The sequence below is a fragment of the Haemorhous mexicanus genome, chromosome Z, assembly GCF_027477595.1.
Source record: "Haemorhous mexicanus isolate bHaeMex1 chromosome Z, bHaeMex1.pri, whole genome shotgun sequence".
Taxonomy (NCBI): domain Eukaryota; kingdom Metazoa; phylum Chordata; class Aves; order Passeriformes; family Fringillidae; genus Haemorhous; species Haemorhous mexicanus.
The window spans coordinates 22252696-22324188 of record NC_082381.1 but is presented as its reverse complement, the minus strand read 5'-3'; the positions used below and the strand labels follow the sequence as shown (position 1 = coordinate 22324188).

General features: G+C 47.1%; 1 protein-coding gene, 1 long non-coding RNA gene and 1 pseudogene across 2 annotated transcripts; 2 read left to right on the top strand and 1 right to left on the bottom strand.

Annotated features, from left to right (window-relative positions):
• Nucleotides 1-26780: 26780 nt before the first annotated feature.
• LOC132322462 (heat shock factor protein 5-like) lies at nucleotides 26781-27498 on the top strand. Its single transcript, XM_059836949.1, has 2 exons — nucleotides 26781-27256; nucleotides 27456-27498. Exons 1-2 carry the CDS (start codon nucleotides 26781-26783, stop codon nucleotides 27496-27498), a joined length of 519 nt encoding a protein of 172 aa, XP_059692932.1.
• A 2313-nt stretch (nucleotides 27499-29811) lies between these two features.
• Nucleotides 29812-31793, top strand: LOC132322276 (uncharacterized). The gene is made up of 3 exons (XR_009485072.1): nucleotides 29812-30441; nucleotides 30909-31026; nucleotides 31404-31793. It is a non-coding gene; the product is annotated as an uncharacterized LOC132322276 (long non-coding RNA).
• Nucleotides 31794-41328: 9535 nt separating this feature from the next.
• Nucleotides 41329-52955, bottom strand: LOC132322461 (E3 ubiquitin-protein ligase BRE1A-like; annotated as a pseudogene).
• Between the last annotated feature and the right edge of the window lie 18538 nt (nucleotides 52956-71493).

Here is a 71493-nt window from a genome sequence, read left to right as displayed (position 1 = left end):
TAAGCCTTGTGTTTTACCTGCCTAAGTAGTAGTAATTAAAATAATTATTCTGTAATCATAAGAAGAACAAGGAGAAACTGTACCTTCCTAGTCTAAGGTGGCTATGCTTGGATGAAACCTATGTATACTATAGAACAATGTAAGTTTATTAATTAACATGAACGTTATATAAGGATAGAAAATAAAAGCATATCCATCCCGAACCTATGTTGGAGTCAGATTTGGGTCTTTACCCCTGACACCCAGAGCTCTTCAATAAAAGCACCAGCATATAATCATTTCTCGTGATTATGTGCTCCTGAACGCTAACAAGGCTGCAAAGGTCCCTGTCCTGCTGGTTCAGTTGCACAGCACCATGGAGTTGAAGGTCATGCTGAGCATGCTGAGGGGACAAGGACCCTGGGTTTCAGAACAGCCAGCTTGAGTATGCTCTGAAGCCAGCTGTGAGGGATTCCCTGGCAAGCATCTATGGAGGGCAGAGGAGCTGGCAATAATGGAAGTTTTTCCCAAAGAGCTTCCTGAAATCACAGCAATGCTCCATCCCTGCCCAGGGGCAGGAAGAGGGCAGAACCAGAGAGCATCGTGGCCTAAAAGTGAGCTTTGGCTTTGCCTAAAAGCAGCAGCAGCAGCAGCAGCAGCAGCAGAGCGGCTGAGACACAGAGGCGCTGAGTCCCAGTGGCCACCGCGCTGTCAGGCAGCGCCTGCAGGCTCGGTGCGCTTCTGGCAGCTCTGGTCTCCCCACAAGTGAGGAATCAAAGGCCCTGCCTCAGGCCCAGTCAGAAACCCAAGCAAGTGAGGGCAGAGGGAGGGGACCCCTCCAAATCTCTCCTGGGCATGGCTGCGAAGGAGCCGCTGCGTCTTCCTGCCCCTCTCTTTGGGATGTACTGGGCCCGGAGACGGCCAGCTTGTGCTCTGCTCTCCCAAGCGCCTTCTGGGCGGGCAGGAGAAGTGCTGCGTGCATGGCGGAGCATCCCGCAAGGGGCTCAAGAGAGCCTCCTGTGGGAACAGGGCTCTGCTCCCTGGCTGGCAACAGCCTGGCTTGGCTGCCCTGAGCGAGAGGCAGGAGCTCAGGAACGTGCAGAGGCAGCGGGCAGCTGGCGTTCAGAGGGGCCCGGGGCTGCGCGCCCCAAGCCACGCGTGGAAACAGACTGGGCGGAAGGAAGATGATCTCCAGCTGGAGAGCCTGTGCTGCAAGGAGCACAAGCAATTCAGCCTTGCCAGGGTTTCTTAAGGGTGTCTTGGTGTTCCCCAGGACATGTAGGCGTTTGGGGAAATGCCCTTGGAAGGGAAGGGCTTGATTCCCAAGGAAACTGCTTCCCTAGGAGCCCCCAGACAGGTAGGTGCAGCTGTCTCCCTTTGACTCCCTGTGTTTCCTTTTGTCCTTGAGGCCACTTGCCCTTGGCAGAGGGGCAGGGGAAGGATGGCAAGAGCAGCTTTGGCATCCGCCTGGGCCTGCAGAGACCAAAGCAAGCATCTGCAGCAGGGATTGTTCCCCACCTTTGAGCACAGGCCTGAGCCGGATCCTTTCTGTCCAGCCAAGAGCCCCAAAGCTCTCTTGGGGATCTGGGAATTCAGAGGCCTTTATGCACGCATGAATGCCGTCTCCCCTGTCTGCTGTGTTTTAACTCTTGGCAAGATGCGTTTGCCTCTTGCTTGCTGGATTGCTGCTGCCGCCACAACACAGAGGAGAAGAACGAGCATGGGAAGGGAACTGCCTGCTGGTGTCCCCACACTCCTTAGGCTCTGGTCCTGCACTCTTCCATGCTGTCTGTCCTGTGGCGCTGGTGCTCGCTCACTCGCTTGGTTTCACTTGTTTCCTCTGCACAGCTTGGCCTCGGAATGTTTGCTTGGAGCCTGTCTGTCCTACATTCCTATCCGCAGGAAGGCAGCAAGCCGGTGGCAAGGATTTAAGCTGGGCTGCAGCAGAACTGGACCCTGCAGGCGCTGAGAGCTCTCAGCCTGAGCAGGCCACCTGCAGGACCGAATGCTAAAGAGGCAGAAGTAGCCAGGGGATACTTTGTTTCAGCCGGAGTGACAATAAAACTCTCAAGATTGCCGAGTGTTTTAAGACTCCCTTCCTTGCCTTGCTCTAGCTAAGTGGCCAGGCCCCTTTCAGAAGCCCAAAGAACGTCCTGAGCCAAGCAGCTTTGCTTGCCTGAACTGGGGAAAGCAAGCGCAGGAAGAGCGGAGAGGAGATGCCTGCGCCTGAGGAGGCCCTTGTGCCCCGCCAGCTGAGAGGTGGTGTAGCCATGACATTTTCTGAAAAATCCCTTTGCCAGGATTTTTCTCCTGAGAGGCTGAGAGGTCTCAGGAAGAAAATGGAAGCAATAACGATCTGCTGCTGTGGAATGCAACAGGTGGCATCTTTGATTGGTCTCATGAGGTTGTTTCTAATTAATCACAGTCAATGGCAGTCCAGCTGTCTCAGGCTGTCTGCTCAGTCACAAAATTCTATTTTCATTCCATTCTTGCCCTTTCCTTGTGTAGTATATGATGTAGATAATTCATGCTTTGGAGATTGAATAAAAAGTATAAAGATCCAACCATGCATCTGACCCCCATGGCTAGAAGCAGGGCTTCTCATTTCCAAAAGGTTTCCAAGACTCAGCCAGATAAAATCATGACCATTAATGAGTGAGTCTTTCCTGGGTTATCAGCGACCATTTCCCGAGAACGTCAGAACATTCACCGAACAACACCTGGGAGAGATTACATCGAAAAACAGGCAACATCTTGGCTACAGCTGAAAGGAAGACCATTTCAAGGAGCCCAGACAGCCATCCAAGCCTATGGACTTTTGTACAGGACTGCATCTGTTTAGTTCCCATTACACATATGTAGGAACGTACAGAAATCTTAGGTCATTTCTGCTCCAGGTAGAATAAACTGTATATAAGCTGGCTACCTGGAGCAGTTGGTGTGACACTCTGGGGAGACGCTGACACTACCTTAGCTCGACCTAAGTTCACCCAGCATCAAAGTCCGGGGTTGAAACTGTCTTGGCTGTGGCGGTTTAATAATATTTTATTTTTTGGTTGTAGATCTAATAAAATTATAAAATACTTTATAAAAATTTGGCTGCAGACTTGATAATTTATAACAAATTGGTGACAGCCCGATGTGATCTGATATTGGGGTCCGGGAACCCCCTTTTTTCCCCGGGGGTCGCCCCGCTGGTTTTAGCGGCCTGGACGGGAATCGGATTTCGGAACCAATCAGATTCACAAAAAAACCACAGACCAGAACTGCAGATGATGATTGGAGTCGCGTGCTAACAGAGCCAGGGAAATAAGGGCCCATTCTCGACTCGGAAAGATCTAGAGAGATCTCTGAGATACGAGGTTTTTCTCATCTGTAAAAATCAACATGCACGAAGAATTCCACGCAGGAAAAGGACCTTAAGTATTGCATGGTTGGGTGGAGCGTGATCGGACACATGTGTGAGACGTGACATTGTCACGGAGCGAGTGCGTAGCCCGCGATTGTGGTTCCGCTATCCTGCGAGGGAAGCGGCCAGTCAAGGGGAAAGTGAAAGGTGCTCACTCTAAACACATGAGACCTGGGGCTCGGGAAGAGTCTAGGGGAAAAACCGGTCACGTTTGGGATTGGAAGAAGGGAAGCAAGCCTTGAAAGGTCCAGGAATTAGTACACCTTCTGAAACCAGAGGAAACAGGTAAGAAAGACTACCTACAAGTCGACAAGGCGGTCAACTGTCCAACTTGGTCAGGCTGGCGACTTTTCGCAAGCTGGAAAACCCAACGTTGGAGAAAGGATCGGGACTCGAGACGAAAGTCCCAGGAAAACAACAAAAGGTAAGGAAATTCTTAACCTTCTTTGAGAAAATGGGATTGGGAAAAAGCAACAGACAAAAGAAAACCCAGGAAAAAATCCCTCAGGTCCCCAGGAGAGTGTTATCAGAAATACCCTGAGACAGTCCTCTGGGGTGGATGCTGGAACACTGGGATGAGAATCCACGGAGGTGGGGGAAATCCAAAGAAACGATGATTCATTTTAGTATGGAGAAATGGGGGGGGGGGGGGGGGGGGGGAGGGAAATTGGACAGTACGTGGTTTGACCGATATTCGGCACGTTTGAAAGTTGGACCTGTGAGTCTTTGTTTGACCACGTGAACGGTCGCAGTCCGCGGACCCGGAGGAAATCGAGTATGCAGACATATGGAGGCATGCTCTCCCGAGTCTGCACCCAGAGAGAGCCTGCCTGTGTGCAGCAAAAGCAGGGAGGGAGTGGGAACCATTGGAAAATCTTCAACCACCTTACCTTGTGGCTCCAGAGAACCCAGGTCCCGCTCTGGCACAAGCGGTGCCAGGAATGCCTCTCGAAGTGGGGGTGCTGCAAGTTCAGGCGATTGCATCACCGCCGCCACCAGAACAAGCGGCGGCATCCGCTCCCCCACATGGCCACGCAACTGCAGAGCAGCCACAGCCACAAGTATCCCCGAAGGCCGAGGAGAAGGGGGCGGGTGTCCCCAGGCACGCTGAACTAGGAGGAGAACGAGGAGGTTGACCGTGAGACAAAGTGGAGATGAGGAGGAAAAACTTGGTATCTACCCCTTACGGGAGGTACCGACGGCCCCAGGGGTGATTGGATATGTCCACACCCCAATTGACACCAGTGATGTAAGAGCGTTCAAAAAAGAGATGGGAAAGCTGATGGATGACCTGCTCGGAGTAGCAGAGGGGTTGGATGAATTTTTGGGAACAAGTATTTACACTTACGAGGATCTCCAAGTGATCCTCAGATCGTTATTTAATAATAAGGAGTGAGACATGATCTGGTCAGCTGCGATCAGGGACTGGGAAAAGCGGAACCCGAATGGGGGGGTGCAGGGAGGAGCGGTGGCCAAACCAAAAGCTGTCTTGGGAAACCCAGATGGAAGAGGGGAGGCAGATGATGATAAATCTGTGAAATATGGTGATTCAAGGTATCAGGGAGGTGGTACCGAAGGGGCAGAACATGAGTAAAGTGCTCAGGGAATGCCAAGGGAAGGATGAAACACCTATGGAGTGGTTGGAGAGACTCCGGAAGGGTTTGATGTATTCAGGGACGGACCCTGATTTCCTGGTGGGGATGGTGCTGTTGAAAACTCAGTTTGTGGCGAAATCTTGGGAAGATATTCGGAAGAAGTTAGAGAAAACAGATGGTTGGCAGGAGCAGGGGTTGCAGGGGCTGTTGCGTGAAGCTCAGAAAGTTTACATGCGCCGAGATGAGGAAAGGCAGAAAATACAGGCTAAAGTCCTGGTGGCAGCGGTGAGAGAGGCTCAGAAACAGGAACGGGGAAAGGATGCTGTGAAAAAGGGGTCAGCAAAAAAAACTGGTCCGTCTCCGACTCTGGACAAAGGTTCAGGGGGGCAAAAGCGGGAGTTTGAATGTTATTACTGCAAACAAAAGGGACACATTAAAATCGCCCCAACAGAGCCAAGGATCAGGCCATGTTTCAGGAAGATTAGAGGTGTCAGGGGCTTTTCAGTTTGGGTCCCAGGACATCTAGGGAGCCCTTGATAAAATTAAAAGTGGGACCCTACAAAGAAGAATTACAATTTATGGTAGATTCAGGAGCAGAGCGGTCAATGGTGTTACAAATACCAAAGGGATGCTCTTTGAGCGATGATTCCATGGTGGTGACAGGAGCAAAAGGGGACCCTTTTGAGGTCCCCATCATAAAAAACATTGAAAGAAGCACAGGAAACAGAAAACACGTTGGTAACATTTTAGTAGCTAAAGGTGCAGACTTTAACTTGTTGGGGCAGGACGTGATGGTTGCTTTGGGGGTTGGGCTGGCGGTAGAAAAAGCACAGCTCAAAGTGAGACTTTACAGCCTCACTGCCCCTGATGAGGAGAAAATAGACCCGAAGGTGTGGTATGTCCTGGGAGAAGCTGGGAGGTTGGACATAGAACCGATTTGGATGGAAATTGAAAGGCCTGAAGACCCTATAAGGGTCAAACAATACTCCCTCTCCATGGAAGGGAAGAGGGGTTTGAAACCGGTGATTGACGAATTAGTAAAGAAAGGAACATTAGAACCTTGCATGTCATGACACAATACCCCGATTTCGGCAGTGAGAAAACCGGACGGCAGCTTTAGGCTGATTTATGGGCTGTGAATCAGAGAACTAAGACTCTGTTTCCCACTGTGTTGAATCCTTACACTTTGTTAAACAATCTCTCCCCGGAAGACACGTGGTACAGTGTAATTGATTTAAAGGATGCTTTCTGGACGTGTCCTCTGGATGAAGGCAGTGGCGATTATTTTGCATTTCAATGGCAAGATCCGGAGACGAATAGAAAGCAGCAGCTCAGGTGGACTTCGTTGCCTCAGGGCTTCGTGGATTCTCCAAATTTATTTGGGCAGGCACTTGAGCAGGTTTTGAGTGAGTTTGTACCCATGGAAGGAACAAAGCTTCTACAATATGTAGATGACTTGCTGATCACAGGGAAAGGGGAAGAGGAGGTAAGGACAAACACAATTGGGCTTTTGAATTTTTTGGGAGAAAACGGATTGAAGGTTTCAAAAACAAAACTGCAGTTCATGGAACCGGAGCTCAGATATCCGGGACATTGGCTAAGAGAGGGAAAAAAGAAATTGGATCCAGAAAGGGTGGCAGGGATTATTGCCTTACCACCCCCGCAGACCAAAAGGGAGGTCCAGCAGCTTTTGGGATTGTTGGGGTACTGTCGGCAGTGGATCGAAAGTTATAGTGACAAGGTGAAGTTTCTCTATGAGAAGCTCACCACAGACAGGATCAAATGGACACAAAAGGATGAAGAAGAATTTAAGGGGGTTAAGGAGGCGCTCATGGCAGCACCAGTGTTGAGCCTCCCTGATGTCAGGAAACCTTTTCAGTTGTTTGTGGACACTAGCAATCACACAGCACATGGGGTGCTGACGCAAGACTGGGCGGGGATCAGGAAGCCTGTAGGGTACTTTTCCTGGCTTTTGGACCCGGGCAGCAGAGGCTGGCCCACGTGTTTGCAGGCGATTGTAGCGGTGGCTTTGCTAGTGGAGGAAGCGAAAAAGGTGACTTTTTGGAGCACTTTTGGTAGTATTTGCTCCGCACAATGTGCGGGGCATACCACAACAGAAAGCAGACAAGTGGCTCATGGATGCAAGGTTGCTGAAGTATGAGGCCATTTTGATTCATTCACAGGATTTGGAATTGAGAACAACGACTGCACAGAACCCTGCACAGTTTCTGTTTGGGGAAGTGGCAGAGAAACTAGTTCATGATTGCGTGGAAACAGTCGAGCTGCAGACCAAGATCAGGGAGGATTTAGAAGAAGAAGAACTAGATGAAGGGGAAAAGTAGTTTGTGGATGGGTCAAGCAGAGTGGTTGAAGGGAAAAGAAAATCAGGATATGTGGTTGTGAACGGGTTGACAGGGAAAGTGATAGAGGCAGGTCCCCTGAATGCAAGCTGGTCTGCACAGGCATGCAAATTGTATGCAGTTCTGAGGGCATTGAAAAGACTGAAAGGGAGAAAGGGAACCATTTTCACCGATTCGAGGTATGCCTTTGGGGTGGTTCATACATTTGGAAAGATTTGGGAAGAGAGGGGGCTGATCAATACGAGGGGAAAAGAACTAATGTATGGGGAATTGGTTTGACAAATTCTGGAAGCACTGAGAGGGCCAGAAGGAATTGCGGTGGTCCATGTGAAAGGGCATCAGACAAGAATTCAGTTTCGAACCAGAGGGAACAATCTGGCGGATCAGGAAGCCAAAACTGTGGCACTTATGGTGGTAAGTACCCCAGAGCTTGAAAGAGAAGAAACCCCTGAGGATTCCACTCAGCCCTCCCCAAAGGAAATTAAATGCCATGAAAAGATTGGAGGCGAATTGAAAGAAGGTAAGTGGAGGTTACCTGATGGGAGGGAATTAGTTTCCAGAGGATTTGCTCGGAGGATTCTGTGAAGTTTGCACCAGAAAACACACTGAGGGGCACAGGCTCTGGCAGAGCAATTTCTAAAATTTTTTAGGTGCAAGAGAATTTATGAATTGGCGAGACAGGTGGTACAAGGGTGTTTGATTTGTCAAAAGATAAATCAAGAGCCAGGAAGGCTGCCCTGGGGATTCGCCCCATTGCATACTGGCCATTTGAAAGATTTCAAGTTGATTTTACTGAATTGCCAAAAGTGGGAAGGTTCAAATTTGTATTGGTGACTGTGGATAAATCGACTCATTGGACAGAAGCCTTTCCCAGCTCTTGAGCAACAGCCCAGACGGTGGCCAGAAAATTACTGGAGGAGATTGTACCCCAATATGGGGTAGTGAATTACATTGATTCGGATCAGGGAACACATTTTACATCAAAGGTTATTAAGCAAATGGCTGATGCTTTGGGCATTCGGTGGGAGTACCACACTCTGTGGCACCCCCAGAGTTCAGGACAAGTGGAAAGAATGAATCAAACTTTGAAGGCAAAGTTATCAAAATTGATTTTGGAAACAAAGATGTCCTGGTTGAAGTGTCTGCCCTTGGCTTTGCTTAATATCCAAACCATGCCTCATTCAGAGACAGGGCTCTCACCGTTCGAAATGCTGTATGGGATGCCATACAAGCATGGAATGCCGGTGGGACACCCCAGATTTGAGGATGGTCAGATCCAACCATACCCGGTTGCGATCAACAGAACCTTACAGGAACTTTGAAAACAGGGAATTGTGACACAGAGTGCTCCTCTGGGGTTCACTATTCACAAAATTCAGCCTGGGGACAAGGTGCTTGTGAAAGTGTGGAAAGAGGCATCGCTCTCTCCTCACTGGGAAGGTCCTTTTCTTGTGCTCCTGACAACAGACACGGCCATTCGGACAGCAGAGAAAGGGCTGGACACACGCGTCTAGGGTGAAGAAATCCAGGCAGCAGGAGGAAGCACCTGACTGGAGGGTCACTTCTTCCCACGGCGACTTGAAAATCTGGCTCCAACGTCCTCATAAATGACAAACAATGAGTGGATCAGTTGTATACTGTCAGATCATGTATGCTATCCATTCGTGCACTTTAAGTGGGAATATTGTCAAGGGGTTTTTGTGATCCATTGCAGAAGGGGGCAGAGGCCAAAAGGACTGTGCACTCAGTGTTTGGAGGAAGAACTCGAATTGACTGACCGTATCCTGACCTTAGCCACAGGTCTGCATATCATTGAATTCGATTCTCAGGAGTGGTTTCGTATTTTTCAAAACGGGGTGCGTGGGAAGCTTAGGTCCCAAGCAGAAATTCTAGATGTGGAGTGCCGGAAATCCATCAAAGTCCCTTGCAGTTCCGATGCAGTCAGGGTGTCTCGGTAGGGCGCCTTTAAGAGGCGGTATGCGGCTAGGTCCGAGGGCATCTTCCCTGAAGAGTACTCCTGCTGCCGCAAAGATGGTCTTCCTCGCCGCTGGTGGCACCCCAGGGGGCGGAGGCAAAGGCAGAGGAGTACGCCTAGTGGGAATCCTGATTGGCCTGAGCCTAGTCATGTGCGGGATGCAGAGACTGAGCACTGAGGTCCCCAGGAACAACGGAAGCTCCGTGGTCGAGTGTGGAAATTGCACTCCAGTGGTCCCAGTCGCTGGGGACGGGGGATCCTCAACATCCCAAGCCCCGGAGGAATGCCCGAACGGAACTAGCAGGTACTCTTGGAAAAATGGTACTCGGGTGAAATTGTGTGAATTGGAAAGCGGGACTTGGTGCATCAATCCCGAGGCAGGGTTAAGGAACGGGCAGTCAATCACGGGTTCCAGAGGAAAAAACGTGATGCAGAACAAATGTCAATCCCCATTTGTCACCAGTGTAACCAAACTATGTGGGTCGGGGGAAAGACAGAATCAATTTTTATTGCATATCACCAGGTGAACCCTTTGTGCTATGATAGCACAAGTTTGGGGGTATGCACGATGAATGGGAAAATGTATTGGGTAACAACGAAGACGAAATTTGATAACAAAGTTACCGGGAAAAAGAACCCACTCATATTGGATCTGGCACGAGCAAAGGATGATAGGGCGTGCCTGCAATATGATAGGGTGATTTGTTTTGCAAACAACAAAGATAATGAGGATCCTGGAGGGAAAATGAAAGAAATGATACAAGAAATAAGAAAAAGGGAGTCAGAACTGAGGAAGCAGAGGATTGAACAGGAAAGGTTGAAAACACTGAGTGAACTGTATGAGGCCTTGGAAAAACAATATTCTGATGGGGAATTACCTTCCCCGGACAAGAACTTATTCATTGATCTGATTCAAGAAATAGCAACAGAATTGGGTTTATCAAACTGCTGGATTTGTGGGGGGCTAAAATCTGCTGAGAAATGGTCATGGAAAGGGGAAGGTTTGACTCCTGAGCAACTTCTGAAATGGGATAGCCTGAGGGTCTCAAAATTGATACAGAGGCCTGAGGGGTGGGTTTTGGACCAAAGAGTGATTAGCTCAATTTGTGTCATCCGGGAAGGGAGAGAATACACTGAAATGGTAGGATACACTCCCTGTGTGTCTACTTTGGTGGTGAACTCTGATTCAAAAAGAAAGGTATGGCTCCCTGCCCCTCCCTTGGGGTATTGGAGTCTGAAAAATGATACAAATTGTGAGTGGGACAAGAGAACGGGATTATGCTGGGTCCAAAGTCTAGGAGCCAACCCTTTCCAATCCTTGGAAAGTGTAAGAGAATTCTGGGGAGACCCAGGGAAGATAGACATTAAATGGAAAGCACTGGATGGGATTTATTGGATCTGTGGAAAGAAGGGATACAGCGAATTACTCCCGAGGTGGAAAGGGTCTTGCACTCTGGGTATGATCAGGCCAGTTTTCTTCACTCTCCCGAGGACGAAAAGCAATCTGTTAGGGGCTCCGTTGTATGAGACCTTGAAAAGGGAGAGGAGGAGTCTGAAGAAGATGATACCAGTGATAAGTGGGGGGCAAGCCTGGGGGGAAGAGGAGTGGCCAGTGGCAAGAATAATCGATTATTATGGGCCGGCCATGCGGGCACAGGATGGAAGCTATGGATATAGGACCCCAATCTACCTACTGAACAGGCTGATCAGATTGCAAGCAGTTATGGAACTTGGATCGAATCACACCTCAGAAGCCCTGGACTTACTAAGTCGGCAGCACACTCAGGTGAGAGCCTTTGTGTACCAAAATCGAATAGCATTAGACTATTTGTTGGCCAAAGAGGGAGGGGTGTGTGGGAAATTTAATGAATTGGAATGATGCATTGAGATTGATGATTATGGGGAAACCATAAGAGGTTTGGCGACCAAAATTAAAAAGGTGGCCCATGTCCCTATCCAAAAATGGAATTCAATTTTGCAGTCCTCCTGGTGGGACAATTTATTTGATGGAGCATGGTGGAACAAAGTAATATCTCTTGTTCTCTGTTCAGTAGCCAGGATCATATTCCTACCTTGTCTGATTCCATGTTTTATCAGACTGATCTACTCAGTAGTCAGGGGAATGCAGATTGCAATAGTCCCCCATAGACTCGGAGGGAGCTTCCGGAGGTGATGCATCTAAGATTGTGAGGCTCGGGGAGAGGAGTTATGCCAGCGATGCTGCAGAAGCATTTGCAAGGTTTGAAAGACAATCCAAACAAGAAAGAAGTAGTATAGTATATCAGTCATCCCACAAGATGAATACCGAATAGTGTAAGGGGTACTCCACTTGTGAGGAACCCTCAATGGTGATGGGTAAAAATAAAAAATAAATAATGTACAAGCATGAATGAAATGGGTAAAATAAATGGGGAGGGATTGTAGTATATGTTGTAGATAATACATGCTTTGGAGATTGTATAAAAATTATAAAGATCCAACCATGCATCTGACCCCCATGGCCAGAAGCAGGGCTTTTCATTTCCAAAAGATTTCCTGGACTCAGCCAGATAAAATCATGACCATTAATGAGTGAATGGGTCTTTCCTAGGTTATCAGCGACCATTTCCAAACAATGTACAGAACATTCACCGAACAACACCTGGGAGAGATTACATCGAAAAACAGGCAACATCTTGGCTACAGCTGAAAGGAAGACCATTTCAAGGAGCCCAGACAGCCATCCAAGCCTATGGACTGACTTTTGTACAGGACTGCATCTGTTTAGTTCCCATTATACATATGTAGGAACGTACAGAAATCTTAGGTCATTTCTGCTCCAGGTAGAATAAACTGTATATAAGCTGGCTACCTGGAGCAGTAGGTGTGACAATCTGGGGAGACGCTGACACTACATCAGCTCGACCTAAGCTCACCCAGCATCAAAGTCTGGAGTTGAAACTGTCTTGGCTGTGGCGGTTTAATAATATTTTATTTTTTGGTTGTAGATGTAATAAATTTTAAAAATATTTTTAAAATTTGGCTGCAGACTTGATGATTTATAACACTTGCAAGGCTTCTGATGAAATCCTTGCTTCTATTCCCTTAGTATACTTTTACTATATATTTTTTATAGAAGATGTATCATAAAAGAATAAATCAGCATTCTGAAACATGGAGTCAAGGTTCTCTCTCTTCCATCATCCTGGGAGCCTGCTGAACACCAGCACAAGGACAGAAAAAGGGGATGGATCATCCCCTTTAGGGAGAGCTTCAGCCATGCCCTGAGTTTTAAGAGGAGCTGTGCCATAGATAGGAAATGTAATGTTTTGAGGTTTTCTTGGCAAGGCTTTATTTAGTTAGGACTATGAAGCATAGAAAGCTTCCTTCATAACGCCCTGCTTGGATAAAAGGAGTATATTGCTGATGTAGGGAAGCTCAGAACTCTCCCGGAAGGAGAAAGGAATGGATGGTCATAAGAAGAATGAAGCTACCAAAAGAGAAGCTGGGTTTCAGCAGATGTGCTGTGAGCTGTCAGCCTGAACTGGTCACCTGGAGGACAGAATGATGGAGATGTTGAGGATGGGGAAGTAAGCAAAAGATTCTCTGTTCCAGCCCTTGGTTTCAGCAGGACTGGCAATAGAAACTCGAAAGGCTGCAGAGGCCTGGAAGGTTCCCTCCCGCGTCACGCTGTGCCTAAGCTGCCCGGTGCCTTGGAAGCTGTGCGCTCCGGGCGCGCTGTCCCCTTGATGGCTTTGCTTGTGAGCGCCCAAGGCTCTCCCCCTTCACAGAGGGTCCCTGCCCCTGCCCCACAGACCCCCTGACAGCTGCCCCACAGCACCCCTCCTGCCTGGCACAGATGGTATTCCCGTGTGCCCTGCTGTCCCTCAGGGCCAGCCGCAGCTCACAGCGGGGCAGGAGGAGGGGCCAGGCCCTGCTTGTCCCCCCTTGCTGGCAACCACTTGGTATTGAAAAGCAAAGGAGGGCTGAAATGGCCCATCTTCCTAACAGTGCCCTCTCCTTAACCTTTGGGGCACCAAAGCGCTCTGCTCAAGGCGCTCTGAGACACTGAGACATCATGCTTCCTTCTCTAAGCCCTCCAATTGGCTGGGGAAGGTCAGCTGACTTGGAAACAGGGAAAATGAGATGCTTTCAAATGGAGGGAACTCTTCTGGGCAACAACTGCAGTGTTTCAGCAAGAGAATTCCAAGGTAGTTCTGGGCCATTCAACTAGTGCATTGATTTTCAAATGCCACCCTCAGCATTCCAAGTGTGAAGAGCCCAGGGTAAAGCTCCGTTCAAGGCACTGAGCTGTCTGTTATCAGAGGACACGTCTGTGCTGGGTCCCCAGGAAAGCAAGCTTAGCCATGGAGTGGGATTCCACGGGTGAACAGAGCTGATTTGCAGAGCAGCTGCGAGCCCTTTTTTCCCCCTCCCACCCAGTATTTTCTCCCACTTTCAAGATGCCTTCCTGGTCTGCCTTAAGATTTTGAGAGAAGGGAATGACCGCAGCTCATTTGTACTGGGATTGTTAGCGTTCAGGAACACGTAATCATGAGTAATGATTATATGCAGGTTCTTTTTTTGAAGAGCTCTGGGTGTCAGCGGTACAAACCCAAATCTGACTCCGACAGAAGTTCAGGATGGATGTGCTTTTATATTCTACCGTTCTATAACTTTCATGTAAATATTAAACTTGTATTGTTCAATTGTATACATAGATTTCAGCAAAGCATAACCTCCTTAGATGAGGAAGATACAGTTTCTCATGGTTCTTCGTGTGATTATACAATAATTATTTTTAATTACTAAACAATCATCACATCTAGAAATTATATTATTTATCATACTGCTTACGCAGGTGAAACACAAAGCTTAACATTTCAGGGTCTTGGCTTAACATTATTCCAGGGACCCACTATCATTATCCCCCTTTGAAAGCATTTTCACTTCACTATAGGTGTGAATGTTTTCACTTGGTAAAGTCCTTTACTTCTCAAATTTTCTTGATGTTCTTCAAATCCAGAGTTGATGTAAAAGTTGTTGTGGATGCAATCCCAGGCTGCAGAACCAGAAGATATTGGGCATGGATCTCATGCCAGTGCTTTTATTATTCTCTGTTTCCAGGATGTTTTCTTCTGTATCTCTCTCCTTAAGATGCTGTAAACTAACCAAATTGCTAAGAATACAATTAGCAAGATTATCATACTCTCAATGATAGATTTAATCCATGAACTCACATTCCACCCTCACCTTTTAAAGATTTTCTTAACCAACTTGTAGTAAAATCCTTTTGCCCTTCTTGTGCTTCATGGTCTATTTGTTTCAACTGATTGATGTCATATTCTACATCTGCAGTCACATTTGGGATGTGAACTCAGCAATGATCAACTGGTCCCTTTAAAAATCCACATACTCCATGCTCCTTCAGGATTACCAAATCTAAGGCTAAGCGATTTTGCAAAGTCATTTTTGTGATGCCTTGTAATTGTACGTTGAATTCTCCAAACCCTTCCCAGGTGACTCTTGCTAGTCTATCTACCTGACCTGTAAGTTTGTACAGCATCTCTCTACTCTGATAGTTTGCTATAGGACCAAGCAAAGACTCTAGGACCCACCCAAATTTCACGCCACTAGAGGGTTCTTGCAAAGTGTCATCTGGATTTTCATTGTCTAGAACTTCTTGTCTTGCTCTTATCTGCAGAAGTTCATGTTTTCCATTAAATGGGGACTTTTTCCAAATTGGACATAAGGTTGGGAGGCCCAAAGTAATTTCCTTTACTTTCCCGTCTACAGGCAGATGTGTTGTCCAGGTACCATCGCTTGTTGCCCATACAAATTGTCCTGGACTTTTAATTGTACTCAGAACTGAGAGCTGCAAGAAAAAGAGAAAGAAACGTTAAGAGTCCTTGGGTAAGGGAAATACTGGACTGTCTGGAACTAAGAATAGTTGATAGCAGCTATTTTTTTTTTTATCTCTCTACCAGTGTCCCTTTCAGGCATCATGTTAGCGTGACTTAGAATTTTGCAGCTAAATGCAATGGGTGCAATTTGAGAGGCCTACAAGAAAAAACCTTATCAGAATTTTTTCCCCCAAGTGACAGGTGCAAATTAGAAAATGAAAGGGCCTACAGAAATTTAAAATTTTCTAATTTAAGACAAAAAAAGTATTAGCATCAGATTCCAAGGGGATAGAGATAGAGGAGCAGCAAGGAAATGCTCCCAGAAAGGTTTTCTGGCATGAAGAGACAAGCCAGCCACAGGAACAGGAGAGATCCACTTCTTTTAAAATGTGTGCATTACTGAATGCAAGATCCATTGGCCCTTTCAGCTTCTGTTTTTAACAACAAGTAAGATATTAACTTGTGTTTATGAAGACTATTATTGGACTTTCCTGTTTTTGAGACAGCTTCTGAGCAAAGTACAAAGAAACTAACATTACATGTTAGTAAAGGCAGCATTTAGAATAGCAGCTAAATAGTCCTATCTCATAGTTAAGTGTTCAATTCTTCATAAATTGTGATAAGGTCCGCGAAACGCAGTACCTAAACCACTTAAATCCCACCTACACCTCAGACATCCACCTATACCTGCTTGTGTAACTAATATTCTCCACTCCATTCCCTATCCCTTCTCTCACCACAGTCGTCAAGCCCTGAGCCAGGCACAAGCCAACTTCTCACCTCAGCTGCTGTTAGCAATTACCAAGCACCTGTTGGTAATTACCTGAGCACTTGCCCCACCCACCAGCTGTAGGTCCCTGACTGCTGGGACAACAGGTCTGAAGTGCAGACCCAAACACCCCCACACCCAGAAAAAAAAAAAAAAAAAAAAAAAGTTACAACTTTTCTAAATAATCTGAGATGAGTAAAAGATCAGGACATGGAGAGACTTGTTTATTCCCTTTAGGCCAATCAGGAAAAAGTTTATATCCTTCTCTGAGAAAGGAAGACAGGGTTTGTTTTTGTTTGAAGCAGGAGCATGTTTTATCAGCCCAGTTTCCTTCCTCTTGTGTCCCTGCTCCCCAGGAGGCCATTCACGAGGCATATATATAAATACCTATGTCTGAAAACACACCTACATGGGTGCATGACTTGCACTAGAGCAATTTAAAGCATAGTTTTTATTGCACAAAGATGCAGAAATCTGTTCTAGAAGAGGCACATCTTATGGAGCTGTAAGAACCCTGCCAGCACATCTGCTGCCAAAGCAACAATTCCAGCTCTGCAGTGGCTTAAGTGGGCTGAGATGGAAGCGTTTCTTCATCAATGCATAAACCACAACAAAGTTGTGACAAGCCTTTTCTCCAAGTTTGAAGGTTTGGGAAGCAGCTTTGCCTGCAGAGGGCACACAGAATCACATGACATGTCTGCCTACTGGGCACCCACAATTTCTACTCGATCATTATCACTGCTCGGGTCCCTAAGCAAGCTGGCAGTGTATGACAGGTTATCCATCCTGCATAGAAAGTCACAGAAAGGAGAAGAGAGGAAGAAAACACAGAAGATTACAATGCAAAAGAAGTTGAAGTAGTGTGGCAAGGATTGAGGATTAAGGACAGAAATAAGAAGAGAGCATAGCCTTTAATTGTAAAGTCCTGACAGGAAACTGCAAGTACTTGCATAAATAAATGAGTTCACCACCCAGACTTGCATGCTTCTCCACATTACCATTATTTCAATAATTTTGCTTCCTAGAAAGGCTGCCAGGTCTCCAGTAGCAGCCCTACCTCCCTTCCAGCAGCCTGCATCTTGGCAGAGAGTTGAAAACAGATCAGGGCTTACCTTTTACGCTATAAGCATTCAAGACAGCCAAAGAGCTTCGAGGAAAAAGGCCATACTGAGTGCCCAGGACAAAGAGATTTTAAGAATTTGGAAATAGGAAGTATTGACTGAGGGTCACAGTTGTGTTGAGGTTTAGCCTTTCAAAGGTTTGTTACTTTTCTGCTGAAAACTGCAGGTGAGAAAGCCTAGGCAGAAAAGGGAAAGAGAAGCCATGTCTTCAAACTCATAGTTGTATACACGGACAGAAGAAGATTTCATCTTCACCAGGCTGAAGAGAGTAGTTTTATTGTTAGAAAAAACAAAAGCAAAAGCACCCCAAGTTAAATTTAAATATTCTCCCACATCATTTAGACATTATGACAAGAAAGATGCACTATTAGACTACTGCAGTAAATTAGTGAGTTAGGAACAACAAACAGGGCACATGTTAGTAGTATCTATACATTTATCATTGGAAAGATGAGCAATTACAATCTGCATCCCAGCTCACGCTCAGGATTTACTACAATCTCAAATAACAATCAAGTCAAACATAACAGATGACTGATGGTCCTACCTTCTGCGATCCATACACAGCCAAGGGTGGCAGCAGTCACAGCTCTGTTCTCCTGAGCCCACCCCACACTGCAGCTCTTCCAGCCATGCCAGCATGGGACGGGCCGCAGGGGCACAGCCTGAGCCTGAGCCTGGCACCAAAGCGCATTTCCCCTCAGGTGATGCTGGCTCTGCACTCTTCCACAACTTCTCTGCCTTCTCGAGGAGCGAAGCAAACCCCACCACAGCTACAAAAGCCGATGCTTAGCAAAGTTTTCCCTTACCAGCTTGGACGAGCCAACTCCGGCAGACTCCGCAGAGCCTCCGTCCCGGAGCGCCAGCCACAGCTGCCCTGCTCTCCTTTCATCAGATCCAGTGACATCCACCTACACCCATTTCAAAGGGTCATGCTCAACCTGAGAGCCAGTCAGGTCTAAGTAGTGGAAAGTGATGATAATTAAAATCACCTGAGTAACAGCTGGGGTGGCTTAGCTCCCTGGTTTGGACAGGCCCATTTGGTGTCCTTGTGCAGTGGGGCAGTCGCTGCCCCGGCACTGGCAGGGGCTGGAGGGCAGCTGGGAGCCTTTCCCAGCACATGGCAGCTTCTGCAGCTCTGGTAGCCGGGGCATGTCCTCTGTCTTCTGGAAACCTGGCACCACAGCGAGGATTCTCAGATAGCCTTGGGCTGGCATCTCTGATTTTTTTGCAGTTAGTTTGTCTTAGGTCTGAGAGCAACAAAAGGGCTTTTTTACCCCTGCTGCCAGTATGGCAGCAACTGCTCAGGCCACTTTTCCCTGCAGTCCTGACCTGCCCAGAGACCTGCAAGATCTGTAATTGTTATTTGAAGTACTCTCATTAGTGTTGTCTATTGACAACATTTCCATACAAATAGGACTGGGTTGGGTTGTTTTCCAATAAGCTCATGTGCCTGCCTGACAGAGATTTCTTTCTAAATTCTTCACTAAAATTTTTGCTGTGAAGTCATTCAGGAGAAGTTTACCCATCTTCACCTCCACCAAGACATGCCCCCTGCACACTTTGGTGATAACCATGAAAAGAGCAAAAAGCTTCATAAAATGTAGTCTCAATTGCCCAGGATGACAGGCCAAGCACACTTGGAGCTGCTCCAAGCCTGTGCCCTTGAGTCTCTGCATTTGTCACACAGGATGCTCACCCAAGATGTAAATGTTTCATTTCCACCAGCTCAGCTTCTGCACTACCCACACGTTCACAGCGACGCTTCTTGCCACAAGACACAGAACTGCACCTAAGCAACCCCCAAACACCAAGGTTAAAACAGGGAGGAAGGCAAATTCCCCATGAACGTCCTTGATGAGCTAAACACTATTGAATTCTATCAGAAAATGTATCTGGTGCTTCTTATAATGGATGATGCTGCTAGGAGACAACGGAGACGCAACCAGATACATGCATGGTAAATACATGCAGATTTGTTTCTTGTCTGTATTAGATCTTTCCATTTCTGATCTGAAAAACAGTAATAAATCAACACTTTTGTTTGGGATATAGAAAGATGGGGTCGATTGAAGAGGTGTTTTAAAAGATCCTTTATTGCAAAATCAGTCTCAAGTATGTTCAAGGCCTTGGGAGCTCTCTATGCTTGCATTTCCCACAACTTCCAAGCAGCTAAGTGAAAAAATCTTGTAAGTTCACAAAACACAATATTGCTGCCTCAAGCAAGAACATGCAGGCCGGAAATATCGATCTATGTGCAAAACACGTTCACTCTCCTGTGAAAAATTTAAATTTAATAAAGGCCAAAATAAGACAAGGACCACAGAACAAGGGTTATTACAGCTGGGTGCATCTGGGCACTCAGCCAAGAGCACTGTGTAATCTTCAGGGATACCCCTTAAATACCTTTCCATTACGTCAGATTGTTGCATATTCATAGACCCTTATGCATAGAAAACTTTTCCCCCAAACTAGTTTACATGTTCCAAGAATTGTTTAGCATGGCTCCTCCTTGGGTCTGTCTTTTTAGAGCATTCTTATTCCTTGGTTGTGGTTTTAGTCCATTCTTATCATCTCCAGTTTTAGGGCCTTGGTCCACACCGTCTTCAGACAGTGAGTGCTGATAGTTGGCACTTCTGTAGCAGGTGTTTTCTTCCTATGTTCATTGGACATTATCCCATTTGAGCTGGCATTTTAACACAAGCATACTCATATCAGCTATTTCACTACTATGTCTAAGCTTAATTAACAACAGAAAGAAAACTTTATCTTTCTAAAAAAGTTACTTTAACATCACACACATAGAATCTATTTCAACATTTGCAAAAAGCCAATATTATAATACTATGTAGATAACAATCTATTTGTAATATAGGTGAAAGAAGGCACACTTTTCTAAATAACGACTGGCTTTGCTAACGGCTAAAGATAATGTAGATTGGGCATAATCAAGCTGGCTCCTCTAAAAGCCAGGGTCCTTGTTCCCTTCAGCGTGCTCAGCACGACCCTCAACTCCATGGTGCTGTGCAACTGAACCAGCAGGACAGGGACCTTTGCAGCCTGAGCTGCCCTTGTTCCTCTCTGCCCGTGCACAGAACACAGCAGGGAAGAGAACGGCAGCAGGGCCCTGTGTGTCCCCATGTGCAAGGGTTACGTTATGATGCTTGTATCCCCATTCGTGTGTTCTGTTTATGCTGGATATCATGTTTTGTGCCTTCAAGACTGGCTCTGAAGAGTGAATGTTTAGCTTTGGTTTTGCTATCAGCCGCTCCCCCACGGCTGGCGGGACACGCAGACGGGGCAGTACATAGTGCGGTTTTTGCTTTTTGCTTGGCTTTTCGCTTTGCTCTTGCTCTTGCTTCTGCTTTGCTCTTGCTTTTTACTTCTGCTCGTTCATTAGTTTAGCTAAGCAGTCCAAATTCTTCCTGGACTGTTTCTCCTTTCCCCTTTCTTGGACCTACTCAAACCTGCTCCGGACTGGGACCTGGGAAACACCGAGAGTTTGCCCCCGGTGGCTGCAGCAGCTACCCCAGCACTGGAGGGACTGATAACAGAGCAAGCAGCCGCAAGAGAGACTTTCTGAATTTGTCATCATTTTCCAGAGCGGTGAAAGAGTGGTGTCATCCAGTATTGTTCATTTTGTGTGCTGGGGAGTGCTTGGTCTGTTAAGTAAACAGGTTCTTTCCACTTCTCTCCGAGGAATCCTTCCCAAACTGGTTGGGGGGAGGGGCCCAAGTTGCTTTGCTTTCTGGAGGGGCCCTCTTTTGGATGTTTTCTCCCAAATTTGTCCCAAACCAGGACATGTGGTCACTCATCATGGAAATGAGAAATGCCCCAAAGCCAACGTCTGCTTAAAAGGGAATACATTACAGATTGCTAGAACTGAACTGCTTAGATACAGTGACCACTGCCTGTTACAAGGTGGCTACAGAATCACAGCTCTGCTGACCCTCTATCTAAACAGAGAAATGTCCATTTCAGCTGCCACAATTGAGTATGTTCCAGGTTTCTAAGTGCTGCCTACATATCTCTGTGTGTATCTGTATGAAAAGAACCAAACATGGACTGAATTCCCTGCATATCTGCAGAGCAGGAGTTGAGCGCTCCATGGAGTCCCGGAGTTTTCTCAGCAGGCCTCTGCAGCGAGTTCTGAGCCAAGGCGTGGCTCTGCTGCCAGCCCAAATCTGCCCTTCCCTTGCCCAGCCTGAGTGCAGGTGGGGCATGTGCTGGCCATGGCCAGAGATTTCCATGGCCAAAATCCTCCAGCATTTACATCTGCTCATGGCTTTGGGTAGCACAAATCACACAACAGCCATCGCAGCTGACAAATGGCATTTCTTGCAGATTGCCACAGCCACAAAGCTGATCCACAAATCCACCAGAATCAATTTCAGTTGAAAAATGTCATTTATTACAAACTGCTACACCCATGCTGACAATACAGAACTCAACAGATCTCAATTTAGGGTAAAACCAGGAATTTATTAGATTATTACAACCTGTCTATGTAAAAATCTACAAATACCAAGTTCACTTAACCAAACTTGATTTATTGCTAGCCTCTACTATACACAACTCACTATACACAAAGATCAATTAGGCGTTTAACAACTTAATTTATTACATATTACTACAAATGTAGACCCCGTATAGAAATAAAAAATAAGCATTCCGTCTCTAAATAGCCTTATACTAAGAACTTAATAGTTATGCAACTATACCTCCCATACATCTTTAAATAGAACTAAATACATACATATATGCACATATAAAAAAATACATCTATATCAATCTACAGATGTAAATATAGATAATATATTACAGACTATATACTATATACATATATATATAAATGATACATAAACCCCAGCTATCCATACATACACAAATATTACCGTACCAATCTAAAGATCAATCCAACTGCATCCATACAAATATACAGCTATAGATCAGGAGACATGTGTTAATATCATTACACAGAAATAGGTCAATATACAAAAAAAAAATAAAAATAGGCATATCGACCAACACAAATACCAATACACTAATTTTAAAAGATATATACTGAAAACTAGATCAATAAATATAAACACCTACAAAGCTGTACACATATGGAAAAAGAACTAAACACAGATATTACAACATACATAAAAAACTAGATACATATTTACACAAATATGCAATTGCAAATGCATATATATCTATACGTACATTTATACAGAATACATTCATAAATATAACAACATATGTACAGAAATAGACCTATACAAATCGCAAGTTACATATGAAAATACAGATGTAATTATTAGTTCGTCAATGCAAGTCCGTGTATCTTTACACAGCACACGAAGCAGAGGGATCCCAGCTGCCCCATCTTCAAAGCCTCTCCCTCGGTCTCCTCCTCCCGTGCAGAGCAGCTCTCCTGGACAGGGACAGCAGATGGGACATCTGGCAAGCAAAGGGAACACTGAGTGAGTACGGGGACGTTTCCCTTGGCAGCAGCTGCACTTCCCTCAGGGAAGAGGAAATCTCAGAGCCTCCCCAGGAGGGCTGGAAAAAAAAAGCAGGCGAGCGGGCCAGGCTGTGGTGAGCGCAGCCGCGGCGGGACCGTCCCGCAGCCCCGGCAGCCCGGCACAGGCGGCACAGCTGCCGGGCCCTGCCGGCACAGCTGCCTTGGCCAAGGACAGCCCCTGTGCCGGCCGGGGCAGCTGCGCTGAGCGGCCCCAGCACGGGCAGGGCCCGCTCCTGCCCCGCCGGGCAGTGCCCACGGCCACAGCCCACGCCGCCCTCAGCCCCACCCTGCCTGCCCGGGCCTGTGGCCTCACCCGAGCTCTCTCCAGGCTGGCAGCAGCAGGTCCCCGTTCACTGCTCCTGCTGCTGGCCTTCAGCTTCTCTCTGCTGGCTTCTGTCAGTCTCTGGCTGTCCTCGAGGTCTTCCTTGCAGCTGGGGCAAAAGTGGAGGCTCTGCAATTGGTTCCAAGGCCTGGCAGAGCTGCAGTCCTGGAGCCCTCTGTGCTCCCTGCTGGCTTCATCCATCCCTTCAGCCCTGCCATGCTCTCACTGAACCCCCAGCCCCCTTCAGTTTCTTCAGGCCCTCACAGTCCTCTCATCCCCTCAGTCCCTTTCTGACCCATCCCATCCCATCCCCCTTAGACCTGCCAGCCCCTCAGCCTGTGCCACTTCCCTGTCACCTCAGTGCCACCATCGGCCTCGGCTGCCCCACAGCCCTCAGCCCCAGCAGCAGCTCAGGCTCTCTGTCCCTTCAGCGCCACTGCCCCCTCAGCCCCCTCAGCCCCCTCAGCCTCACCGTCCTTCAGCAGCTCCTCAAGAGAGAGTGCCTGGGGCCAGTGGCAGCTCCCACTGCTCCAGGGACAGCCAGGGCTGGAAGTGCTGCTCTGTCCGGCCCGGCCGCCAGCTCGGACCCAGCACAGGGAGAGGGGACACAGGGGGCACAGGGGGAAAAGCAAGAGGTGAGAAAGGCAGCCGAGGGGGCAAAGAGGTAAAAATGCAGCCTAGGCCTATGCAAACAGCAATCTATCCATCTAAACATTCATATTCCTCTTACTATATAACTATATGCATTCATAAGTGAAACTTCATCTATATTTTTTTTGGACTCTACACAAAAAAAAATTTAACTCTGAAAATCTATAAAGGAAAAATTATAATAAAATATATCACTTCTCTAACTGAATACATATCCCCATTTAACTCTACAGATCTATCAATATATGCTTATATAAAAAGAACACTCTAATCTATAAATAGAACTATACCCTTTGATAAATAAAACCATGGGAATCTAGAAACATATTTACAAACAGAGGAATTCTACCTGCCCGATGGTCACGGGCTCTCCTCTGTCTCCTCCTGCCACGCAGGGCAGCCCTCCTGGAGATGTTGGTCAGATGGCATCTGGGAAGCCAAGGGAACGCTCAGTCAATATTGGCCCTTGTGCACCTTTCCCTTGGACAGCAATTGCCCTTCTACCAGGGACTGTCAAAAGATGGCCTGAAAGGCAGACTCTCACTTGGAAATTTGAAGCCTGCCCTTAAAAGAACATGGACTATTCCAAGTGTTCAAAAGTGTGTTTCAAAACACTGAAGGATCTCGATAAAGTCTCAGCACTCACAGCGCAAAGGGCACCCACGAGAGCTTGAAACACACACAGCCCCAAGAGCCACAAAGAAGTCCAGCCTTGTTCTTTCTCTGTGCTGACAGACAGACCTCAGTCCTCACTGAAATGCCTGAAGCTGAGGGGCTGCTGGGAGCTGAGTCATGAACCAGCTCCATTACCAGGGCCATCTACCAACTGCCCCCTGCAGCGAGCAGCAGCTGCTCCAACTCGACCATCGGCTCTGGCAGGAAGGGCTGTGAGGGACAGAGCTCCCTACGAGGCCTGCAGGCTGCACCAGCTTGGCTAAGGAATGGATCCAAAGCGCTCCCTCTCTCCTCTTAGGTCTCCCTAATCAGGGCTCATTTAAGTTTCCATTCTGATACTGGACTGACTGTGATGTTTCACTTGGCTGGCCTCTGATGTTCTGCTCCTTGTCTTTCTGGTGGGTCAGCACCAATACCAGCAGACTGGTACTACACTGAGTCAGTGATCTGGACTTCTAGCCTGACTTTTTGCTCTTCTTTTCCCCTGTTCCTTCAAGAGTCGCTCAGCCTGGCCTCCCCTGTCAGCCTGCAGCAAATTTATCCACCGATTTCAGCACAAGGCTGGGACACCCAACTTGGTGACACAACTCCCCCAAGGTCATCTTTATTCCCTGCTCTCTTGCCATGGCACAGGACTCAGTGCCAGAGCCTCTGGAGAAGTGTGGAGGGCAGGGCTAAGGCAGCTTGTGCCAGTGCAGGATTTGAACTCAAGGCACCAGGAAGCACCAAGCCTGCTCAGAGCAGCCATCTCACACCTCTCTAAACCAGTGAGGGCTCTGTCCTTACCAGGCTCCTCGGGCTCCTGGGAACCGTTCCTGCAGCTCTCGGTGCCAGATAAAGCTTCCTCTGCTGCAGCTCTGTCCACAGGCTCCCCTCCTGAGGAATCGGGGGCAACACTGACATTGTCCTAAGCAGAAAAACAGAAAGAAAGCAACCCAAAGATCACTCACTATTTTCCTGGAAACACATCAGGGATACGGTAACTCTCCTTCTCCACTCCCAAAGGACATGGAGCACGGAGGAGGGAACACTGCCCATACGGTTCACATGAGGAGCCTTTTAAACTCAGGATTCAGGTGGCCAAGGTGAAACTGAAGCTCTTACAAAATGACCTTTGAGACAAAACATGAGCACAGCAAACCAGAAGACACCAAGTGAGGGGACGTGCCCTCAAGCTCTGACCCTGGCTCAGGCCAGAGCTGGGAGAAATCAGCCAGCAGAAAGCCACGGGCTCTCCCTGCTGCCAGCAAGGACAGAGCTCGCTGCCAGCCCTGCCCAGGGCTGGGTGCTGCAAACCCCACACAAAGCACACTTTTCTGCCTGGGCGTCTCACCACCCCCAGCCAAGCGCTCACACAACCCAGCACGAGGTGGTGCTTTTTGGAGCCCTCTGCTGCTGCCCCATGGGTATGATCCAGGCAAACATTTATGCACCGTGTTCGAAAAGTTTTCCAAACAGTTGGAGACAACAAAAATATCAAAATTCTGGAAGCTCTCAAGTCCTATCATCTCAGTCTAATCCTGAAAGAAAATCTAAGTTACGTGTCTTTGGAAAAATAGGTATAATTATATTGTGTGAAGAAGACATTTGAAGAAGAATTTAATAGACTCTATTCAGAGCTTGATTTTTCTTACTGGTTATTTGTGCTGGAATTGCCTAGCTAGAAACAGCCAGAATTGCTCTAATAGACTGATTTCTTCCAAGGGTGTAAGAAGGACAGGAAAATACAGGTCAGTCAGCCTTGCCTTCATCCCCTGACAGGGGATGGAGTAACTAATCCTGGAAACCATGCCAGACAAATGGAGAAGTTGATTGGGAGTAATGGTTAACCTACCCAATGCCCGTGACAGGACAGCCAGACTGATGGATATGGGTGGAGCAATGGATGATGTCTACCCCAGCTTCACCCAAGCCTTTGAGACAGCCTCCTACAGCAGCCTTAAACACAAACTGCCAAAATGCCCAGCGAGGAAGGCTGGAAAATGGATGAGGGCTGTCATCAGTGGCACAAAGTAGGGCTGGAGGCAAGTCCCGGGTGCTCTGACCCCCAGGGGCTGATGCTGGGGCAGATACTCTTTAATGTCTTCATTCATGGCCCGCTTGGAGGAGCAGTTTACCCTCAGCAAGTCTGCAGAGAACACAAAAGTGGCAGAAGCAGCTGACAGCCCAAATGCTCCTGCCATCCAGAGGCACTTCGCCAGGCTAAAGAACTGGCCTGAGGGGAATCTGATGGAGTTGAAAGAAGGGAAATGAGAAGTCTTGGACCTGGGAAGGAATAACACTGGGAATCAAGAGGGGCTGGAAAGCGGACATTTTATCTTCCTTGCCTTGGTGCTTAGGGGTTGCATTGCAAAGCAAAGGCAGCAGGATGACTGCAGCCGGAGAAAGAGAGGGTTTGCGGAGCCGAGCCTGGCCGGCCCCGGAGCCGCCCCGCCCGCGCTGTGCCCGAGCCCCGGCTCTGCCGCGCTCGTCCCCGCCAAGTCCGGCCGTTGCGCTGCGGGCGTTGCGGCCACAGTCGGCGATCGACGCCATGGCGGAGCTGCCGCTGCCCGCCGGGCTCCGCGCCAGCACCTTCCCCGCCAAGCTCTGGCGCCTGGCCAACAGTCCCCGCGTCCGCTCCGTGCGCTGGGACAGCCGGGCCACGGGGCTGCTCATCGACCGCTCCCTCTTCGAGCGAGAGCTGCTCAGCTCGGGCGACGCCCAGAGGGGCGGTGGCGATGGGCGGGCCCCGCCGCCGCACACCTTCCGGGCCACGCAGTTCCGCAGCTTCGTGCGGCAGCTCTACCGCTACGGCTTCCTCAAGGTGCCGGGCTGGCTCGGCTCGGCTGCGCCGGGCGATGCTGGGGCCTGGCTCCACTACAGCAACCCCTGCTTTCGCCGCGACCGCCCCAACCTCCTGCTGCGCATCAAGCGCCGCAGCGCTGCCAACAGGCAGCGGCCGGCGGCGGGGCGGGCGGGCCGCCGGTGCCCGCCCTGCGGCTCCCAGCAGCTGCCCGGGGCACCAAGGCAAGGAAGATAAAATGTCCGCTTTCCAGCCCCTCTTGCTTCCCGGTGTTATTCCTTCCCAGGTCCAAGACTTCTCATTTCCCTTCCTTCAACTCCATCAGATTCCCCTCAGGCCAGTTCTTTAGCCTGCCGAAGTCCCTCTGGATGGCAGGAGCATTTGGGCTGTCAGCTGCTTCTGCCACTTTTGTGTTCTCTGCAGACTTGCTGAGGGTAAACTGCTCCTCCAGGCGGGCCATGAATGAGGACATTAAAGAGTATCTGCCCCAGCATCAGCCCCTGGGGGTCAGAGCACCCGGGACTTGCCTCCAGCCCTACTTTGTGCCACTGATGACAGCCCTCATCCATTTTCCAGCCTTCCTCGCTGGGCATTTTGGCAGTTTGTGTTTAAGGCTGCTGTAGGAGGCTGTCTCAAAGGCTTGGGTGAAGCTGGGGTAGACATCATCCATTGCTCCACCCATATCCATCAGTCTGGCTGTCCTGTCACGGGCATTGGGTAGGTTAACCATTACTCCCAATCAACTTCTCCATTTGTCTGGCATGGTTTCCAGGATTAGTTACTCCATCCCCTGTCAGGGGATGAAGGCAAGGCTGACTGACCTGTATTTTCCTGTCCTTCTTACACCCTTGGAAGAAATCAGTCTATTAGAGCAATTCTGGCTGTTTCTAGCTAGGCAATTCCAGCACAAATAACCAGTAAGAAAAATCAAGCTCTGAATAGAGTCTATTAAATTCTTCTTCAAATGTCTTCTTCACACAATATAATTATACCTATTTTTCCAAAGACACGTAACTTAGATTTTCTTTCAGGATTAGACTGAGATGATAGGACTTGAGAGCTTCCAGAATTTTGATATTTTTGTTGTCTCCAACTGTTTGGAAAACTTTTTGAACACGGTGCATAAATGTTTGCCTGGATCATACCCATGGGGCAGCAGCAGAGGGCTCCAAAAAGCACCACCTCGTGCTGGGTTGTGTGAGTGCTTGGCTGGGGGTGGTGAGACGCCCAGGCAGAAGTGTGTGCTTTGTGTGGGGTTTGCAGCACCCAGCCCTGGGCAGGGCTGGCAGCGAGCTCTGTCCTTGCTGGCAGCAGGGAGAGCCCGTGGCTTTCTGCTGGCTGATTTCTCCCAGCTCTGGCCTGAGCCAGGGTCAGAGCTTGAGGGCACGTCCCCTCACTTGGTGTCTTCTGGTTTGCTGTGCTCATGTTTTGTCTCAAAGGTCATTTTGTAAGAGCTTCAGTTTCACCTTGGCCACCTGAATCCTGAGTTTAAAAGGCTCCTCATGTGAACCGTATGGGCAGTGTTCCCTCCTCCGTGCTCCATGTCCTTTGGGAGTGGAGAAGGAGAGTTATCGTATCCCTGATGTGTTTCCAGGAAAATAGTGAGTGATCTTTGGTTTCCTTTCTTTCTGTTTTTCTGCTCAGGACAATGTCAGTGTTGCCCCCGATTCCTCAGGAGGGGAGCCTGTGGACAGAGCTGCAGCAGAGGAAGCTTCATCTGGCACCGAGAGCTGCAGGAACGGTTCCCAGGAGCCCGAGGAGCCTGGTAAGGACAGAGCCCTCACTGGTTTAGAGAGGTGTGAGATGGCTGCTCTGAGCAGGCTTGGTGCTTCTTGGTGCCTTGAGTTCAAATGCTGCACTGGCACAAGCTGCCTTAGCCCTGCCCTCCACGCTTCTCCAGAGGCTCTGGCACTGAGTCCTGTGCCGTGGCAAGAGAGCAGGGAATAAAGCTGACCTTGGGGAAGTTGTGTCACCCTGTTGGGTGTCCCAGCCTTGTGCTGAAATCGGTGGATAAATTTGCTGCAGGCTGACAGGGGAGGCCAGGCTGAGCGACTCCTGAAGGAACAGGGGAAAAGAAGAGCAAAAAGTCAGGCTAGAAGTCCAGATCACTGACTCAGTGTAGTACCAGTCTGCTGGTATTGGTGCTGACCCACCAGAAAGACAAGGAGCAGAACATCAGAGGCCAGCCAAGTGAAACATCACAGTCAGTCCAGTATCAGAAGGGAAAGATGGAATGAGCCCTGATTAGGGAGACCTAAGAGGAGAGAGGGAGCGCTTTGGATCCATTCCTTAGCCAAGCTGGTGCAGCCTGCAGGCCTCGTAGGGAGCTCTGTCCCTCACAGCCCTTCCTGCCAGAGCCGATGGTCGAGTTGGAGCAGCTGCTGCTCGCTGCAGGGGGCAGTTGGTAGATGGCCCTGGTAATGGAGCTGGTTCATGACTCAGCTCCCAGCAGCCCCTCAGCTTCAGGCATTTCAGTGAGGACTGAGGTCTGTCTGTCAGCACAGAGAAAGAACAAGGCTGGGCTTCTTTGTGGCTCCTGGGGCTCTGTGTGTGTTTCAAGCTCTCGTGGGTGCCCTTTGCGCTGCGAGTGCTGAGACTTTATTGAGACCCTTCAGTGTTTTGAAACACACTTTTGAACACTTGGAATGGTCCCTGTTCTTTTAAGGGCAGGCTTCAAATTGCCATGTGAGAGTCTGCCTTTCAGGCCATCTTTGACAGTCCCTGGTAGAAGGGCAATTGCTGTCCAGGGGAAAGGTGCACAAGGGCCAATATTGACTGAGCGTTCCCTTGGCTTCCCAGATGCCATCTGACCAACATCTCCAGGAGGGCTGCCCTGCGTGGCAGGAGGAGACAGAGGAGAGCCCGTGACCATCGGGCAGGTAGAATTCCTCTGTTTGTAAATATGTTTATAGATTTCTATGGTTTTATTTATCAAAGTGTATAGTTCTATTTATAAGTTAGAGTGTTCTGTTTATATGTGCATATATTGATAGATCTGTAGAGTTAAATGGGGATATGTATTCAGTTAGAGAAGTGATAGATTTTATTATAAATTTACACTTAGAGATTTTCAGTGTTAAATTTTTTTTTGTGTAGTGTCCAAAAAAAAAATATAGATGAAGTTTCATTTATAAATGCGTATAGTTACATAGTAGGAGGAATATGAATGCTTAGATGGATAGATTGCTGTTTGTGTAGGCCTAGGCTGCATTTTTAGCTCTTTGCCCCCTCGGCTGCCTTTCTCACCTCTTGCTTTTCCCCCTGTGCCCCCTGTGTCCCCTCTCCCTGTGCTGGGTCCGAGCTGGCGGCCAGGCCGGCCAGAGCAGCACTTCCAGCCCCGGCCGTCCCTGGAGCGGTGGGAGCTGCCGCTGGCCCCAGGCACTGTCCCCTGAGGAGCTGCTGAAGGACGGTGAGACAGAGGGGGCTAAAGGGGGCTGAGGGGGCGGTGGCGCTGAAGGGACGGGGAGCCTGAGCTGCTGCTGGTGCTGAGGGCTGTGGGGCAGCCGAGGCCGATGATGGCACTGAGGTGACAGGGAAGTGGCACAGGCTGAGGGGCTGGCAGGTCTAAGGGGGATGGGATGGGATGGGATGGGATGGGATGGGATGGGATGGGATGGGATGGGATGGGATGGGATGGGATGGGATGGGATGGGATGGGATGGGATGGGATGGGATGGGATGGGATGGGATGGGTCAGTAAGGGACTGAGGGGATGAGAGGACTGAGGGCCTGAAGAAACTGAAGGGGTCTGGGGGTTCAGTGAGAACATGGCGGGGCTGAAGGGATGGATGGAGCCAGCAGGGAGCACAGAGGGCTCCAGGACTGCAGCTCTGCCAGGCCTTGGAACCAATTGCAGAGCTTCCACTTTTTCCCCAGCTGCAAGGAAGACCTCGATGACAGCCAGAGACTGACAGGAGCCAGCAGAGAGAAGCTGAAGGCCAGCAGCAGGAGCAGTGAACGGGGACCTGCTGCTGCCAGCCTGGAGAGAGCTCGGGTGAGGCCACAGGCCCGGGCAGGCAGGGTGGGGCTGAGGGCGGCGTGGGCTGTGGCCGTGGGCACTGCCCGGCGGGGCAGGAGCGGGCCCTGCCCGTGCTGGGGCCGCTCAGCGCAGCTGCCCCGGCCGGCACAGGGGCTGTCCTTGGCCAAGGCAGCTGTGCCGGCAGGGCCCGGCAGCTGTGCCGCCTGTGCCGGGCTGCCGGGGCTGCGGGACGGTCCCGCCGCGGCTGCGCTCACCACACCCTGGCCCACTCGCCTGCTTTTTCTTTCTGACCCTCCTGGGGAGGCTCTGAGATTTCCTCTTCCCTGAGGGAAGTGCAGCTGCTGCCAAGGGAAACGTCCCCGTACTCACTCAGTGTTCCCTTTGCTTGCCAGATGTCCCATCTGCTGTCCCTGTCCAGGAGAGCTGCTCTGCACGGGAGGAGGAGACCAAGGGAGAGGCTTTGAAGATGGGGCAGCTGGGATCCCTCTGCTTGGAGCTCTGTGTAGACATGTCTAGAATTGCACATAGAGATGGATTATCATTTGGATATGTACCTATGGGGCTTGCTATTTGTATAGGAATATTTCTGTATGTATGGTGTTTAGTGATGTATGCTGTGTATATATGTATACATACAGATATGTTTGTAATTACATATATGTATGTGTGTATATATCAATATATAAGTACACATGGCTGTTGTTATATCTTTGTGTTTAGTTCTGTTTCCTATGTATACAGTTGTGTTGCTGTTTATTTCTGTTAATGCAGGTATAGGCATATGGGTCTTTAAACTGTTCTATTGGTATTTGCATAGGTATATATGTCTATTTTTATACTTTTATGTGTATGCATATCTATAGCTGTATATTTGTATTGATGCATTTGTATGGATATTTAGCTTGGCACAGTGATATTTTTCTGTATTTATAGATAGGCTTGTGTTATCTGTTTATATATTTTCTTTATAATATGTAATATTCAATTTATATTTACATTGATATTTTTATCTGTTTGCATATCTCTATGTATTTAGTTACATTTCAACATGTATAGAGTGGTATAGTTGTATAATTCTAACTGTTGTATGTATAATTCTATGAGGTTTTGGTACAGGGCTATTGAGAGGGGAAGTGCATATTTTTGTATTCCTGTCTAGGCTGTATTTCTGTATGTACATTTGTAGTTATATGTAATAAATTCAGTTGTTAATCGCCTAATTGATCTTTGTGTAGAGTGAGTTGTTGTAGAGGTTGGCAATAAATTTAGTTTTGTTAACTGAAGTTAGTATTTGTGTATTTTTACTCAGAGTGGTTGTAATAATCTAATAAATGCCTGGCTTAAACCTAAATTGGGGTTTGTATAGTTCTGTATTGTCAATGCAGGTGTAGCAGTTTGTAATAAATGACATTTTTCAGCTGAAATTGGTTCTCACGTATTTGTGGATCAGCAGTGGGGCTGTGGCAATCTGCAGGAAATGCCATTTGTCAGCTGCGATGGGTGTTGTGTGATTTGTGCTAAATTGGTGTATTTTATTGAATAGTAAAAGAGGCAAAGAGAAATCAAAAGAAAGGAGGAGAAAGAAGTGTGCATGGGTGGTGGGGGGATAGGGAGACAGTGACAGGGCTTTTGTGTGACAGCATTATCACCCATCCAAGGGCCCCAGCCATGTCTCGCTGCTCTCCTCCATCTGCTCTCCTTGGTGGTGAGGGTGCCACACCTCACTGCCACACGTCCCGACGAGTGTGGGATTCCCTGGATTAACAGATGCTTTGGCCAGGTGGGAATGCCCAGGTGCCTCCCTTGCAGAGGGCCAGTTGGACACTGTCCCTTGCTGCACTGGGGGTCTGTGGCATCATGCTGCAGTGCTCTGGTGCAGGGTCTGGGCACCCCTTTGCGGGGCCCTTTGATGGGGCACATCACCCCCTCGGTTGTGGACGAGCTTTCTCCCAGTGAAGGGCCCCACAGCTGGGCTGCTCTGCCCAGCAGAGGATGGGCGGCCACTGCCTCTCACCAGAGGCTTTCCAACACACACCCCAAGCCTCTCTCCCCCCAGGCTTTGCTGCCAGGGTCTGTGTGAACCTGGCAGCTGATAGCCCTGGGGCTCTCATCTTCACCCTGAAGGCATTCAGCTGGTGCTTCCTGAATGCCCCTGAGCTGTTTACTCTATCTCCTCTTCATCAGAGAACCCTGCAGGGCCTCTCAGAGCCCCATTCAGGGTGTGGTGGTCATCTCCACAGCTTTTGTAACACAGTTCTGCTGTAGTAGGCCAAAGTCTTCCCTGAAAATGTTTAAACCACAAAGGATATTCAGTAGTTCAGTCTCTGGCACCGCAGAGGACAAATCTGCCCCCCCTCCCACGGGCAGCTCTTTAGGAAGTGCTCCAAGTGTCCCCCTGAAGCTCATCCCAGAGAGCAGAAGCCAGCAGGGATCCGGAGCCAGCTCCGCTGCCTTTGGCAGCACTTTGGCAAAGGAGCTGCAGCAAGGGGGAGGCATCAGTGACTGTGACTGCTGCAGGCTGGGGATGAAGGAAGGGCCATGGCCACAAGTGCTGAGATGCCCCAAAATCCAGGACCGCTGAGAAGCAACAAAGTCTCACAAGCACTGATATGATGGAAGCCCTTTGCGCAAAGGTCCCTGAAGGAACTGCCAGGGGAGTTGCTGCTAAGATCAGCAGGAGCAGAAGGCAGCAGGATCTGCTCCTTTTCCTGGGTCTGTTTCAGGACACAGGCTCTGATGAGCCCCGGACCAAAGCAATCCCATTCTAAAGAGAGGCTTTGCAGTTGAAGTCCACTTGTGTTTAGGGAAAGAAGTTCAGGGAATGAATGACGCCCGTGCCAAAGCACTGGCAGCTAACTGGGGCTCTGAGAGGCAGAGCCTTTAGAGGGAAAGAGAGATCAGGCACTCACATGCCTGAAACTCCTTCAGCTCGTTTCTTTAAAAAAGAAAGCTGAGGAGGGGCGAATGCAGTCCTTTGAAAAAATATTGTGTCTAACAAGTCCTGAGGGAAAAAAATGTAGGTAACAACTTGGCCTTGTTTTCATAGCCTGTGTCTTCTGCAGAGGAGACATGGCATGTGCAGCTTCCAGGAGCACAAGGCATTGCATGGAACCGTGCACGTGCTCAGCAACTCAACCCCACTGCTGCACTTTGTAAGGACACCAATAGCAGCACTGCTTTTCTACAGAGAAATTCAGGCACAGAGTATAGAATACAGAAGGTCTTTCAGAATGCTACTGGATGTTTGGCCTGACTGAAACCTACAGATGTCAATGTATGTTGTGTTTCTTTGATATTCCTCTGCTAAAGGCAGCAAATACAAATGAGTAAGCATCTCTAAGCTCCTAAGCTGCCTTTCTACACACAAGTGTCTAAAAATGCCTGCAATTGATCTCCTTTGTTCATTCCTTCATCTTATCAAAGAGCACCATGTATGGAACCTCCTTGCACACAGCCACTCCTGGCTTTTGATCTGTGAGCAGCAGGAAAGGCCATGAGTGCTGCAAAATGTTTCCTCCTGCTGCACCCTCCTTGTTGGGTGGAACAGGAGGAGATGGTGCATAAGCCCCCCAGGCAATGGCTTAGAAAAAGATCCATGCAAATACTCTTCCAACTTGGGAGAGTGAAGATGTACAGCAGTCCAAAACCTTCTGCCCACACAGCAGTCATCCCTCAGCTGTGTGCATGCACACCCACCCACTGTGCTTGCTTTTCTCAGCATCTCAAGGCTGCTGGTTCCACTGAATTGGGATGAATTGGGATGAATTGAACTCGGCAGAGCCACCAGTGGGATGTCCAGCTTGTCATGAACACTCACGTGGCAAGGCACTGATGCCTTGTGAAGGCTGACCTAGACCAGAGACTAGAGGGAGCTAAAGAATAAAGTAGGTATTTATTAAGAGGCCTCAAACAGATCCACTTTGGGCAGCACAAGCCAAAATGGCCACAAAAATGGACCACAGGTCATGGGGTCTCATACTTTTATAGGTTTTGGTCCATTGGCATATTGGAGCTAATTGTCCAAGTACAGCTTTAGCCCAGGAAGTCCCATCCTTCTTGTTTCCTCTCTTCAGTCCACTCAACGTTGTTTGTGCTCTTGGGCCTGAGGTCTGGATTGGCTTTCTTTGGTCCCCAGCTGGAGAAGGAATTGTTTTGTCTACCTGTTCTGTGAAGAGAGCTTACAATCCCCTAATATGAAGCCTCGACTTACACACTAAAGCAGAACAGAATCTGAAAAACATAAAAGCTAAAACCTGAGGCACCAGCACAAGACAGAGCTCTCAAATCACTTACATTATCAGATGTGCTTGCATTCCTGCTGGGCCCTGAGGAACTCTTAAAAGCACCAAAGATACAGAAAAGAGGTGGAAAAAATTGGCATCATGCTACTGCTGGTATCCTCATGGAGGAAAATCTGTTGGGTTTCTTAAGGTCACCAAAACTACAAAAGCTGCTCAGCAGCAGCAGCCCAATTTAAAATGGTTTTATTGACTCGGTGAAACTGGAGTGCTAACTGTGGACTGGCATTTGTTAAAATCAACTGCCCAGACTTGGAGTCTTCCCATCTTTTATTTTGAAATATGAGAATATAGCTGATGGGCAGAAAAATAAACAACTCTACATACACATCCCTGCTGGGATTCCCTGAGCTCTGTGGAGCATGATCCAGGCAGGGGCTGCTGCTCCTGCCTGAAACCTCCCCTCCAGCCTCTTCTCTCTGCCAGCCCATCTCTTGGAAAACAGCCCCAATCACCACCTCCTTGAACAAAATGTTCACTTCCAAGTTCCTTTACTGCAGGCAGGTGAGAAAAGTATCCACCCCTTAAACCAACTGCTTTCAGCAGTCACAACCCTGAAATATCAACCTCCTTCCTTAACCTGCCCATGGGCAGCTCCCACCAAGAGGCCTTTTGTCCAAGGATAGCCACAGAAGAGCTTGAGGAGGGAGCAGTTTGGAACACAACTGCTTCAGAGTTTAAACCTGCCTTTATCAAAGGAGCACACACCAACCTGTCCCAAAGGGAAAGCAGGCAGGAAAGAGAAGCTCCTCTCCCACAACAGCAACCTCTGTGCTTCCTTCTCTTCCAGCTGGAGAGTGGAGGCCATGGGCTCCACCTCAGTTTGGGAAGGAACCCTGGGAATTGGCCTGATCTGGGAGGGCAGCAAAAGGAAGTTCCCCAAAAAGTAGGAAAAGATTCTCTGGAAGCATTAGATTATGACAATATTTCTGGAGGAAAGCAAAAAAAAACCCAAAAAAGTAGTTGAGGTATTTCAAAAAGTCCCCAGATGGAAATTTGTGCCCCAACAGGACAACCCCAAAGTCTCTGTGGTGTGTCAGGAAGCTCAGCAATGAACCTGCAAGGCTTGGATAAACATCACTGGTGTCTGTCCCCCAGAGCACAAGCAGCTCCCCAACGAGACTTCCAGACTAAGGGACAAAGCTTCCCCCTTCAGCTCCTCCACAGCAGCTCTAGGGAGTCTCTTTCCTTCTCCGTGAGAGCAAATGCCCAAATCAGGACAGACTAGGAACACGGAAAGGACTAACACTGTAATTAACTTGCACATTGCAACCACAAAAGCTTTCAGAGGCTTTGAAGGACTCAGATTTTCCTGAGCTGCAGCTGAGTAATTTTATTACTGAAAAAAAGTTTTGGGAAAGATTACGTTCAGGGTTCTCTTCTAGCCTCTGCTATGGTCAAATCACAAAAATTTGGTCATTTAAATTCATGATTTGTGCTTTGCAAGAAAACATACTTTCAGGGATAAAAGAATAATATTTCTATGTAACATGCAACAGCAGCCTTATATTTTCCCAGTAGGACGGCTCAGAGTGGAGGTGTGCACACAGACAAGAACAGGCTCTGATGTGGTGTTAACTCTCCTCTCTCTGTTCAGGGCCCATGTGGGGAACAGCCAGCATGCGGTGTGGAACACAGCCAACCTGGGCAACTGCCACCGCCAAAAATACATCTGCACCGATGAGGGGCAAAATGAGGTGACAATCCATCAGCACCAGGACATCCCCCTGCCACAGGGGAGGAGACAGACTCCGCCTTCCTTAACCACCAGCGGGAAAGCAGAGTCTCTCAACACTGCGAGGACCTCGGTGCTGCAAGAGCTGACAGAGCTGGAGAAGCAGATCGAAATCATCAAGCAGGAGCTGCAACTTGCCATGGACAGGAAATCAGAGCTGGAAGAGTATGCACGGACAAACAGAACTGCAGAGCCCTAGGCCAGCATATCTGTGCCCTTGCCCTTTTCTTCCTTTCTCCCCTTCCTCTGGAAAATTTGTAACACACTTTTGTAATGCCAGAAAGGGCTGCAAAAATAAACCAGGCAATAAGCTCTTCAGGAGAGCAGAACTGCAGCAGCCCACAGCCACTGCCACCCTCCTGAGTTCTCCTCCTTTCACAGCAAGTTTCTTCTTCTCCTGAAAAACACCAGCCATTCCCAAGGGACAGGAGAGACAAGGAGCATCCCAATGAGAGTTCCTCGTTTCTCCACTTGACAGTACAGTGAGGTTTTACTTTTTCAGCCTTTTCTGTGCATTATTTAAAAAAAAAAAAACAAAAGAGAAAAAGATACCAAAAAAAGGTTTAACCTGTTCACTGGCAGTATGTCCCTTTGTTGGTACATTTTTGTTGTGTTCTGTGTGGCTCTAGTCTCTGTCCATGTGAAGGCTCCTCACGGATGCCTCTTGATGGCAGGTGCTGTTCTGTGTTGGCAGTCCCTTCCCTCCTGGCACAGGCTCACAAGACAAATCCCTGGTGGCAAACCCACCACGCACCATTCCCTCAGCTCTGTCAGCACAAACGGAGGTGTGGCTGCTCTGAGGCTGTGGTGAAGGAACTCACCCAGCTTAAAATACCTTGGCAAAACCCAACCCATCAGTTCTGTCTGCCTGGGAGCCTAGGCTGGGCTTCCAGCCCCTCCCAGGGAGAAGCCGTGCAAATACTGCACTGACAGGTGAAGGGATGGACTCACAGTGGCACAGGACAAGGATGAGAGGGGAGAGGGGGCACTACTGTAAATCAGTATTTACCTCAAAAAGCAAAATATTTGCCAGTGTGAAACTACTCCCTTAATATTCTCTGTCTTAAGATGACAGTAAGGTCCTTTCTCACAGATGAGGCGACTCAAGGGGCTCTGGACCATGACTTATTCCCATAGCAAGGTCCCATCAAAACCAAAAGGAGTCACCAAAACCACCCTGTGGATGAAGAATGAGAATTGTGGTTTCAGAGGCAATGTACTCAATGGAGCTCTCTCCCTTCTGGGTGATGACGGCAAGGAAGGGTAAGCTGCTCAGCATCTGAATAAACACTGCATCAACCCAACTGACTGTGTTTTTTAAATAGGGTTTCTATCAATTTTTAAAAACCACTTCTCAACACATCCCATATTACGGAGAAAAAGAAAGTTTGCAACGCCGCCTCTTAACTGTGCTCTCCCAGATAAATCACCAAAGTAATTTTTACCCTCCCTGTATCTCGAGGCACCTGCAGGGGTTGCCCGGGGTGTTCTTTATTACTTTTGTTGCCTTTCCTTCCCCTCCCTCTCCCCTTTAGATAATCAGATTTCTAGAAAAATTTCTAGCTTTTTCTTTGTGTAGCATCTGGTACCTCACAACCTCCAACATCACTAGTGTAGAACAGATGAGGATTGTTCTTTTCATTAAAACACAAGGAAAAAAGTATTTCAGTCCAATTTTATAATTATTTTCATCAAGGCTTTTATGGCCTTATCTCCACACACATGAGCCCAGACCGAAAATGTTAATCATACCTTCAACAAAAATGTTGTTCTTCAAAGCTCCAGACACCAAATCCTTCAACAAATCTGACTTCATTTAAAAGCAAAACTAGAAATGGAAACATGTCAACCACCTAATAACTACTGTTCAGCAAGTGTTATTTCTGGTAGTTGTCTGAGGAGCTTCTCCCATGTCAAATGCAAAACAGGGATTGCTCTGAATTACTGCACCACCAGCTGTGCCTTTTCAGAAAAGACCCAAGTGACTGCTGCCTAACAGAGACATATTTTGGCATGTTATTTTCTTGTTCAGCCACTGCTCCAGCCTGATCCCCTGGGGACAGGGGATTGCTGTGGGCTTCTGTGGGACAGGGGACTACCACAGGCACACCAGTGCCTGCCGACTGTGGCACAGGGGAGGATCTGAAGCTGCACGGGAGACTGGAGACAAGGCTCTTCTTTCTTGCCCAAGACACTGAATTTAGAGAATGTTTTCATAAAGAATAACACCACCGCTTCACTTCTTTGCCCCAATACTTACTAGTCCTGAAAAATTTTAACTGTTTCCATCCATTCTGTTTCTCAGTGGTTTAATTAAAAGCACAGAGAAACTCAGTTCTTTCAGAAATCAGCTTGAAATAAGCTATTACTTTAGAACAAAACCAAGCCATTTTTCTTGCTAAGGGAGGACAGGAGGTTCCAAAAACTCCTCTGTGAAACTGATGCAGATTGTTTGAAGCATCCATTTCCTGCCAGGAGCAGAGGGAAGCCAACCCAGGCAGTGTGCACACTGAGTTCAATTTCAGTAGAAAGGGGATACAAGAGAGGCTGGGGATGGACAGAGGGGCTCTGCAGCTCTGCAGGGGCTGTTCAGTTCAGGCTGCTGCTCTCAGCTGTAAAAGGAACTCTTGCTGCTGTAGCAAAGCTGTGTGAAGATGCAGACAGTTTGTTCCTGAGCCAGGTCCTTGTTGAGATGAAGAAGCATTTGTACCCCAAAATCTACCAGCACCATTACCACACCATTCATTAGCCAACTTGCTGCCAGAACCTGTAATCCCGGGAGCAACTTCCAGGGGAAGGGGAGCAGGTTCTACTCTCATTCCTTCTAACAGTTCTTACACTGGGGCAGGAGCTCTCAGCAGCCCAGGTTCCCCTTGGAAAGGCTGTGTTCCTTCTCACTTTTCAGGATTCCTCATCATTTACAAGGCTTTACTCATATATTCTGAATGTTTTCACCAAGATAATGAATAGTGTAAGAGCATGTGATGAATTCCTTTCTCTTTGTACCTGGTATTTCCTGCAGGGAGGGAATGGAGGAAGGCAGGAGATTCCATGCTTCAGGGAAGGGACATCCATGAGACAAACCTCTGACAGGTGCACCTTCCATGCAAGTTAGGTTTACAGGGAAACCACTACACCCTAGGAAGAAATGACACAAATCAACAACTTCCTCTTTTGATTTGAGGAGCAGACTTCCAATGCAGCCTCCAGGTCAGGGAGCACTGAAACTCCAAGCCACATGACATCCCTGACAAAATTCCCAGCAGCCGTGACAAAATGCAGCATCCTGGCGCTCCTGTTGTGTCAGGAATAAGCTGGGGATACAGCCAAAGGGACAAAAGTTGCTCTAGCTGAGCATAGTTTGAAAGGAGAGGAATGAAGAAATCATGTGTCTCTACTGCAGTTTAAAGCTCGTGAGAAACGTTTCCAAGAACTGGACAAAGGATGGGAGAACAGACAGTACCAGAGGCAGCAGTACCAGAAAAATAAACCAAACAAGAGCTTCAGTAAGAATTTGTACATAACAAGGTTAATCTTTGGGGTAAAGTTGCAGCAAAGGAACCACCAAAAGTCCTTTTCTGAGAAGGACAATGACAGCAATGCCTCAGCCTAGGGGAAGGTGAGCACATCAACCAGGGCTCGTCAGTGGAATGCTATTTTCTAAGGGTCTCCAAGATCTCTCCTTTCTCCTCTTCTGGATAGTTAGATGTGTGAGTTTGGGCAAGGGTTTCCTACTGCAGCAGCCCTCAGGGGTTCTTGCCCTGGCTCAGGAAGATACACAGGTACCTAAGGAGTTGCTCCACTGAGTCTACAGATTCAGTTCCTTGGCCTCTCTGGGGCCTGTTAATTGGGAAATTCTTCCCTCCCAGGAGCAGTGCCATTCCTTGATGGGATTTAATTAGCAGAGCCCTCAACTGAAGCTCTCACTGACCTCTGCTGCAGCTCAGCTTCTATCCCACCTAGGCAGCACTTCAGCTGTATGCCCCCACCTTGGCAGTGTGAAAGCAAGGGATGGGAAATTTCCTCTCAGACACAAAGAACACACAAAAACCGAGGGCAAGACCAAAGGCACAAAGCCAAGAAAGGAATCAAGATCCAGAGCTGTCTCTTTCCAGACCCTGAAGGCCCCTCCCAGGAGACACTGCAGCTCAGGAAGCAGAAGCTGATGTAGGGAAGGAGGGAAGGAGGGAAGGAGGGAGGGAGGGAGGGAGGGAAAGGAGGGAAAGGAGGGAGGGAGGGAGGGAGGGAGGCCGGCTCGGCACCAGCGGGGGCTCTGAGAGGGCCTCAGCCGATGTAGATCCTGTGGAACTCGTTGGCCCCAAAGGCAGCATTGCACTTGGGGCGGACACACAGAGACACACCGACACACACCGACACACACAGAGACACACAGAGACACACAGACAGAGACACACACAGACACAGACACAGACACACACACAGACACACACACACACACAGACACAACAGGAAAAGGACTTCCCACTTTTCCTCACCCACCTGCTCTCCATAGCAGTGAACCCCCAGGACATTGTAATGCTCATACAGCAGCCTCAGCTTCCTACAATGACAGGCCCCTTTGAATCCTGATGCATTCCCAGGCTGGTGAGAGGAACACTCCATCCTGGACTGATTCTGGTGAGGACAGGTAATTCTCTTCAGAGCAGCTCCCATGCTGCTATGTTTTGCATTTTGGAGCAAAACACTGTCAGAAACACAGCACTGTTTTAGCTGCTGCTGAGCAGTACTTACACAGCACAAGACCTTCTGTGTCTCATGCTGCCCACCAGCAGGTAGGCTCAGGGTGCCCAAGAAGCTGGGATGCCACACAGCCAGGACAGCTGATCCAGCTGGCCCAAGGGGTGTTCCATACCCTACAGTGCTGTGCTCAGCAATAACAGCTGGTGGAAAGGAGGCAGTGGGAAGATGTTCAGAGCTGCAGCATTTATTAAACAACAAGAAGGCCTGATGAAGCTTTGCCTTCCTGGAGATGGCTCGACTCCTGCCTGCCCCAGGAAATAACCAATTCATTCATTTCTCCTTTTGCTTGTATGGACATCTCTGCTTTAACTGTTCAGCTGCCTTTATTCAGCTCACCTGTTTTCTCACTTTGTCCCTTCCGATTCTTTCCCCTTTCCCTCAGTGGGGGAGAGAACAAACGCTTGTGGGCAGCTGCCTGAAATAGATAACCCACACCTCCATCTCCCCACCAGCTCTCTTGTCCTCTCTCCTGTTTCCCTATTACTTGTGTTCTCAGTGTCAAAACCTCCTCTGCCAGCTCCTCCTTTTCCTCTTTCAGCAGCTTATGGATCTGGTTGGACTTGATACCTTCTGACATCAGCTGGAAGTTGGCATCATCCTTCTCCCGCAGCTGCTGCATCAGGATGTTCTGCTCTTGCATGTCTTCAAAGGCTTGGCCTGTGACATCCATTTCCAGCAGCAGGGCCTCTTCCTCCTGCAAAAGCATCACAGGCTCTGGCCAAACTGTGCCCTGGACCCCCTAGAGTGAGCCTGAACATTTTATTCAGAGACACCAAAGCTAGCGAAGATGGAGGAAGATTCTTGGTGTCAGGGAACACCATTATCCCAACAACCAGGAAAATGAATTCCCTACAAGTCTGCACCACAGCAGAGATACTCTGAGGGTGCAGAGAAAAGATGGTCACCTGTCACTGGTCTGGCAGAATCAGGTTTGACACAGTCCTTGCCAGAGCTGGGCAGAAACCAACACCCAATTCCCAGCAGCTGAACAGCTGTCAGATAACACCAGGCCAAAAATTCTACATGTGGACAGCTCGACAGCTTCCAACTAACAGGCTGCCGAGCTCCTGCAACTCACTTTGGCCACTTCAGCATTGACAAGGTAGAGCAGTTCTGTTCTACAATAACAAGAATCCAAAGTCTGAGAAAGCACACGTCAGTTCATTGGCTTGCCTCTATCCTGCTGAGGTGGTCCTGCTCTCTCATTGGATTGAGCCTTTTTTAGCAGAAGGATTGTACCACTTCCATGCAAACATATTCACTAGATGAACTGAGGAGGTAGTAATTCTTAAAAAGAAATTGTAATCTCTTTCCCTAATGGCTGATAAAGCAAATTCTCTTCTGTGTGCTTCACCAAGGTCACATGTTTAACTGTTTATTTCATGTTTAATTGTTATCAAACATTTCCCACCATGGCCTGCCTGTGATATCCCAGAGCTGAGGCTGGAGGAGGTTATTTTGCTGGTGGTTCTTTTGCTTGCTCAGTTTTCTTCCCCTTTGGTAAACCAGCACCAAGCTCCCATCTCTGGCCAAAACAGATATCAATTCCTTCTCTCTTCCTGGATGTAACCTGAAGGCAGCTCCTCCAGTTGCCCCAGCCAAAAGAGAACTCATCAGGAATTTCTCACCTGCTTAGCCATGGCAAGTTTCTTCTGTAAATATTCAATCTGTTCTTCCACTGCTTGGATCTTGCAGAGGGCATCTTCATCAGCCATCTTCTTACTCTCCTTTTTCTCCTTGTCCTCCAATTCTTTCACCCCCTGCCTCAGTTCTTCAAGCTACAAGAACCAACCAGAAACAACACTAAACACAAGGATATGCCCTGAGCATTGTTCAGAGCCTTTTTTCTCCAAAATTCTCTGAAACGCTCAGGACTGCCTTCAAAGCATGGCAAAAAACCCCAGGTTGTTTTGACAGAGTAGTACAGGCAGATGTACCATTGAGATGGGCTGCAGGCCCAAGATCTTGACTTCCACACCTTTGAAAATTTCACAGCTTCTTTTAACAGACTAGGAACATCAGTCTTCTGCAATTGTACATGGATGGATATGGGCTCAGAGAGCATCTGCTCCTTTAAGGCCATCTGGTCAAGGACCTTCTTCCATACAAGCAGGAGATAACAGGAAAAGGAGGAGGTAAAATAAAACATACAGAGATACAAATTTGGCAGACAAATGGTAAGGGAGGCAGTGATGAGAATGAAACCTGGTCAGTCACACTGACTGATGAGAGCACACAGGAGTGTAAAAACCCTTACTCCATCAAGGTTATCTGAGTGTGGGAGAAGGAGAAAACCCCAAATAAAGTCTACAGAGACACAAACCTGACAAAACAAATACAAAGAGAGGAAGCAAACCTCTCCAGTCACAACAGCTTCCAAGAAACTACAGGAAGCACCTCCAGGAAGGTCAGCTGAGACTTTGTAACTGATGACACTGTAAAGCAGGAATGGCTCCTGAACTGGGACAGCTGTGGCAATCAAGAGCTGCTCAAATCCAGAGCAATGTGCAGGAAAATGGAGACCAAGGATAAACAATTTGGGCTTAGACAGAGAAGGATATAAAAGGAGCCAGTCCCGTGGGAAATATGGGCACTCAGTACACATTTATCTGGCTCAGCCTTGCCCATGATCATCACAGCCTGTCCTGTCCTATCTCCTTGTATCTTTTCCTTACACATTTTCCTAAGTAGCGCCATGTAATTGAACTCTACCCCACGTGTGTGTGCTGCACAGAGGAAGTGCTGCCTATAGGTGAGACCTGCTTGTGAAGAAGGCAAGAGGGGCTTGGAACCACAGGGGTCCCAAAGAGAGGGACATGCTGGAACTGAAGGGAGCTGCAAATGGGTCTGTGCCGATGAACCTAGAGATTGTTGTGTGAGTGTGCCTGCACTAGCAACCAGCCCCTGTTTATCCCCAGACCATTCCAATAGCTAAAAGTGACAGAGCTGAGAAGACAAACAATCCTCAGTTCTGAGGAGAGAAACAACACAGTTCTGCTGCAGAGTACTTGAAAAGAAGTTTAAGTACCACATAAAAAAGAAAAAAGGAAGAGAAATCAGAAATACCTCAGCTTTTGCCTTCTCAGCTGCCATGAGCTGCACTTTGTCTCTCTGCTCTTTGGGGGCAGAGCAATACATACCTAGCAACAGTTTCATCTCCTCCTGGTTCTCCTGGACCTTCCTAGAGAAAGGGAGACAGACCACAGTGAGAACACAGCAGCAAAGCCGCTGTTACACAGCCAGCACCCCAGCCTAGCAATATTCTCTAATCTCCCACATGGATATGGAGTCATCCTTGGGTAATCTTATCCTGCTAATATCAAACAGCAGCTGAATACAGGCTGGAAATAAAACATGTTCAGACACACGGGTTGAAATGCAAGAAGTGAGCTGGAGATGAAATAGGCATCCTAACAATAAGCTACAAACTATCCACCTCTGCTTTGGGAACCATCCACAAGGGGGAACTGCTGTCTCCTCTATTAATAACCTGCTGCTGTGAACTTCTATGCTATTGTTATGACAGCAACAAATCAACATTACTTGACCCACACCGTGAAGTATCTGCTTTGGTAATTCATGCTTTAGGCTACTGCCCTGACCACATCACAATCAGATACAGAGGGTGTCAAGAAACTCTCTTGGTTCCAAACTCCAGTCATGCTGATCCTGGAAAAGCAAGACCACGTGAACACCCCAGGCTTGGGCACTGCTCCCACAGGAAAGGGAGAAACAGCAACTCTTACTTGAGCTCAGCCTTCAGCTGCTGGATCACTTCAGCCTCCTTCTTTCTTCCATCTTCATGCTTCCCTTTCTCCTTCTCTTTGGACTCTCTCTCCTTCTCAGATTCCTTCTGCTTTTCCCACTCTCGTTCCTTTTCCTTCTCTTTCTCTTTTTCTTGTTCTCGCTCCTTCTCCTTTTCCTTCTCTCGCTCCCTCTCTCTTTCCTGTCTCTCCCACTCCCATTCCTCTTCATCTCACCTGGCCTTCATCTCATTAACATCTTCAGAAGCAGCCTTGGGAACAGTCCCTTGGGCAGAAGGATCATCAGGCTCCTGCTTGATCTCTGCAGGTTCCTCCTTTGTGTCTTCAGTGCTGGACTGGGACTGGAGAAGAGCACTGCCACCGCGAGAGCGGATCTGGCCTGGAACAGCAAGAGAGATGACCAAGAAAACAAACCTTTCAGTTCTTAGCCAGGAGTCTTCCTCACCCCCTTCTCCCTTGTCTTCCCAGATCCATGCTTCCATGGCCCCTTTTCATGGAGCACCACACAGCTACAAAGGAGGAGCATTTGTTTGGTCAAAGGAAGCAGCAGAGCGCAGAGCTCCACAGAAAATTTCACTGCATCCTGCACAGCGTATCAGAAGGGTTGGTGCTCCTGGCAAGGGTGACAGCATTCCCCCTTCTCCTAAGCACTTTCTCCTCTTTTTTGGCATCTCCTGCTGTGTTACCTTGCTCAGGTCAGACTGGGCCTCTCTCAGTTTGCGCTTGTATCTCAGCACCTCTCCCTTCAGCTGGTGCTTCTGATTCTGGAGGCTGCTGCTGAGGGGACGCATCTCCCGATTAATGGGGCCTGCAAAAGCAGAAACACCTCTGCAACAAACCACACTTCTGTCAACCTTCTTGAGGACTTTCATGGAGATGGAAAACAAGCTCAGTGACAATGACAAAGAACAAAATAAGACTATCACCATTTTGCCACGTAACAGAGCAACACAAAACATTTGCCGAAGGAAAGTCATGCCAGTTTTATATGCAACCATAATTCTTTGCAAATTCACAAGCCTTAAGTTCCCATATAACATTCTTTTTATGCCCATGATCCTAAGGGAAATGTGGCCTGTTACAAAAAAAATCTGATTTAAATGCAACTTCAGAAGTCATTTATTTCCTCTGATGAAATTTAAGAAATACTGCTTTGCTATCTAGATTGTCCTTACCGACTAGGAAATAAATCTTCCCCCCACAAGTCATTTTTAATAATGCAAAATACCCTGTCATAAACCAAAGCGTTAGCAAAATGTATCTATTATGCAGCATCTTACGAAAGAAGCAGATAACATGGAACTGGCCTCCCGATAAAACAGGTGAAGAGCTTTGTTTGTTGAGATGGGAAGACCTGCTGGAACAAGTATTTAACAGTAACAAAGAATCAACCCATGCATCCCAGTGCACTGTAGCCCCTAATGGACATTGGTGGCTAGGTGGTATTTGTTTTTAGGCACAGCAGAACACCGCCATACCTGCTTGCTCCCTGGCAGCAAGTGTCTGCTCAAACTCTATCCTCAACATCTCATACTCTTTGTGGACTTGTGCCAGGGTGTCCTCCAGCTGAATCACCTCTGTGCGTAGCTTCTTGTGAAGGCTGACCTCATCCCTCTGAGGAGCAAAAAGGAAACAGAACTCGGTGCTTTGAACCTGGAGTATCTCTCACCTCATCAATATCAGGTACCACCAGAGCCTGACTTATTGCCAGCAGCGTCTATTTCCTGAGCATTTGCAGAGGCACACAGAGCCAGCAGTGATGGCTGGGGGCACGACAGAGCTCCCAGGCTGGGGGAGCAGAGGTGTTACCTCCATCGGCTCCACCTGGCGCTGCTGCGTGGCGCGGGTGCCGTGGAGCAGCGTGCGGGCCTCGTCAAGGTGTGCCTTCAGCTGCAGACTCTCCTTGGAGAGAGCAGAAAACTGGGACTGCACGCAGCGGTACTCCGGGCTCTCCTTCACAGCCTCTTCCACTGCCCCTCGCAGCTCATCCTGGGTGGGACACAAGAAAATGCCACAAAAAGGAAAATGATCCCCTTGCCTTTGCATTTGGTTTCTGTCTCTCAAGACGGAACAATAAATCAAGCTGCCACAAGCAAAGACAAAAGTAGAACTTGAATAGCACTGCTGTGAAGTAGGTCCAAGTGATACGACTCAGTACCAACCTTAAAAAGTGTCTGTGTTCTCTTCATGCACTGGGCTGCTTCTCTCGCACAACCATGAGGGAAGTTTTTCACTCTTGGGTCCTGAAATAGTTTCTCTCAAAGATATGAACTTGGGAAACATAATAAATTGTAAACACCCAGATCAGTAAAGATGGACACATAGAAAAGTAGGAGAGAACAGAGAAAATGCACATGCAAGTAGACATTAGGTCAGCCTTCTACCAGTAAAACATAATCACTGAAAGAAAGAGAAATAAAATAAACCCAGAGGTATAGAACTGAACTCCTAGGAGAAAAAGTTAGCAAATTATTGTGACTAGCAGCAGTGAAAGAGACACATATATACATGCATTCAGCTTAAAAGTAACAGCAGGGGAAAAAAACCCCTGTAAGCTAAAGACCACTTCTCCCTAAACAAACTCATGGGGATAAACAGAATTCAGAGGTGCCTCAAGACAGGTTTCAGCATCAGATCTCTGGATTTAAGTTATTGAGACAGACATTTCTTGTAACTGGCACGGACCACTAAGATGACATTTGGATTATTCTCTCCATCATATACTTATTTACCACAGCGTCACAGCTTCTTGTGTTACCACTTTTAAAACATCACAGACTCACAGGCTGTCTCCTATTTATCCATCCCTCACAGTGGGGAAGACAGAAATTCTTTGACTCTTTCAAGAGCCTGTCTCCCCACACAAGTTCCCTGATTGTTTCTGTTCTCTGGTTCCACTTGCACAGGACGTGGGGAAAGTGGAAGAGGGATCACTACTTGTAAAGAGATGAAAACAGTTTTAACCAGATCTGGTTAAATGGACTCCAAGGTCAGAACGGGACACGGGCAGGAAACCATCACAATTTCCAGCACTGGCCACGCGGTGTCACCAACGCACTGAGCTGCAAGTGGAGCCACAGACTCGCTCAATTGTACCTGGAGCAAAGTGGAACACAGCTCAACAGCAGGCTCCGAACAAACGCTGCAATGAGGATTTCTGCAGACACAGCGCTGCAAAGCTGAGGGCAGCCCATCCCACAGAACACCTTCATCCTCACACACCTACACACGTCTCACCTTGAGCTTTTCATTCTGTGTTGTTACTTCCTCAACATCCTGACCTAGTTCCTCCAATACATGAAGGCGATTCCCAGCAAGCTCTTTCTTCTCTTCCAGCTCCGCGTTCATCTCCTCAAACTGTTGGGATAAACTGCTTCTCAATCCTACTCTTAATGTGTCTCCTGAGAGTGCTAATGAACTGTCTGTTCATGCAGTAACAGCAGCTACACCCTGAGCAGTCAGGTAACTTGACTAAGCCAGAAAGAGTCTAATTCCACCAGCTGTTTCTTAAATAGAAAACTCATACACTGACAAAATGGCTTGCCCAGAGTCACCCAGCTTTGTGGCACAGGATCTAAAAATTATACAAAATAAGTATCTAAATTCTGTTCAAACTGTGGCCCTTGTTCTCCTTCCATTTATTCTTCCCCTCGCCCACAACCAAGCTCCTGACCTCACCTTGCGGGCATTGATGGTGATTGTTCCCCCACAGAGGATGCTCCCAGCTCCATACACCTTGTAGTCTTTGGAATTTACCTGCAAAAAATGCAAGACATTTCCTCAAGACCCAATGAAACACTGACAAGACTGATGCAGCAGGTCCAAGACCAAAGAAGGAGCACTGCAGATTCTCAGCTCTCCCAGCAAAGTCCCAGAGAGGATGTCACACAGCAAAGTCCCAGAGAGGATGTCACACACCAGAGTCCAACACTACCCCCACTTCCCAGGGCTCCTGGCCAGCGCTTACTCGCTCCAGGACGTTGGCCAGGTGGCGGCTGAGCCTCTGCTCTCTCTTGTGGATCTTGTCAATGTCCCACTGAAGGTCATCAGTCATGGTCTCCAGGACAGACAACCGGGATTCTGCTGTCTCCACCCTCTCTTGCAGCTTGGAGAACAGCAATCAAAGGAGTGCTTCAGCCAGCACATTGCATGGAGCCAGCTTTTCCTGCCACTGCTCTGGAGTCATTTTTCTCTTACTCATCATGTGCTTTTCATCTTTTGCTGTGGTGACAGACTTTTACGCAATCTGAATTTTACACTGGCTAAATCTCAAGACGGCAACAAAATTAAGACAAAACTGAAAATGGAGAAAGAGCAGGAAGCTGGTAATATCTGGCAGAATACAGAGGCAGCCACCTGATTCAAAGCCTTTTTGGGATTTTAATTTTTTTAATCCCTACGTCCATCTGCTCTACAGAGCACCTAAGTGCTCAGAGGTCTAACACTGTGCAAAACCAGCATAAACACAATTTTTAAATCAACTGAAATCTCTCAAACATATGCTGCTACTAATGGGAATCCTGTAACAGCCAGGATCATCCTGTAACTGATAGCATTACACTGTCAAATTACACAGAGAAACCAAGGAACTGAGAATGACAGGAATGTCACCTCCACTGTTCCAGGTGTCTACACAGCCACCTCAGCATCACGTGCCCCCAGTTTCCCTGCTCTCCCCTCTTCTTTAAAAGTTAAATCCATTCAGTTCCCTGACATACTTCTATCCTTTCCTTTAGTGATGTAACAAGCAAATCAATCTGATTTCTACAGAAAATCTATCTACAGCTCTCCACAGCAACAACCCTTTTCGTAACTTTCAAACCATGCTCTTCCTGTGCCCCTCCAAGAAAATGAAGTGCCTTCCAATCCACGGGAACCATAAATTATGCTAAGCAGGAGCCTAAAGCAGATTTCTTTCTCTCTCCTATTTATACCTCCTGAGACATGATGACTCTGTGCTTCTCCTGAAGAACATCAGCCAGTTCCTGCAGCCGTCCATTCTTGTGTGACAGGTAGGCATTCAGCTCCACTACTGCTTCTTCCATCAGTGAAATATCTGAAAGGTGCACAAAGAAAATTAATGAAAATCAAGCTTTGATTTCTGAACAGCAGGAATTAAACCAATGAAAAATTGTTTTTACTCCTGAACAGCAAAATACAGAGAAATAAGAAAAGAGAAAAGGAGATTTCTGGGTCTAACTTCAGTTTAATTGACCTCTGCCACAGGTGCTTCCTGAGGGCCTGATCTCCACCCACAGAGAGCTTTGACCTGCACTCCATAAGCAAAAGGCTCTGCAGTTTAACAGTGCTACCCTATTTCTCACCCGTGGGCCATCCCCTCACAGCAGAGATCACTTCAGCTGTGTCTGTGCCAGCAACCCAGCATGCCCAGGGACATCCGAATGCTGCCCAGATTCATGCATAAACCTGCTGCAACAGGTGGCCCAGGGTGACACACCAGGCCAACACACCATCACACCATGTGACAACCACAGCACCAGGGTGACAGCTGAAACTAGAGCACCTGAGGACAGGCTCACCTGGCACCAGTGTCAAAGCTACTACCACAAAGTTTTCGACTGCCAGCCAAGGACAGCAACACTTCCCTACAGCAATGCCAGACTTGGTCAGAGGACACAGAAGGCACACCGAGCATGAGCTGATATCCCACCCAAGGTTTCTTTCAAAATATTCAAAATCTAACCTTAAGCTAATGCTGTTTTTTCAACAGCCATCTGAGTCTAAAGTGAATCGGCTACATCAAGTTTTAGAAGAGGGTCATTTGGCCTTCTCTGCAGACTCTGCTCTGTTCAAAACTGACAGCCACACTAAGTACACCACGCCATGAGATGGGTACAGTTTTGCTTAGGACTCAGCGGGAACTGAGCAGCTTGTTCTTCCTGCCCGTCCTACTAAACCGCAAAGGAGAAGGAGTCCACCATCAGTTCACAATGCTGATTTCACTTCTTTACTTGTAAGCGTGAAACCTTTTATGTCGTGGCTGAGGACAGCTGCCTGAGAAGGTTCAGCTGTGCTCTCTGACTTCTCAGACACATGAACACAGTACTGGCAGAAACAAGCTGCTTCTTAGCCCAACATGCTAGGCAGAGCCCTCAGCATTCAAATACAGAGGTAGATACCATGAACTTCTGGCACATGGTCCTTTAGAAGAGGTTTTGATAACAAGAGTTTGGAAAGACAAACCAATTCATTTTGGAAAATACATGCACATGAGAAGGATTAGACCTTAATGTCTACAATGTAGGATCAGGTCTAAGGTGGGGGCAGATAGGCATTCTTAAATACCTGCCATCTTGCTCATACCTCCACTATTCAGCTTGTGAGACAGCACATCCACCTTCTCCTGCAGCTCGTCATACATTGTCACAATCTGGGCAACAGCACGGCAGGAGGACTCCACACCCTCCTGCAGCTGAGATTCTATCTCCTCGCTGGCACTGCTGGCTAGACTGGCCAGGAAGGAGAATGCTGGCTCCAGTCCTTCCCCTGGGAACATAAAAGGGTTAAAAAAAGTGTGTTCTAGAAGGTAGCATATCTCTGCTCTTCACAATCACCAAAAAAGTCTCTGTCAGCCTTTAGAAATGAACATCAGCATTGTCCACAGCGGAAATCCACATTTCCCACTGTCCCCAGACAGGTGCCTCACCTCGTTCCCTCTCATCTTTGCACTCCTGATTACTGTCAGAGTCTGGTTTAGGTTCTGGCACCAGCAGTGCTCTTCTTTCAGACAAAAGGTCTCCAAGACCTTGGTCCAGGTCGAAGCATTTAAGGATGATGCGGATCTTTTCATCCAACTGAATGATGGGACAGGCAAGGCAAGACAAGATAAAGAATGGGTGTGAATAAAAGGAGTGCAGTGGTACAGGGAGACAAGAAAACTCTATATGCAGTAACAGAGGCTGTTATCAACCTGATTCCAGTAGCGGTGGATGATCAGCAGAGAGGCCTCGTGGGTGGCCTGCCGACGCTCCAGCTTCTCAATGTGCTCCTGCAGCTCATCTTCGGTGGCCTGGTGCTGGTCGAGCATCTCCGCCAGCTTCCGATTCTTGGTCTGAAGGGTCCGGATGTCCAGCTCCTCCTGGGCACAGGCACACAGGCCAGGTCACAGAAGGGCTCATCCTGACCCCAGAGACATTTCTGCCTCCAGATGAAAAAACCAAAAGATGGAGTGGGGCTATGCAAGGAAGACATACCGTTTAAGGAACACCACCAAGTTTAATGGTCTCCGCAGTGGTGCCTGAATTTTCAACCCCTGCCTTCTTCTCCGGAGGTGCAGAAGGGCCAGGCTTTCCAGCCGTCCGTTTATTGCCAATTCCAGACATGGTGGCTGAAGTGCACAGATTCCCACCTTCTCCAAGTTCTTCCTGAACATTAAAGAACACTATCCAAAAAAGGCCAAAGACACATCCAAGCGGTCAATTTGATTTGGGGTTTTTTACATGCTGATGCATCACGGTAACAAAGAGCCCAAAACAGAGAAGATCATGGAACTAGAAAGATTTTGAAAAAGATTTGTTGGGAGGAATGGATGTAAAGTGGAAGACAGCTAAGGAGGACTGTAAATGGCTAAAGTGACCTTGCAGCTGGGAATAACCCTGGACAAGTCAGTGATCCTCTGGCACAGGCTGACTTGAAGGGTGCCCACATCTCTAATACTGCACCTCTGCCCAGCTGTTGCTTTGGGGATCCCACAAGGAGCAAGGTAACAGACACAATCTACTCCTTGTCTTCTAACTGGGAGATTGTGCCAGCCTGTGCTGACTCACACATTCTGGTCCAACATTAAGCCGTAAAAGACACCAGCAGGATCTGCACTGCAAGCAGTGACTGGGAAAATATCCACTGCTCTGTAATGCTAAAATTGAAGCACTGTACCTTGTCACCCTCCTTGCAAAAACAATCTTCATCCTCCAGATGAAATCCTCCATCTCTTTTTTGCTGCATTAACAAAAATGATCCAGGTTAGACTTTGGCAAACAACTGAGACAGTGTGTGTGTGTGCACCAGCTCACTGCACAACAACCAAACTGTTCCTATTGAATCTACACACAAAGCCCGCCAGGCTCAGCGCCAGCACCTTCCCCGCCAAGCTCTGGCGCCTGGCCAACAGTCCCCGTCTGCTCCATGCACTGGGACAGCCGGGCCCAGGGGCTGCTCATCAACCGCTCCTTCTTTGAGCAAGAGATGCTCAGCTGGGGCAATGCCCACGGGGCAGGCTCTGAGGAGGCGCAAGCCAGCCCCGGACTCCTTCCAAGCCACGCACTTCACACATCGGGGGCTTCCTGCGGCAGCTCGACCTCTTCGGCTTCCACAGAGTGCTGGGCTGGGTTGGCTCAGATGAGCCGGGCGATGCCGGGGCCTGGCTCCACTTCAGGAACCTCAACTTTTGACGTGACCACCCCAACCTGATAGTGGCACCCTGGAAAATGCTAAGATAAACTCAGAAATGTTAAGCCTTGTGTTTTACCTGTGTAAGTAGTATAATTGCTAGCTGAAATGATTGTTTAGTGATTAAAATAATTATTGTATAATCATAAGAAGAACAATGAAAAACTGTATGTTCCTAGTCTAAGGTGGCCATGCTTGGCTGAAATCTATATATACTATAGAACAATGTAAGTTCAATAGTTAACAAGAAAGTTATATAACGATAGAATATAAAAGCATCGCCATATCGAACCTATGTCGGAGTCAGATTTGGGTCTTTACCCCTGACACCCAGAGCTCTTCAATAAAAGCACTTGCATATAATCATTTCTCGTGATTATGTGTTCCTGAACGCTAACATTTTTGGCACCCCAGATGGGACCCTGTGAGTGCTGCTGGGCGAGTTCGCGACTCGATCACGCTCCAGCCGGCACCGAGGGATTCTCGGGGAGCCCATCGGCCGCAACCGCCTCTGCCGCTCACAATGTCCCCGGGAGAGAGGTAAGATGCTTTTATTTTGGTTTGGGTGCCTGCCAGTAAGACGCAGCAAAAGCTACGCTTGGTTGGGCTAAGGAATTCCTGTGGTATTGCCTAGGCGCTGTCCGTAAGACAATCACGAAAGCGTTGCTGGTTCGGCATTTGGTATTCTGGATGGAGAAGCTCAAAGGAATTTTGGGCAGCAATGCCTCTATTCCACAAACTTCTCCTTTGGGGTGTGCTTAATAGCACATTGGAAACAGGGTAATTTTGGGGAAGAATTATGTAAAGCTAAGTTGATTAATTACTGTAATACATGGTGGCCAGAATGTGTCTTGGAGAATGGCGAAAAATGGCCAAAATATGGGACTTTGCAATATAACAGTATTTCACAGTTAATGTCATTTCGTAAGCAAGAAGGAAAAAAAAAAAGAAAAAAGAAAAGGAAAAAAACAAGGAAAGAAAAAAAAACAACAATGGATGAGGTTTCGTATGTTGATTAGTTTTTCTATTTACGGGAAAGCCAGAATAGTGGGATGAATGTAGATTAATGGTGGTTAGAGCACCTGCAAGTGATAAGTGTGGAGTTTGCGAGAAACATTGTCTAAAACGTTTGGTGTTGAATAGGGAAGATTATACAAATATTGATTTACAGGTAGCTCCAACAAGACTAAGAGAACCTAACCCTATCCACCTGCTTCATCTGTCCTTGTCCCACTGCCTGGCCCTACCTCACCTGATCCTAAACCTGTCTCATCTAGTACACCTTTCTCTCTTTATCCTCCTCTCCCATAGTCACCTGATTCCTCTTCCTCGGGAGTTGGGAAAACCTGGCTATGATAGAAAGGAGGGAGAGGGATGCAGGTGAAAAAGATGGTGGTGGTAATGAATCAGCGACCCCAGTGGCCCGCAGAACCCAAAGCCGGTTGGGGCTTGCCCTGGTTGTGGAAGGAAAAGACACAGGCAGACAAAAACGGACTGTGACTGCTCCCTTGCGACAAGGTGTGAGAGTGGAGGGGTCAGTGTTTGTTGAAGTGCCTTTTTTTCCTGCAGATTTGATTATTTACAGGCAGTCAGCTAGAACTTGTCGAGAAGGTCCTGGTAAGGTTGCACGAGTAGTGAAAATAGTTATGAAAACTCAGAATCCTGGGGGTGGCCTGGAGGGTGTATAATAATTGCGAAAGAGAAGCTGGTGGGGGGCAGCAGCAAAATCTTTGGCAGTGGTAGAAGGAAAAGACAACCCAAGTTTCAGGGGACGTGGCGGAAGTAGTTGTGGTAGAGGACCAGTTATGCAAGAGTTAAGCCTAAATCAATGTGCGTATTGCAAGTGAGAAGAGCATTGGAAACGAGAGTGCCCAGACAGGTTTCACCAGGGCAATCAGTTACGGCAGGAAAACATAACCAAGGCGATGGTATTGAGAGAATATAACAGCTGATTAGACATAGAATTTGTAAAATAGGTTAGGACATAATATTTCCAGTAAAAGGAACCAAATAGTGAATATAGATTAGTGCAAGATTTGAGAGCAATAAATAAAATAACAAAGGACATTTATCCAGTGGTAACAAATCCCTACACATTGCTAACATTCGTAAAAAGAGATATATAAATAGTTTACTGTAATTGATTTAAAAGATGCCTTTTCTGCATCCCCCTTGGCAAAGAAAGTAAAAAACAGTTTACCTTTGAGTGGAAAACCCAGGCAACGAAAGAAAGACCCAACTCACCTGGACACGACAAGGGACAGGAACTCACCAACCCTATTCAGAAACCAACTGGCAAAGGAGCTGGAGATTTAGAATGAAAATGGGCAAGTACCAAGAGACCAATACCTATTGTTGCAGTATGTTAATGATATACTAATAACTACAGAAGAAAAAACAACCTGTATAAAGGTAACCATTGAGATTTTAAATCCACTTGGGAATGGGAGGTTACAAAGTATGCAGAGAAAAGGCACAAATTGCCCAAGAGACTGTGATCTACCTGGGATGTGAAATTTCACAAGGGCAAAGAAAACTAGGTACTAACCGTATCCAAGCTATCTGTGCTATTCCAGAGCCCCAGAACTTACATGAGCTGCAAGCCTTTCTTGGGATGGCAGGATGGAGTCGCTTGTGGATCATGGACTATGGACTGATTGCGAAACCCCTGTACGAAGCTCAGAGGACGCAGCCATTCACCTGGGGCAAGCCACAGAAGGAAGCCTTCCTAAAACTAAAAAAGCACTGACAACTGCTCCAGCATTAGGGTTACCTAATCTAAAGATTTTCAGCCGTTTGTACATGAAAGGCTATGCCTAGCACTAGGAGTCCTGACCCAACGTCTGGGAAGCTGGAAAAGGCCAGTGGGCTACTTTTCCAAACAACTTGACAACATAAGTGCCGAGTGGCCTCCATGTCTGCGGGCGGTCGCAGCCACCGTGATGCTGATACAAGAAGCCAGGAAGCTTACTATGGGAAGACACATAGATGTCTATGTGCCACACATGGTAACCACTGTCTTAGAACAAAAGGGGGGCCATTGGCTATCTCCAAGCAGGATGATAAAATTCCAGGTAGTCCTGACTTAGCAGGATGATGTCACATTAAAAACAACTAACCTTTTGAATCCAGCTTTGTTCCTAGGTACCACAACTGAAGAAAGCCCATTGGAACATGACTCTGTAGAGGTAATAGAGTACCCCTATTCAGCAAGAGAAGACTTGAAAGATGTCCCGCTAGAGCAGCCAGAGTGGGAGCTATTTACAGATGGGAGCAGCTTCGTGGAAAACGGAACCAGATACGCTGGATATGTGGTAACAACAGTCAGCACAGTAGTGAAAGCAAAGGCATCACCACCAAATACATCTGCCCAGAAGGCAGAACTGGTTGCTCTAACCAGAGCACTAGAATTAAGTGAAGGAAAAAGGTAAATATATGGACTGATTAAAAATATGCCTTTGGGGTGGTGCATGTACACGGAGCACTGTAGAAAGAAAGGGGATTATTGTCTTCTCGAGGAACACATTAAACACCAAGATGCAGTCCTGCAATTGATAAAAGCAGTACAAAAACCTGAGCAAGTGGCAATTATACATTGTAAAGCACACCAATCAGGAAACTCCAAAATCTGTGAAAGAAATCGAAAGGCAGACTGGGCAGCCCGACAAGTTGCTCGAGAGGTGCAAACAACAATGGCATTGATACCTTCAAAGCACAATATATCCCAATTTAACCTGCCCCCAAAACCAAAATATTCAGAAGAAGATGAGAGACTGGCACGTTTACTAAATGCACAAAAGAACTCGGAAGGATGGTATTTAACTGCACAAGGACAAATAGTGGTACCCCCCTTGATAATGAGAGAAGTTCTACAAATTAAACATAACGAATGTCATTGGGGTGCAGAGGCATTGGTAAAATCGCTAAAGCAGAATTTAATTTTGGTACCGATGTTAACAATGGCAAAATCAGTCATGTCAAAATGTGATATCTGCTTGAAAAACAACCCAGTGGCTAGGCAACAGGCACAGCTAGGAAGAATTCGGATAGGAATACAGCCAGGAGATTATTGGCAGGTAGATTTCGTAGAATTGCCAAGAACTCGAAGATACAAATACCTGTTAGTAGGGGTTGACGAATTTTCCGGATGGCCAGAAGCCCTTCCCTGTCGCACAAACCAAGCAAAGGAAACAGTTAAGTGGTTACTACAAGAAACTATTCCCAGGTTCGGGGTACCCCTAGGGGTATCATCAGATCGGGGGCCCCGTTTCATAGCTACAGTAGTAAAAGAAGTAAGTAGATTGCTGGGGATAACTTGGGACCTCCACACACCGTAGAGACCCCAGTCAAGTAGACAAGTAGAGAAGATGAATCAGACACTAAAAAGGCAAATCAGTAAAATATGCCAAGAAGCCAAGCTGCAGTGGCCCCAGGCTTTGCCAATAGCACTGTTGAGGATTAGGATAAAACCTAGGAGCGGGATGTCAGTCAGTCCTTATGAGATATTGTATGGGAAACCATATGAATCTCCTGAGCCTAACCCTAATGTACACGTTACAGGAAAGCAGGAAGTGTATAATTATGTTCTGTCTCTTGGGAAAACTTTAGCTCGGCTCCGGAGCATCCTCGTGTGGAATAGACCAATAACTCTCGAGAACCCAGTTCATAACATACTTCCAGGAGACGAGGTGTACATTAAAAACTGGAACGAAGAACCGCTGAAAGAAAAGTGGAATGAACCCTATCAGGTACTGCTGATCACCTTTACAGCAGTGAAAGTACCCGGTGTGGACCCCTGGATTCACTATACCCGAGTGAAGAAAGTCCATCCTGGATCACAGACTGTGTAAACTGTGGAACCAAGACTGCAGGTAAGATGTGTTTGATTACTTTGAGAATGCTATTAGTAATTGTGCTAATGTTATGGTCATTAACATCTTTGACATGTGGGATGCAAAAAGATCAACTAACCACTCTTCATTCTAGAATGAAGAGAAAGGCAGAAACACAAGTGATAAAAATTTCTAACGCAGTTTGAGCTGAGAATGTAATGATTGAATTAGTTAAAGACTTTGCCAAAATACAAAACACCAGTAGAATAACTGCCTGTCTGCCAATACCTAAGGCAGCAGGAGATCCAGTAAATTGGGGAATCATAACATCAAAACTACCTGAAATACAAAAGAACAAAACAATTGCATGCAAACAGGTACTCGAACTGAGACAGGTGGTCAAAGAAACTTGGGAGAAAGTAGGAACATAGATGAGACCTATGAGCCAGAAAGACTGTATTCTAAGTGATGGCATACTAAGAACCCCTTTGGGACAGTCAAGAAGCATCACACAATGGCAATGCTATTTGCCACACTATAAAAAGATCATAGAAAATGTTACAGAAACTACTCTGGTATGGAAGTGTGAGGCCGAAGATCAGAAAGATCAGATAGAGCCTTGGGACAGTGCATAGTCTGTGAGTATACTTCAAAAATTCCAATATATTTCAAACATCCCTTGGTGTATTAAGCGGGAAGGTTCTGCGAGTGAAATAGATCCAGCAGTAACATACACTGCCACTAGTAGCAGAACGTGGGCAGACAAAGTAAGTTGGTGGGCATGCAATAAAACTTATGACTGCACTTCTGATGATGTAGAGATAAAACAGATACCACCCCTGGCAATAGCCCTACAGATTGGTTGTGCTTGCAGAGAGATCAAACATAAACAAGGCAAAATGAATTATAAAGTGATTATAGGATGTACCAAGAGTACAATTAAAGGTCCAGGACAATTTGTATGGGCAACAAGAGTTAGTACCTAGACAACCCATCTGCCTGTAAATACAAAAGTAAAGGAAATTACTTTGGGCCTCCCAACCTTATGTCCAATTTAGAAAAAGTTCCCATTTAATGGAAAACATGAACTTCTGCAGATAAGAGCAAGACGAGAAGTTCTAGACAACAAAAATCCAGATGACACTTGGCAAGAACCCTCTAGTGGAGTAAAACTTGGGTGGGCCCTAGAGTCTTTACTCGGTCCTATAGCAAACTATCAGAATAGAGAGATGCTGTACAAACTTACAGGCCAAGTAGATAGACTAGCAAGAATCACCCGGGAAAGATTTAAAGAATTAAACGTACAATTACAAGCCACCACAAAAATGACTTTGCAAAATCGCTTAGCCTTAGATTTGTTACTCCTGAAGGAGCATGGAGTATGTAGATTTTTAAAGGGACGAGTTGATTATTGCTGCGTTCACATCCCAAATGTAACTGCAGATGTAGAATATGACATCAATCAGTTGAAACAAGTAGAGCATGAGGCACAAGAAGAGCAAAAGGATTTGACTACAAGCTAGTTAGGAAAAATCTTTAAAGAGTTAGGGTAGAATGTGAGTTCATAGATTAAATCTATCATTGAGAGTGTGATAATCTTACTAATTGTATTCTTAGCAATTTGGTTAGTTTACAGCATTTTAAGGAGAGAAATACAGAAGAAAACGTCCTTGAACCAGAAAATAATAAAGGCAATGACACGAGATCCACACCCACTATCTTCTGGTTCTCCAGCCCGTGATAGCATCCACGACAACTTTTACATCAACCCTGGATTTGAAGAACATCAAACATAAATTGAGAAGAAAAGGACTGTATCAAGTGAAAACATTTACACCTATAGTGAAGTGAAAATGCTTTCAAAGGGGGGGATAATGATAGCGGCGCCCTGGAAAATGCTAAGATAAACTCTGAAATGTTAAGCCTTGTGTTTTACCTGTGTAAGTAGTATAATTGCTAGCTGAAATGATTGTTTAGTCATTAAAATAATTATTGTATAATCATAAGAAGAACAATGAAAAACTGTATGTTCCTAGTCTAAGGTGGCCATGCTTGGCTGAAATCTATATATACTATAGAACAATGTAAGTTTATTAATTAACATGAAAGTTATATAACGATAGAATATAAAAGCATATCCATCCCGAACCTATGTCGGAGTCAGATTTGGGTCTTTACCCCTGACACCCAGAGCTCTTCAATAAAAGCACCAGCATATAATCATTTCTCTTCATTATGAGTTCCTGAACGCTAACAGACCCCCTGCTCCACATCAAGCGCCTGACTGGGGCCAACAGGCAGCGGCTGGCGGCGGGGCTGGAGGTGCGCCGCCACCAACCCAGCCACTTCCAAAGGCTCCACACGCAGAAGGCAGTGCCCTCCTTCCCCACCATGCAGCCGCCCAGAGCCGGTGAGACGGGATGGGAGCTGCGGCTGCAGAGGGCGGTGTGGGCTGTGGCCGTGGGCACTGCCCGGCGGGGCAGGAGCGGGCCCTGCCCGTGCTGGGGCCGCGCAGCGCAGCTGCCCCGGCCGGCACAGGGGCTGTCCTTGGCCAAGGCAGCTGTGCCGGCAGGGCCCGGCAGCTGTGCCGCCTGTGCCGGGCTGCCGGGGCTGCGGGACGGTCCCGCCGCGGCTGCGCTCACCACAGCCTGGCCCGCTCGCCTGCTTTTTCTTTCCAGCCCTCCTGGGGAGGCTCTGAGATTTCCTCTCCCCTGAGGGAAGTGCAGCTGCTGCCAAGGGAAACGTCCCCGTACTCACTCAGTGTTCCCTTTGCTTGCCAGATGTCCCATCTGCTGTCCCTGTCCAGGAGAGCTGCTCTGCACGGCAGGAGGAGACCGAGGGAGAGGCTTTGAAGATGGGGCAGCTGGGACCCCTCTGCTTCGTGTGCTCTTTAAAGGTACACGGACTTGCACACAGGCATTGATAATTACATAGATATTTACATATGTAGCTTGCTATATGTATTGGTATATTTCTATACGTGCAATAATCCGTGGGTTTCCTGGCCTTTATATGAGTCCAAATCCGGCTAGCTCAGACTCTAGCCCACACAGACTTGCAGAGACGAAAGTAAGAGACGAGAAGCACTCTTCTCCACGTGGGAACGAGTACCTGTTTATTGGCTTACAAGATACTTCTTGGTTGACAGAGACCATCCAGGTAGAAAAGAGCACATGGCACGCTCACAAGGGAGTTTCATACCCAGGGGGATGGGGGCGGGGGAGACAGGACCGCAGCCAATGGGATGGCATTGGGGAGGGGCGAGGGGAGGGATACCCATGGGACAGACCACCGGGTATGTATAACGGGGGGGGGGGGGGGGGGGGGGGTGTGTGTGTGTGAGGGAGAGACCATGTGATGGGGGAGGGGAAAATGCCATCCACTTGACCTAACATACTCAGTAAAAATTCCCCATCACCCAGTGCAAAACAACAACTGAATAAACTATTTAGTGCAATGCAACATATACCTATGTTATTATATTTATCAATGTACTCTGTACATATGTACGTATAGATATATACATACAGGTTTGCAGTTGCAAATTTGTGTGAATATGTATCTAGGTCTTGATGTATGTTGTAATGTTTAGTTCTATTTCCATATGTACACAGTTGTGTGGGTATCTATATGCATTGATGTAGTTTCCAGTGTATGTCTTTTAAAATTAGTGTATTAGTATTTGTATCAGTAAATATGCCCATTTTATATTTTTTATGTATATTAATGTATTTCTATGAAATTATATTTGCATATGTGTCCAGATGTATAGCTATATATTTTTATAGATACAGTTGGATTGCTGTTTAGATTGGTACAGTAATATTTGTACATTTATAGATAGTTGTGGTTTATATATCATTTATATATATATAAGGTATATAATCTGTAATATTTAATCTATATTTACATCTGTAGATTGTTATAGTTATATATGTATTTTTTTATATGTGCATATATGTATGTATTTCATTCTTTTTAAAGATGTATAGAGGGTATAGTTGCAGAACTCTATCTAGTGAATTCTTAGTTTAAGGCTATTTTGAGATAGAATGCTTCTTTTTGTATTTCTATAAGGGGTCTACGTTTGTAGTAATATGTAATAAATTAAGCTGTTAAACGCCTAATTAATCTTTGTGTATAGTGAGTTGTGTATAGTAGAGGCTAGCAATAAATCAAGTTTGGTTAAGTGAACTTGGTATTTGTAGATTTTTACATAGACTGGTTGTAATAATCTAATAAATTGCTGGGTTTACCTTAAATTGAGATCTCTTGAGTTCTGTATTTTCAGCATGGGTGTAGCAATTTGTAATAAATGACATTTTTCTACTGAAACTGATTCTGGTGGATTTGGGGATCAGCTTTGTGGCTGTGGCAATCTGCAGGAAATGCCATTTGTCAGCTGTGATGGGTGTCGTGTGATTTGTGCTACCCAAAGCCATGAGCAGATGGAAATGCTGGAGGATTTTGGCCATGGAAATCTCTGGCCATGGCCAGCACATGCCCCACCTGCACTCAGGCTGGGCAAGGGAAGGGCAGATTTGGGCTGGCAGCAGAGCCACGCCTTGGCTCAGAACTCGCTGCAGAGGCCTGCTGAGAAAACTCCGGGACTCCACTGAGAGCAGAACTCCAAGCAGGAGCAACCCTGTCAGGAGCAATCATTCACAAGGAAAAAAAGAGAGAAAATGTGGCCGAGCAGATGTGGGGATACTCTGTGAGTCTGATGAAATGCCCAGAATCACCACTGCCTCGGCACGTCTTCCGCAAAAATATTTTGTTAAAAACTGAACACCTCCCATGAAATACAGATTGCACTTTCCCCTTCACTTCCCTTGCTGTGTGACTGGAGACACTCTCTCCTTATCACTGAGAATTTTTGCCCTTCCGCACCTCCCATTCAATCAAAGATGATGTACTACCTCTTGGCACCATAAATGAAAACAGCCCTGCCCTCGTGGCAGTGTTTGCAAAGCCTTCCCTCCTCCTGTCCCCACGTCTCACGGAACCCTCCCCTGCTGTCCAAACTGTGCCTGAGATGAGTGAGGGCTCCAGGAGCTCAGGAGGGTGCCAGAGCACCGCCCGTGGGAAGGTTTTGCAAGGCTTCCTAAGCACCAGTAAACTCTGTGTTTGCCAATCTTCCCCTGGAATACTGTCCTGCTCAAGAATGATCTTGGAGGGCACTGTGCCTCCAGCTCACTCAAGTAAAGTTTGTTTTCTTCAAGGCTTGAATAAAGGAAATTAAAATTGTCATTTTTAGAGTGAAATTTGGGGGTTGGTGCAGCTGGGTTTGCTCCATTATTCCCTGTGGAAATTAGGGAAAAGCTTTAAATTCCCAGCAGAAGCTGACTCCTGGCCCACACTGACCTGAATGGGGCCCAGGTGGGCTTGCTGCACGCTGGTCCAAGGGAAAAGCTGGAACAAAAGTCCCCTTTTACTACAGATGGAGTCTGCACTGTTGTCTCCAGGGCTGTCTGTGGTAAGACAGCAATCCAGCCAGAAATTGTGCATATGAGAGTTCCAACAGCAACCTGCTTCTGCAGGGTGAGGGACGAGGGCAGCCCAAAAGCCTGGAAGGTGCTCTGGGTTCTGGAGAAGGCCGGGCTGTCCTTGTGCAGGGATGGCTTTCAAAGGAGACCTCACACCTCGTGCTGCTGACCAAGGGCAGCTGGTGGCCTTCCACAAAATGCTTCTTTGGTCCAGCTCTTGGAAAAGTTCCAGCCGGCAACAATTCCTGCTGCTCACACCAGCCCTTTCCAAGTAGGAATGTTGTGGTTTGAGAGGAAGTGAGTTTATTGGGACGTTGTGGTCAAACTAATAGGTACTCATATTTGAATATTGGCACCCGGTATAGCCACTGAGGACATGGATACGCCTCTGAGAACACAGGGGGCTTAAAAGCTGAGAACTCCCAGAGAGAAGCTCTCTTTTGGGTTCCGTCAGGGAAGGAGAGATCAGAGCTCCCCTGCCCAGCTCCGAGCTGGGTGGGGGAGGGGAAGCCACGAGGCCTGAGTTGAAGTAGGCCGGGCCTGGGACAGAGAAGGGAGGTGAAGGCCCCTGCAAGATGGAAGGGTGGAGGAACCCTGAGAGGCTTTGGGCAGCCCCCTCCCCAGGAGAGAGAGAGAGAGAGAGAGAGAGAGAGATAGATAGAGAGAGGGAGGGATGGTGTCTGTGCCTGTGCCACTGTGAAATTTGATAGCACGGCCAGAGTGAAAGAGAGCGGGGGTTGTGGTGAGGTGCCCGGCTGGGCAGCCGTGGGAGTTCTGGACAGGCAGAGCCTGAGACTTTTAACCCTTTTCTGAGATGACGGAAACCTCGCAAATGCTGATTCCTCCTGGAGTTGAATGAGAAGAGAGACAGAGATGAGATAAAGAGGAAATCGACCACAAGAGAAGCTGAAAAGAATCTTAGATGAGAGGAGGTGATGGAGTGGCCTTTGGCTGGACTTTTCTTGTATGGCCATGGACAGAACCATTTTTCCTGTGACACAGAGACTGCATTTAGGGGGGAGGCAACAGCTTAGAGCCAAGAGAGTGCGGTGATGGGATGTGAAGGAGTGTGTGAACAGGGACGATGGGTGAGGAGGGTGGTGGTGCCCTCCATCTTCAGGGAAGAAGAAGAAGATGATGATCTCTGTTCTCGAGACCCCTCGGCCCCAGGGGGTGAAATGTGGGGGGGACAGGTGTCCCAAAAGTGAGAGACTGTGCTCTTTTTAGAACTGGGCAAGGCACCCTTTAAAAAAGAAAACCCTAGAAGCAGCTCTGGTCCATGCGCAGTGGTGAGAGCACTGGGCATGGAAGGAAAATGTCACGATGGCAAAATGAACTCAGGGTGGTGCCACGTGTGACATGGAAACGCAAGAGGTTTCAACTGTGTTTCCAGGAGAAGCCTGTGGTACAAGAGGGACTCCTCTCTCCTTGATAAACTGAGAATTGATTATCTGAAGGGTGGTGCTAGACTGAGAGTGGGTGATGTGAGGGGTGAATGCATTAGAAATTTTGTGGGGGGAGGAGGAATGTTTTTAGAAAGTTTTCATCCTGAGTTCTGTGTGTTTCTTTTATAGTTGTAAGTTAATAAAGTTTTTCCCTTTTATTCCTAAGCTGGAGCTTGCTTTGCTCTATTTCTGATCACATCTCACAGCACACACCAGGAAGGAAGCATTTTCATGGGGGCACTGGCATTTACCAAGAATTTTGATCTCTTGGTGTTTTGGAGGAAGAAAAGGAAAACAACAAAGCACCTGAAGTCTGCATTGAGGTGAGGTGTACCACAGAGGGCCAAGAGCTCACCAAGGCAAGAGACCCTCCTGTAATGTAAACTGGTCTTTCAATAACAACAATTTCTCAGTACATGTTGATTTCAGCAGGCACCAGAGGAGTAAGTCAGATTCTCTCTTCTTCTTCTGACCTTTCACATATCACTGAGGAAAGGTGAGGCTGTGTCATTCTCAGTTGGGTTTTTAATTCTTCAGAAGTTAAAAGTGAATTCTAGTCAGGTTCATTAACACTGTAATTTACATACTCCTACAATCTTGTAGCCTTTTATATTTGCCTGGAGATTTGAGCTTGTTCCTTGAGAAGAAGAAAAGACTACATATGGGACAAATCCTTTTTTGATATGAAACAGTTTTTAACAGAAAACAGGGAAAAAAGCCTTTGAACACATCTTTACTTGGAAGAAAGGTGGCTGCTGCAGCAAGTACTTACCAGGACAACAAGGCATGAGCTGTCATTCTTTATGGTATTGTGTGTGCATGAAATACTGTTACTAAGCCTCTGTTTTCAAGACTGTAAAACACACAGTGCAATGTGAATCTCTGTTTAATCTCCTCACCAGTACAATCTATGCTGGACTCTGAGAGCCCAGCTTAATTGCTTTAAGGCTTCAATCATTCCTGCGAAGGTTCAAAAGCCATTAACCATAGCACTCAGTCTCTGGCAGATACTTGGTCTTCAAGGAAAACTTTTTACTAATTTTTTTTTCTACCTCTTTTAAAACTCACTCAGTTCAGTTACTATCAAGAGCTAGAAAGCCAAAGCCTGTGGGAAAGTGCTATTTATTGTAGCAAACATCTGTGTTGTGAGAAAATGTTCTTTAGATAAAATCAGAATTCCAAGGACTCTATCCTCTCCCTTTCTCTCCCCGTTTCCTCTTTTTTTTTACCTTTCCCTTCCCCTTTCCCATTCCCTCTTCACTCCTATGGTCTCTTTTTTGCACAGAGAGAGGTTTTTATAACCCATGCCGTTCAAAGGGATTCACCAGCCCTTCATTAGCTCTGCCAGATGCTGTTTGAAGGTGTTCTCTCCGTTCTCTGAGAGGCATCTCTGCACCATCCTGCCCCTGCAGACGCTCTTGCTCGGTGGCAGAGGCTGTCACAGCACCGCCAACAACAACTGTGCAGCCAGAGCTGCAGAATTTGTCATTGCGGGCCTGAAAGTGCCAGCCCTGGATGGAAACATCAGTAGGAGCTCACGCTCTGCTTCCCCGTGCTGACAAATCCATGGAATCCCTCCTGCTGTGCTCTGTGGCAGCACTGCCAGAGGAGGCAGAGGATGTCACAAATCCTTAGGGACACCTCGGGCTGGCTCTGGGCAGCAGGACCTTCCCTTAGCCCATGGTCAGTTCTGCAGACAGGTATGGCCATGCTCCTCAAAGCACTCCTTGCTTTTTGGGGGAAATCCCTTCAGCTTTAGTCATTTAAAGCTCTTAAAGGGGCCAAAGACTCAACACTCTTCTTCTGATAAAGCAGATGATGGGCAGTTCTTCAGCCCATGGAACTAAAACTAAATGCTTTTGGCCTAAGTAGCCCCCAAGCACATCTTTTGTGAGGGAATTACTTTCCCACACATGGGGCACTTTCCCTCTTTTGCTGATAAGAAAATCCCAGTGTTTGATGCAAACAGCCCCAGGATGTTTTCATGAATAGCTCAGGAAACAGCTCACAATCAACCTCTTGAGGAAAGCAAAGTTTGTTTTCTAATGTAACCAATTAGTTTGAGTTTTGAATGTTTTGCATTTGCAACTGAGGCCCCGTAAGCAATTCTAATTGTTGTCAGTAGGTGAGGTACTTCTGAACAAAGAAATAAGTTTTACCTGGCATTTCCTAATGGATAATGGTCATAAAAAAGAATGGATGTTTGGAGAGTGTGTTATTATAATGGGGTGTGTTCAAGGTGTCACACACACACACACACACACTCACCCTTATTCTTTTGTTTTATAAATACATAGTTCTAAGAATTTTTAACTCTTATTTGGTTTAAAAGGTCAAAGAGTCAGTAGTAAACACCTGTCTGGCCTCCTGGACCTCGGTTCTGGCCATCCAGGGCCATAGGGTGCCACCTCAAAAGGTATTTTTCAGTCAAGAGTAGCAGACATAGGCTCCAAGGCACCAACCTTCCCTCTTTGGTATCATCACCAATAGAAATTAGTTCCTTCCAGTTCCCAAATGTCAAAACTTATGTATTTTTGCATGCAAACTATGATGACTTTTGCTGATGTTTGTAACATTTCACAAGGCCAAAGAGGATTAAGATTTCTGAAGTTTTACCAAAGAGAGATGCAAATGTCACAGCAAGCATAGCAAGGATGAAGGTTGAATCACCCTGAAAAAACCTTCTCTTGCTGAAGTATCCATAGAATCACAGCTTGATCCGGAGTGCACCGGTACCACCTTACCCTGTCCATGAGCCATCCTGGAAATGCAGAGCATGCCAGCCCCAGGTCTGGTCCTAGTGCCCGTTCTTATGCACAATTGTCTCCAAAGTCTGCAGCAGCATGGTAGGAAAATTAATCCTCAAACACCAGCGGTTTCTGACCAAAAAGGAGACAGACAAGTCCTTTTAGGCTTTATTTGAAAGCCAAATAGGAGAGGCCATGGGGCATTCCCCTGGGATCTCTCAAATTTCTGGAAGACACAGCCTCATTTTTATCCTAAATTCCCGGCCCCATTTCCCTTCTCTCTTTCCCCATTGGCTGAGGTACTTGAGAGGTACAGACTCCCCGACACACCTGACACCAAAGATTTCCCTCTAATGTGTAACCCTCCCTTTTATTTTTTAATTCTTATGGTATTTAGGGGTTTTTCTTCCCCATTGTTTCCTTCATCTTTCAATGTCTAATTTCGTTTATCAGCAAACCTAAAGTTGATTTGTAAAAGCAAATCTCTTTTTCCATTCATCATTCAGTGGAATCCCTCCCATTGTTTCTTTTATCTCCCAGTGCTAGTTTCATCTACCAGCAGACCCACAGCTTGTTTGTAAAGACAAATCTGCTATTCCTCTCACTAGCTATCCCCTAACTTGCCTTTCTGGGCAAACACAGAGGTTTCAGTTGCCACCTTTCAGAGACAGGAGCCTGCCAGACCAGGTTGAGCATTCAGCAATGTCTACTTGAATTATCTAAAGTTTTCAGTCCAGAAGCCCAAGCTTATGAAGCGTGATTCCTCATTTGATTTCCTATATTCAAAACCGATTATTCAGATCTACTCATGAGACTGTTCTCAATATCTGTTGAGGACATGGAATGGTTTGGAAAGCAAACTAAGAAACAAGGTGCAAAACAAAAATTTTACAGGGCCAGGGAGAAAATGCTAAAGGGGAAAATGGGCAATTGTGTTTTTATTGCACTGCTAGTAGCTAGAAGTTGTAATTGCTGTGGGGTACTTAATAGTTTTTTCAGGTTGACAAATTGAGTCAAAAGTTTATTACCTCATTCCTGAAGCTGCACACTTGAAATTCTTCAAGTTCTTACATCCCCAGGGAGTCCTGTATGCAAAATAATTGAAAACACATTCTGTATCAGAAAGGAGAAATAGATCTAAGCATCGTTGCAAGCATTGTATATATTCATGAATTCTCAAACTACTAGGTTAATTCCTGAGACATTTTTTATCTTTTGCTCCTGTGCTTATTGTTGTCTTATTTAATATTCTGTTCCTACTTGTAACCTACATTCATCCTATCTCACTGCAGTGCAATAATAAAGCAAAAAGTTACTTAAGGGATGAAAAGAGTCTATTCCTCACTATCTTGCAAAAGGATGAAAAGGGAACATTTCAGGGACTTCAACAACTCATTTCTCTTAATAATACCCAAACCCCCCCCCCAGAAGATCAGCAAGGTTTAAATACTCCACAAATTCTAGTTCAAGTCAGAAGCTCACAAAGGGCACTAAGCCACAGAGACATGTGCACGCCATGACCTCATCTCACAAAAATGAACCTGCTTTTCACCACCAGCCAGTTCAGAGACCCAAACTCCTTCCCCAGCCCCAGGTGAAAGCAGTGTCAAGGCACAGGAGCCAGGAAATGTCCCAGGACACAGAGATAGTGCTGCCAACAGCGCTGGCTCAAACACATTGAAGTTAAGCTGTTGCTGTACAGCTAGGTTTGTGAAACCTGGGACTGCTAGGTTTCATGGTCCTGGCTGCATTTTTCACAGCAGCCACTTCAGTGCAGGACCTGGTGTAGTGAAAAGTTCTGGAGTTCTGTTTCCTGTTTCATAAATTCCTATTTCTCTTCTTTTTTAAGACACCCACAACTTGACACACCTCAGGAGGCAACACTAAATTGCAACCAGTTCGCAAAGTGAGCTTGTAAAATATGCTACACGTTTACATTATGTCCTATGGGGATTTCCAACCTCTAAACTGTGTTTTTCCAGGTAAAAATGCCTGCCAATTAAAAAGCTGAAACTTGGCCAGTTTTAACTATGGAGGAGAATACCCTCTGTCCCAGACCACCGTCCAAACGCACCCTTGCTTGTATACAGCTCTTGTACCTTCTGGGTATCTTGACTGCAGGATTAAAACATCCAAGAACAGGGGTACAAATACAAACACTTATGTAAACAACTAACAGCTGGAAGCAATTAGGAAATTGTTGGGATTTTTTTAATTGTATAGGAAGAATTACCACAGCAGCAGTAGAAATCACCTTTCTACAGGCTCTCACAACTACAAGTAGTTACTAGGTGTGAAATCTAGTTGTTACCTGCCTCCAATAGCATGTGGAACTGCTATAGGAAAACATCACAGACACGTTTTCTTCTCTTTTTCTTTCAGTTCCAAAGAGAGTCCTAAAACCTGTCAGGCTCCCTGGGTAGCTATGTTAACACTAAAAACACTGAGCAGCAGAAATGATTGCAATCCCACCACTACAAACTTCCACAGAGGAGGGCAATCATACAGATCAGCGTATGGTCAAATTGCCCCCTAATTCTCATCATTTCTATCTTCTCTGGATACCCTCACTTTGTATTTCTGTTTCTCAGTCAGCACAGAACTGAGAGCTGCAAGAAAAAGAGAAAGAAACATGAAGAGTCCTTGGGTAAGGGAAATACTGGACTGTCAGGAACTAAGAATAGTTGATAGCAGCTATTTTTTTTTTTTTTTTACTCTCTACCAGTGTCCCTTTCAGGCATCATGTTAGCGTGACTTAGAATTTTGCAGCTAAATGCAATGGGTGCAATTTGAGAGGCCTACAAGAAAAAACCTTATCAGAATTTTTTCCCCCAAGTGACAGGTGCAAACTACAAAATGAAAGGGCCTACAGAAATTTAAAATTTTCTAATTTAAGAAAAATAAAGTATTAGCATCAGATTCCAAGGGGATAGAGATAGAGGAGCAGCAAGGAAATGCTCCCAGAAAAGTTTTCTGGCATGAAGAGACAAGCCAGCCACAGGAAC

What these genes read in the sequence shown, in the direction of transcription:
- LOC132322462 (XM_059836949.1), top strand. Translation starts at nt 26,781, where the DNA reads ATGGCGGAGCTGCCGCTGCCCGCCGGGCTCCGCGCCAGCACCTTCCCC. An exon ending in CAGCTGCCCGGGGCACCAAG is followed by an intron (nt 27,257 to 27,455) that starts GCAAGGAAGATA and finishes TGTTCTCTGCAG; the next exon opens with ACTTGCTGAGGGTAAACTGC.